Source organism: Dermacentor silvarum, unplaced genomic scaffold, assembly GCF_013339745.2.
Source record: "Dermacentor silvarum isolate Dsil-2018 unplaced genomic scaffold, BIME_Dsil_1.4 Seq215, whole genome shotgun sequence".
NCBI classification, from domain to species: domain Eukaryota; kingdom Metazoa; phylum Arthropoda; class Arachnida; order Ixodida; family Ixodidae; genus Dermacentor; species Dermacentor silvarum.
The window spans coordinates 24816-96904 of NW_023605872.1; the positions used below are offsets into that span (position 1 = coordinate 24816).

Below are 72089 nucleotides of genomic sequence, written 5' to 3' on the forward strand. Positions count from 1 at the left end.
ACAGAGCAGCATCAAACAGAGAAACGGTCACGCTCGGCACTTTCAGTAGCTTCACTTGCAAAAACACGAAAAGCACGCTGGCTCGTAACACCAAGAACGACGCGGTAAAGCGGTTGCAGCTACGCGGGCAACGCGTGCTCCAACCGGCAGGGTCTCCTCGGGAATAGGGTGCCTCGATGCCCAGCGCCGCAGTCCAGGGTGGAGACAACCCCGCTGGCGCCGCCATATTGAGTCACACGAGCTGAGACTCAGCTACGCTTGCGTTCATAAATAGTGTTACTCGCGGCGCACTTCCAAGTGCTTTGCCTTGATGAAGATTTTTTTATCGGTATCGCATCTGCAAATCTTTATAACCAATAGCCGTTAACTCGTTGAAGGTCCAAGACGTAAATGTATGGCGCCGGGAACATGCCCCAAGTTGTCCTAATTCAACTTACATTTAACATGCCGTGTGTGTTTGAAATACGCACTATTTTTTTTGCGCTTCGATGCTTGGTATATAAGGTTTGCGACCCCCTGTGTGTGGAAGTTTTTCTTTTTCGCTGTTGTATTTTGGTTTACACGTCACGCCTCCTTTACCGTAGCCAGCCACTCGCGCACGGCGGTTAGTTTCCCTTGCGTTGCGCGTGCTCTTCGCGTTCGTTGCAATTATTTGACGATATCTACGCGCAATTTTGCTTTTTTTTTGCCCACAAAACTGTGTGCTGACAGGATTAAGCTGGTATAAAAATAACTGCGATGTGAAAATAAGGTTTAGTTAGTGCTGTAGAGAAACATGTAACGTAACTTGTCTGTGTCAATCTTGCGTAGTACACACAAGAAACCAAACGATGCACAAAATACATTTACTTATAATGTCTAGTACAATCAATCATGAAAGAGATATGTACATGAAAAATTATATGTACTGTGTGGCGCCTGAAGGTTATGTTGAAAGACGAGATAAAAAAATTAATTCGCAAGGTAGGCTCGACACACAATTCGGGATAGAGAGAGTTTTTTTTTATTTATTCATTACATGGGGGGGGGGGGGGTTCAAGTGAGTACATCAACCTTATTACACACAATATAAATTGAAAACAAGAATGCAAACAAGAAAACGCAACCGCGGGTAATATTAATCAAGATATCCAGCCAGAATACATCAGCTACCATCGAATACGTCGCATCAGCCAAACACATCGATGACGAGTACAGAACATTTTATAAATAACCATTAGAACACTGATAACTACATTGAAAAAATAAACAACACTGCATACATATCGCGTACAAAAACCGTAAATGAAACTAAGACAGTCAAATACAGATTAGCAATGTTTTTCACTTCGAAAATATAGTCCATGATGATGTAGGGCTGTTGACTTTAACAGACGGCGCCCATCCTGTCGATTTCCCTCGTACTGGTCCTCTTCAAAGTGTTTCTAAGCACAAGTGAAACAACAAAAGTGATTATTGATATGAAAAGTTGCCTTGTAAATACAGAGAACCCATTACAGTGCTTAAAAATAAATTTTCGCAGAAGTAATGCTGTATTACCTCGCTTCACACGTTTCGAAGAAATGCACAGGCTACAACAGACACCATGCCAGAAAGCGCCGAAACATTTTGGTCCCATGATGCCCCTTAACTCTACTACAACTGAGCGTACCGTGCACAGGCATTTAGAGACCGTAACAGTACCCACTACGATCGGGAATGAGCACGAATGACCATCGGCTTACGAGCACCACGCTACAAATATATTCGTCTAAAAAATCAGCTATATAACGTAACAACCTGAGATCCGCAAGATTTCTGCTGAGAAATCAGAGAAAATCACAATGCTTCGCTTGCCACATACACAACAGCCGCTCTCCCCAGAAGAAGCACTGCGTTCTTTAGTCCCAAATAACCAGTAGCGAAAAAAAAAACCAAGAAAAAAAAAGAAACAAGAGACACACGATGTGTGCTTCCCGTGAAAAAGTAAAATAGGTGGTTTACATGACGATTTGTAGCTAATGTAAGGCTATTTCGCGGCGAAGCATTTTTTCGTCAGTTCTTAAAATAAGGGTACTACTCGCATAGACTGCGCTGATCAAAACGGCAAAAGCCTATGCGAAGCGCGCTCGCAAACCATAGGCTACTCAGCATTGGTGCAGTGCTTAGTTCGTGAGCGAACGTTGGTACGTGAGCGAGGATCAGAGAATACTTTCTTATTTATGAAAAACACGATGCGATAGTCTAAACTTTCTTGACACTTACCTCGCAAATGTAGGAGCTATCCGTTGCCTTCCAGTGATACCGCTTTACTTGGGCTTCCCATCTCTTCCTTAGCTCTGGGTCCCGGGGGAAGCGTAAACAACGAAGCCCTTTACGCGTCGATCCGGTGCACTTGGGAACACAACAGCCCGTCATGTCGACTCGATGCACTTGACAAGCTTGTCATTCATGCGGCTGAACACTGTCCAGCAAGTAGAAGCGTCAGCGAAGCATCCGCGCGCACTGTGTCTCGAACTAAGCACCGGCACTACAGTGCCTAGAATGTACCGGCACCAAGCACTCGCAACCGCTCGCTGTGACTCAAGATGGCGTCGCAGCGAGAAAGCGGCGGCGCGGGTGCGGTCAAAGGATGGCACCACCCTGAACGGCGGCGCTGGCATCGAGGCACCCTACTCGGATGGATGGATGGATGAGGCTGAACCCTTTAAATCGGGCGGTGGCATACGCCACCTAGCCATGACTATTAACATAATTTGTACTTTGTGGTGGGTGAAATTTCACCCCTGCCTTGATTTTATCCACCAATCAGATAACCTCTGTTTGGTTATTTCTACCCGCTTAAAGCCTATTTTGCCTTCACTGTCCCTAAACCCCAATGCTTTGAAAAAATCAGCCCCGTTGCCTTGCACTGTAGGGTTAAGCCCTTTACAGAAAAGTATGAGGTGATGATGATGATGATCCACAGCACAAATGGCACATACCCACCGTGGGGGATCGGCCAAGAATTGGGCGGTTTGGAGAAAATGGATTTAAATGTTCAGCCGTTTCCTCTTCTTCTCCACACGCACAGCACAACGTGTCTATACCTTGGTACTTGACTCGGTACATCTTAGTCCGCAACACTCCCGTCCTGGCTTTAAACAACAAAGAGCTTCCCCTAGAATTATCGTAGATATTTTCTTTGGCAATTTCTTGCTTGAAAGTTCGGTATGTTCCCAGTGCTGATTTCGTCTGCATCCCCGTTTTCCACAGACCCCTCTCTGTTTCCTTAACCTTTTTCTTAACCGCTGTTTCCTGGTTTGCACCCCTCCTGCAGTCCAAATATTTGATTGACAGTTTTCTGGTTAGCTTCCTCCATTTTGTATCAACATTCCTCATGTACAAATAACTGAAAACTCTCCTTGCCCACCGCTTTTCTGCCATTTCTCTCAATCGCTCCTCAAGTTCCATCTTGCTGCTGGCTTCCCTGCCCTCGAATGACGTCCATCCCATGTCACCCTGTACCCCCTGATTTGGTGTATTTCCGTGTGCTCCCAGAGCCAGTCTACCTACCCCTCGCTGCTTAGCTTCCAACCTTGCTAAGGTTGGAAGCTCGGGAAGAGCACACCAGCGCCCCTAGCGGAGTCTTCGCTCTTGGCTTCACGTTGCCTGTGTGCCCAGCCCTCCGCTCTTTCCACTACCCAATACTTCTAGTTCACTGTAGTCTCTGACTCGGGGGACTGCTCGGAAATAAAGGCATCGCATCGGTCGACGTCCCACAAAAAAATAATAATATATATATATATATATATATATATATATATATACATGTGTGTGTGTGTGTGTGTGTGTGTGTGTGTGTGTGTGTGTGTGTGTGTGTGTGTACACATGGCGCTGCGGTGCACACGGGCGTGCGTTCCCGACGCGCGCTCTCTTTCTCTCTCGTCCGTAGCTCTGGTTTACCCGAATGATCCCCCGGTGCTTCGCCCACTCATCATCATTCACTTCGTGGATATGCGGTGATTTTTTTTTTCTTTCTTCGTTTGCTCTTCACTCTCCTTTTCCCTGACGGCCCTCCGCGGTTTCGCATTCGCCAACCGCTCGCGCCATGTCAGCGCGGCGGCGTATACTGGCCGGCGCGTCCCATTTCACTGCTGCTAGCGGTTGTTTTCCGGGAGTTTGTTGAACTAGAGGACTAGGTTGAACCCCATAGAGTTCCGAACAATGTTTCCCGGTAACATGCATAACGATCTTTAACTGCACTCGAAAGCGAAACTTGAGGCTAAATCGTGTTCATATAGGCGCCGATATTTAAAATAGGCATTTATAGGCATTTAGGCACAAACGCCAAAATAGGCATTTATAGGAACTATAAAAACGCTATAAAGGCCCTTTTTAACCTCGAATTCATGCTCATATATCAATGTGGGGTGATAGGAGTGCAAGGAACAAAAAAGGCATTTGCCTAAAATCCGGTCTCTAGTTATCACATTATTCTAGCTATTGCGTGCATCCTTGAGACATTTATATACAGGGTGTTTCAGCAAACACTTTCAAAAATTCCTAAAGGTTGCCTGTGGCAGATACCTGATCAATAAGAAGAAAGTAAGGTATATTCGAAATTATACCGTGGGAAATATTGAAGCCGTAAAATATGGACTCAGCATTAAATCAGTAAAAAGAAAGCTTGGCATAGATAAAGCAAGATGTATGCACTGAAAGATAAGCATGGTAATATCATCAGCAATTTCGATGACATAGTAAACGCAGCGGAAGTATTCTATACTGACCTGTACAGTGCCCAAAACAGCCAAGCTACTTTCATTCGAAATAGTGATGAACCGGATACAGCTAGAGGCTCCTTCTATAACTAACGATGAAGTTAGAAGGGCCTTGAAAGACATGACCAGGGGAAAAGCTGCTGGCGAAGATGGAATAGCAGTAGATTTAATCAAAGATGGAGGAGATGTCATACTTGAAAAGCTTGCGGCCCTTTATACGCAATGCCTCACAACTTCAAGTGTACCAGAGAGCTGGAAGAACACCAACATTATACTAATCCGTAAGAAGGGAGACGTTAAAGAATTGAAGAATCATAGACCCATTAGCTTGCTTTCAGTATTGTATAAAATATTCACAAAGATAATTTCCAATAGAATCAGAGCAACACTTGACTTCATCCAACCAAGAGAACAGGCTGGCTTCAGGAAGGGATATTCTACGATGGATCATATCCATGTCATCAATCAGGTAATCGAGAAATGTGCGGAGTACAATCAACCTCTCTATATGGCTTTCATAGATTATGAAAAGGCATTTGATTAAGTAGAGATACCAGCAGTCATAGAGGCCTTGCATAATCAAGGAGTACAGGAGGCATACGTGAATATCTTAGCAAATATCTACAAGGATTCCACAGCTACCTTGGTTCTCCACAAGAAAAGTAGAAAGTTACCTATCAAGAAAGTGGTCAGGCAAGGAGACACAATCTCTCCAATGCTATATTCACTGCATGCTTAGAAGAAGTATTCAAGCTCTTAGACTGGGAAGGCTTAGGAGTGAGGATTAACGTTGAATATCTCAGCAACCTTCGGTTTGCAGATGACATTGTCCTATTCAGCAACAATAGAGACGAATTACAGCAAATTAATCAGGACCTTAATCGAGAAAGTGTAAGAATTGGGTTGGAGATGAATATTCAGAAGACAAAGATAATGTTCAATAGCCTGGCAAGGGAACAAGAATTCATGATCGCCAGTCAGCCTCTAGAGTCTGTAAAAAAAGTACGTTTATCTAGGTCAATTACTCACAGGGGACCCTTATCACGAGAAAGAAATTTATAGAAGAATAAAATTGGGTTGGAGTACATACGGCAGGCATTGCCCAATCCTGACTGGGAGCTTACCACTGTCGTTGAAAAGAAAATTGTACAATCATTGCATTCTACCGGTGCTAACATATGGGGCAGAAACTTGGAGGTTAAAAAAGAAGCTCGACACAAGTTAAGGACCGCACAAAGAGCAATGGAACGAAAAATCTTAGGACTAACGTTAATAGACAGGAAGAGAGCGGTGTGGATCAGAGAACGAACGGGGATAGCCGATATTCTAGTTGAAATTAAGCGGAAGAAATGGAGCTGGGCAGGCCATGTAATGCGTAGAATGGATAACCGATGGACCATTAGTGTTACAGAATGGATACCAAGAGAAGGGAAGCGCAGTCGAGGTCGGCCGAAAACCAGATGGGGTGATGAAGTTAGGAAATTTGCAGGTGCAAATTGGAATACGCTAGCGCAAGACAGGGGTAATTGGAGATCACAGGGAGAGGCCTTCGTCCTGCAGTGGACATAAAATATAGGCTGATGATGATGATGATGCCTGTGGCAGACAGCACAATTCTAGTTCATGAGCTGGTCTACTCGAAGAAGCGGACATTACTTGCACAAGAAATAGAAATGCATAATTGAATAATTAACAAAAATTGACTAATTAAGTTTCAACTAATTACCTGATGGCCCATATTGCAATTTACAAATTGTAGCCGTGAAGTTCGCAAGGCGAATCCACTTGGAACGAATTCTCGGGATGACACCAGTTTCGAGTTATTAATTCCCGAACTTTGCGGGGAAATGCATTGGCGTTCCAGTTAGTTTCTTAACAAAACGTCACTTTATGCATTAAAGCACAAAATTAACTGAATCTTGACCATTAAAGGCTATATCACTGTGCATCGAATCCCCCCTGTAGAACACCCGGTAGAATTACTCTCGCGTGCGACAATTAAAATGCTGATTTTTGGTAAGCAACTACATCTTTATTATTGTTCCCATTTTGAAAAATTGCCCTTAGGCATTTTTGTCGCATCCTTTGTTTTGTTTGATTCGGTTTCAAACCGTTGAGTTAAGTAAACATTCAGGTGCACGGCGATTTAAATTGTTGATCCTGTGGATTACAGAGGACCAAGGGAACAAAGTTAGCAGGTTCTACACTTTCGAACACAAAAAAATCAACGAAAAACGGTAATTAAAATTTATTTAAAGAAATTATTGCTTACACTTAAACTATAAAGATAAAAGTTCAACGAAAAACACAAATATCAAGATGTAGCTGTAGAGATCTCGTCATCGTCGGTGAGAACACACGGCGATCACAGTTCGCAGGCCGTAATGACAAGGGCGCATTGATGCGATCTCACCGAGTACACCACGGCAACCGGTGCAAGTCGCCCATCAACAAACACGATGCACCAAGGCCACCGAAGCGCTGCTGTACCACTGTACGGCCTTCGGGCAAGGCGACAGGTATGGCGAGCTCCGCAGCCAGACGCTCTACTTCATTTGTGTAAGAGCTGATATGCCTTAGAATTTGCTCTTTCATCTCCTCCTGATCCTCTCTTATGGCCTTGAACAGGTTGACAACGTGCCTTTTAGTTCCTGCAAGACGACTTTGCAACGCCTCCCTGTCAACGCCAAGGTCGCGCCACAGTTCTGCCAGCGCACGTACATGGACCCCGACGACGTCGCAGATCTCGCTGGTTGTGGCGTTGATTTCTTCGATCGCGCGATCCTCCGGTTCATCCATGATTGCTCACGTCTAAACGGAGGCTGCGCCCTGTTGTTGGTTTGACGGGTGGGCCACTTATTGTTCGGACTTTTTTTATTGAGGGAGTCGGGACCCTAGGTTGGGACCAGGCGCTGGTCGGACCGTTCGACTGGTCGGATTTCCGTCATAGCGATGGTGTCAAACTCCTGCGGAGGCTTGATGGCTGATGTGTTGACAGCTCTCACGACCGGTGACTTGGAGGTTGGATCGTGGCCGTGCTGCAAAGGTGGCGGTGTCGGCAACCTCCAAATCCACGGGGGCCCGGTACGCCGCGCCGTTGTGAAGGTGTGGGTAGCTCCAGCCAAGCTCTTACCGATGTCTTTGGTTGAGCTACACGTGGCTGCTTGGGCTTTGCGGCAACAGACTCGGGCTGGAGCAACGCCAACCAGGCTATGCATTCTGGCTGGGACGACGAAGACTTGAGCCAGGGCAACGATGTAATCATCACAGCTGGGTTGGAACCATGGCAGCATAAGGAGTCCCGGAGTAGCTGGAAAGACCAGCGTTCAGCTGCAGAGGCGCCAGCTGCTAAGGCAGGGCCTAAGGCAGCTCAATCGAGTGGCGGCGAAAGACCTTGCGCTAATTACGACGACGAAGGACACGCAAGTCGTCATTGTCCTATCCAGAGGCGGAACCCGTCACGTGATGTCTCGTGCATAAAAGAACGGAACACTGCAATGATGATGATGGTTATGACGACGACGACGACGAGGATGATGATGATGCGCCTTCAAAACATCGCTAGTACCCCGACCTTGGGTAGGAGCTACATACGTCATAGGCAACAACTGCTCCATATGGGGGATGCATAGAGTCAGTTGCTTATATTAACTCTATGGGGTCCAAGACTTGGGTGATTGTGGAGCCAATAGCACCTATTGCAGTAAATGAAGAAAAACAATGTTAGAATTAATGACAATAAATATTGAATTATATATATACATAACATAACGAAATATTGAGATAATTAAAATGAATGAGTAATAAAATGAGAAAAAGATAGTACGTACTTCAACTTGAATGTGGCACCAGTGGCACCTGGATTACGACAGTGGAAAGTGAACCAGTGAATGACGAAGATGACGTTGGCTCGCAACGCAGAGAAAGTTGATGTTTTATATATTTATTGTCCACTGAATCGTCTTAGAATTTATTCGCTTAATATATTTACCAAAATTAGACATTTGCTAAATTTATTCACTTAGCACATAAATAAAATCTGCCCGACTCTTTACCGATCTCCGTGAGTGGGTATGCGCCAAAGTTGATAAGGTCGTCATCATCATCATCATCTCATGCCACGTAATCGTAGAAGGAATACGTTCTGAGGCAACAACAACGATGAAACGACACGTATGCCGTGTGCTATTCTTTTCGGCACGAAACCTCAAGCAACGTCTTTCACCCCTGGAGAAGACTATGACGACTTGTCTGCCCTGCTTGGATGGATTTGTGACGAGCTCCAATGCCACCACTCGAGCTGTCTTCGACTCTACTGTAGCTGCTGGAGACAGTGCAGCTGCATCCGCACGCTCGTCTTTCCAACCACTGTCGGACTCTCCAAGCTGGCGTGGTTCGTCCGCAGCTGTGATCCATACTTCATAGTTGCCCTCGCTCAACTCTTCGTCGTTCCAGCCCGAATGCGCCGCATGGTTGACCCTGCTCCAGCCAAGTCTGTTGCCGCAAAGCCCAACAGCCACGCGTAGCTCAACCAAAGACATCGGTAAGCGCTGAGCTGGAGCTGCCCACACCTTCGCAACGGCGAGGCGTACCAGGCCCCCGTGGGTTTGGAGGTTGCCGACACCGCCACCTTTGCACCACGGCCACGATCCAACCCGAAGTCGTCGATCGCAAATGGCGTTAACACATCAGCCATCAAGCCTCCGCAGGATTGCGACACCTGCGTTTCGGTCGCCGTGAGCAAGGCCGTCTGCAGGAACGGTATGTGCTGTTCAGGCATTGGTGCTTCGCGCTTGTTGATGGGAGGCATGCATCGGTTGCCGTGGTCACTTCGGCGAGATGGTGCCGATTCCTTCTCGGTGACTAAGGCTTGAAATTTGGTCCTCGCCTTGTGTGTTGAGCGAGGACGCCGAACTTATTACCGTTGTCGTTTGATCTTTGTGTTTATTTATTCATTTGAACTTTGTTGTGCCACTGTGAGTATTATTGTGCAGAATTAAAGGTTACTTAACGAATTTTGTTGGTCTTGTCGTTGTGAAGATAGTTCTTGCAAACTGCGACCACACGTAGCAGCGCCATGCATTGGGGTGTGCTATTGTTTTCTTTTAACAATATCAAAACGCTCATTTAGAACCCCTCCGTATACACGTAATTTGTTACGACATTATTTTCAGGTACAGAGCTCACGGCATAGAAAATAACGTGTATCTATCTTAGGTTTACATGATCACCATTAACTGTACAAGCAGACATGCACAGCTAGCATTGCCTTAAAACCAACAGAATCATAGGAGGAGCTCTATTCAATTGAGAGAGCAGATCTGGTTTCTTATTACAGGGTCACGACGGGAATAGTATAAAGGCATCGTCACTATTGCTGCAATTTCTGCATTATCATTGAGGGAGTCGAGGAGCATGGAGCCATCTGCAACATGCTCTTCGATTTGACTTCATGCCAAGGCAGAGTTTTTTAATGTTCCATTTCATTTCCTATTCTTTTGTCACGCAGCGCACAGTGGCCTATCCCAGTGATAACGGTGCCCTGTTAAAAGTCCCCATCATATTATGGTACAACAGCTTGCAAGCATTTAATGCCAGTGAGTTCCCATGATACATAATACTATTTAAGCCGTAGTTACACACCAACATTACCAATGCCGTAACTCAAGAAAACTTTTGAAGCTGTAGTGCTTCTTAAGATTACCAATCCCAACCACAAGAAAAATCCTCTGAAGACATACTTATTTAAAAACTTTACAAATGCCATACCACAAGAAACTGCCATTGACACCGTACTCATTTACCAACATTACAAACGCGACACCACACAAAACTACCATTGAAGCCATAGTACCACCCACCATTACCAATGCCGGACCACGAATGAAAACTTTTAAAGCCGTAGTTACCTACCGACTTTGTCAATGCCGTACCATGGGTAAACAAATGTAACATGCAAGGTCAGGGCCGGAACCGCAAATGATGCATGAGGGATCTCACCTGTAAGACATTGTGACTCTAATGAACTTGTACGGTTGCCATGCTGTACAGCAGCTTTGTAGAATACTGAAAACATCATAAAATAATGCAATATACAAAGACGGAAGGAATCGCAACACCAGTGATTGCTACAGGTGCTCGTGTGCGTGCCTCCTAACTTTCAGTCTTTTGCAGCATTCGGAAGTGTTATAGCCATCTCTTAGGTAGTCTAATTGAAATGGAAGAAAAAATGCTAGCCAGAATAATGAAAACCACCTTTTTGGCTCTTGTATGGGAATCAGAACCTCTACTTTTGTTGGTGAGCTTTCTCCATTTCTAACACCAGCAACTGTATTTGAAGAACATGAACAGCCTGTCTTGGGCCATCACACGGGCTGAAAATGAAAAGCAGGAAACGTAAGTCAGTACTTGAAGTCAATCAAGGAATAATACAAAAGATAGCAGAGCTGCATTTGTTCTTGAAAATCGCAATCTCTGTGCAAATTGCCAGAGCGGGCTCCTTCGTTTCTCTTCATTTGCTCGCATGTGCCTTCTTCACATATGCCAACGAGAGGGAGAGAGAAACGAAGAGAGAAAGGTAGGGAGGTTAACCAAAGACGTGCCCGGTTGGCTAATCTACATTTGAAGAGGGGGAAAGGGGAACAATAGATGAGAGAAAAGAAAAATAATAGTCATTCGCAGAGGAATCTCTGCTGTAACAAGCGGCGATATAATCCAGTATTTTTCACGAACTGCAAAAGGGCTTTTGTGGCCTTTTGCATGCAAGAGTGCATTGGCCGTGGTCCAAGGATCTTATCTTCTGAGAGTGCTCTGTGATCTAACAGGTTGAGTTTAGCTTGGAGAGTACGTCATTGAGTGTCAAAGGATGGGCAGTGACACAGAAGGTGCTCTAGAGTCTCATCACACCCGCACAAATTGCATGCCACACTGTTGGCCATCGCTATTAGGAACGAACAGGTGTCGGTAAGTGCCACAGCCAACCACATACGACACAGTAAAGTTGTTTCATGACGAGAGTCCAGGTGGTAGGCGAAGTCACAAGTTAAGGTTGAGAGAGTGCAAGCGTGAGTTGGTGAAACTCGGTTAATTCCATCGTGGAAGTGTGATGTGGCGAGCAAACGATTGAAGTTGCATTGCAGCATCCATTCTTGACAGTGGTATAGGAACATAATGTTTTTGACGAGGCGAGCATGCAGCTTCATGCGTGCTGTCGTTGACATTTCCGCAATGGCTTGGCAACCATTGATATATAATATTGTGTCCTTTTCGATCGCGTGATGATGAACGTGCCTTATTTCGTGCACTAGCTGCTCGTGTAACCCATGGTGTAGGGCAAACTGCAGATTTTGTAGGGCTGTTTTGGAATCACAGAAAATGGCCCAACGATTTGGTAGCTGCTGGAGCACGTAATTGAATGCACCTTGAAGAGCCGCAAGTTCTGCTGCTGTAGACGTGGTATCAGGGGTGGGACTACCCAAAGTCATTTCGGCGCAATTTTTGGAGCAAGTAAAATCGCGTTTTGGAGGAGTTGGGAGCAGACAAAATTGCATTTTGGAGCAACTTACAGCAGAGTAAATTTCATTTTGGAGCAGGTCAATCTGAATTTTAGTAGAATAATGGAATATGGAAGCATACTTCGAAACCACGACGAAACCAAGAATAAACCAACACAAAGCACGTTGTAGAAGCACGGATTGTAGCTATAGCGTACTAGTATATGGAAGAGTGGGTCGAGCGGCGGCATGGCGTGTTTTCCTGTAAAGCCGAAAACATTGGTGGAACTACAATCAAAATTCCGGCGCCGACGCTCATGATGATAGCGGAAAATGTTCTCAAATTAGGCGTTCCAATCGACGCGCTAACATAATTTCTGGGTTACCATGTGTCCCCGCAGACCCAGAGAGCCGCAGTCAGCCCTGGGTTGGTATAACGTAAAATTATTCCAATCTGTCTTTATTGCGATATCAATTATATAGACACTCCTGGCGCATTTCTGCCATCGTTGTCACCATGATGTTCTGTGTAAAGCCCAGGGGCGATAGCATCGTCACCGTGTGCAGTATACTGTATGTTCGAGTGAAAGCGTGCGAGACTGAGCCGACGATGGCCAGCTTAGTCTCGCACGCCGTCTTTGGTCACGCGCAAGGCTCCGTGGGGATAGGGCGGCGTTCTCCGGTGGCTGCTCCGTATGGCGCAGCAGCGCAGGCCCCATCTTGGAAGCGATCTGCGATGGGGACAGAGTGCGAGTGCTCATAGCTTTGCGCACGCTGTGTTTTCACCGCTTAGCTTGAGTTGAAGCGAGAAGCAGCACAAATGTCAATTCGCTCGCTGTTGCTGCTGCCGCGCTTCTTCACTCCAGCGTTTAGACAGCCAGTTTCCACGGTCATCGAGTGAAACGTGTTCATGTTTGCTTGTGTTCGCGTGACACCATCCTTGGTAATTTCGTTAGTAAGCGAATGTTTACAAGTTCATACAGCCGATAAAACTTATGCTTACTTTGTATAGGTGTCTTATAATCGTTGTTTCGCCTTTCGGGCGAAACTGCGACTTTTTATTCCAAATCTGCAATTAGCCTTCCGCGATATGTCAAAATGTCTCAGGCCTCACCGATGTGGGCATAAAAACAGATTGGAATTTTTTACGGTATACTGGCCCTGGGGCCAGAGACAGCCGCCCACTGAAACCGCGGCAGCATGCGCCTCCCTGATATCTAGTTCGCTCGCAGTGCCCTAAGCCTGTTTTTCGTTATTTTGCGCCTCAGCTAGGGAGTGCCGCACCACTTGGCCCACTCAACCATACTCTAGTAAACTCCCAATACAGCCGCCCTGGCACTTCCGACAGCAGTGACAACAGCCGAGAGTGGCTGTGCACGCGCTTCCACTTGCCGGAAGCGCCAAAAAGTCCAGTGTTAAAAGCACAGAAATCACGAGAAACTGTCCGGGAAGCGCCGTCGTGAGGTGTGCAGAATGTGAACAGCTGCACTATTTTTCAGAAAACGAATTCACTCGCTATTCATGGCCACTTATGGAGCACACATGCCGAAGCCGGTTCTGGCGCAGCGTGGTGCAATTTCGGTCAATTTTCTGTGTTTGGCGCAGGAATCTGCATTTGTATCAAAATGGCGCAATTGGTGCAGGAGTCCCACCCCTGTGGTATTGTGCAAATATTTAAACTGCAGAGACGGTGTCCTATGGAAGAACTACTGCTCCGGTAGAGCTGTTGGAATTGGTTGAACCGTCCGTGTAAATGTGTATGCGGTCAAAATAAGACTCGTGGAGAAACAGAGACAACTGCTTCAGGGCTGGTGGTGACAAGTTTGCTTTTTTTTGTAATCCAGGAACTGAGAGGAACACTTGAATTTGCCGGAGACACCACAATGCCGATGTTGGACATTTCGCACGCTTGAAGCCAGATGGTCTCGAGGCATGCCAACGAGGTATCTGGAATGAATATGAGATAGGCAGGTGACAAATACAACTAAAAACACCCATGCAAAAAAAAACTGTTACAACTAATTTATAATCGCAGGTTTATTCCGCATCACCTACTAAGCCTGGCATATATAATCAGCCTCTACCACTATTATAACTTGTTAAAATACACACAGACCTCAGTGCCACACAATCATCTATCCGAATCTTGGCACTCATGCTAGGCTATTCCACACTGCAAAGGAAATACATGTAGCCATGATGTTATCCATGCAATGAACAGCTTGTGTAATGGCGAATTCCATAGGGAGAAGAGAAGCAGGGCGCTGCGCAGTGCAGAGTCGGGTGGCAGCGCAGTGAGAGCAGGGACACTCGACCCGCCACTGGAATACGGCGTGCATTCGAAGAGCAGGTGGGAGGGCGACGTGTGAGGAGAAATGTGCCATGTGACTAAAGCAATCGACGTCCCACCATTCTCTGGAGAGCGGCAAAACACGCATGACCGTCTTGTGATCTGTCGGGTGTAACGCTGTCACCATTTACGGCCACGTACGACATACTTTTGCGCAGCGCCGACGCATTCCACAACGTTTCTGCCTGCGGAGATCATCTGAAACTGCAACTTGAATCTGAATTTGAGCTCCAGCAGCTTTAGCTGCTGTCGCCGTCGAGCGCCTCAAGCACTTCAGCAAGGCGAAGACGCTTTGCTGCCGCTGTCCCCCGCGCAGCCGACGAGAATCTAGGCAGACTAGAAATGCCAGGATCTGTCGCTAAATCACCACTCGTATCACCGACGTCAAAATCAGCGGTGCCAAAACATTAACTACGCTTGGCTGCCGCCATTGCTGCTGCGCACGCTCGCTGAAGCAAAATAAAAAGAAATGAGGAGGACATGACAGTTTAAGTCACGTGACTTCCTTCGTACTCCGCTTTTCAGGCGAGAGCAGTCCGAACTGCTACCGGCTGCTCACGGTACAGCGAAACTGCTCTTGTTCTACCACTGGATGATGGCTCTTTCACTCCTGTTCGGCCACTGAAACACGTCGCCTCTGGAAAGAGCACTTCCAGCATGCTTTTGAGTGCTCCTGTACTCCCAATGAAATTCGCCATAAGTATGTGTACCTGCATTCTTAACAGGCATAATCATTGATGGACTAATTGACTACTTTGTTCTTATATACGCAAGATATTTATTTATTTATTTATTTATTTCCCATACTGTCAATCCCTCATGGGATTACAACAGGAAGGGCAAGTACAAATGGCAATATTTGCGAACAAAAAGAAATGCAAATATAAATGCATTATATAATCACAAAAGTGTTATTGCAAAAGCTTTTGCTTAACTAAACAACACAATTAAGCACACCATCACAGATTCAAGGTATGGGTACAATTTACGATAACCTAAAAAAAATCAGAGAAAATAAACAAAGCAATTCAGGAAAAAAAAACTAGTAAACACTTCTGATATAAAATACGTGATGAACATGATAAACAAGACTCAGTCATGCATATCATGCATCATAGAAAACATAAGTGCTGGTAAAAAAAGCACTTACAGATTAAAGTGCTAGCGTATGAAGATCATTAACAAAGTAGAGTAAATAAATCGAAGCTGTAAGGCGAGCAGATGTTCTTCCACTGAACTAGCAAATGTATCTAATGAGGAGCTTCTACTAATGGATTCACTCAGATTATTCCACTCTCTTATCAGTAAAGGAAAGAATGAATTCTAAAAGCAGTCGGTACGAAAAGAATACTCATTGAGTGTCTGTGTGTGTTTATGTCACATTGGCCGTGTTTCAGTTATAAAGATGTATCTAGAGGTATCTAGAGGAATCACTCGATGCCTTAGGTTTAAGGTAGTTCCAGAATTTGCTCGTTGTGTAAAAGCTGGTACATCAGCTTAAAACGGTCTAGGGGCTGCTCAGTTTTGTACTGTTAGGATTCCGGTTTTGTTAAGTAGTTCGGTGGACGAGTCTGTTATTTTGTTTATTGTATACAGGGTGTCCCACGTAACTTTAGCCAAACTTTAAAAATATGCAAATGCCACCTAGCTCAACAGAACCAAGGTAATGCTGTTTGCAGTGGCTTAGAGATACTCAGATTATTTTTTGCATTCTGCCTAATTAGATAATTAGTCATAATTAATTAATCAACTTCTCAATTATTATTTATTTATTTATTTACAATACCTCAAATACCCCTGTTGAAGGGGTTTTACATGAGGGGTGGGTGAGCATTCAAATTAGCAAGAACACAATTTGGTATGTTACACGGCAAGCAAAGACAGGCAGACATCTCGATAAATACAGTAGGACATCGACATAAACATGGTAAAGATAGTGCTACAGGTAATACAAGCAGTTGACACAATCAGGCAAGTGATTCAATGACAGACCTAAAACGCACAGGATCAGCATGAACAATGGCGCTTACTGGAAGGTTGTTCCAGTCGACGGCTGTTTCAGAAAAGAAGGAATGAAGATGAGCAGTTGTCCGAGCATGTGGTGGATAAACGGCTTTATGGTGGCTGATACGGCTTGAAAGACGGTGTGCTGGTTTGATAAGGGTGTTTTCGGGAGGGAGGGTATGGTAGAGTTTATGATAAAGGCAGAGTCTGAAGGTTTTGCGACGCCTATCTAGTTTGGGAAGATTAGCTTTTGATTTTAGCTGAGTGACACTTGTATGGTATGAGTAGTCCGAAAAGATGAATCTGGCTGCACGATTTTGTACCGACTCGAGGGTCTTGCTAAGGTTTTGTTTATGGGGGTCCCAGATTGCGCATGCATATTCTAACTTTGGTCTCACAAGAGTTTGATAGGCTAATAACTTAACGGAGGGTGGGCAAAGTGCGATATTGCGACGTAGATAGGCAAGGGTGCGGTTGGCTTTGTTTGTGATGTGCATGACGTGTGATGACCACGTGAGATCACGGGTGATGTGAAGTCCTAAATATTTGAGGGAATCTACTGAAGAAATGACCTCGCCATTAAGCATGTACGTATAAGTTTGATATTGTTGTCGTCTATGAAAAGAGATTACGGAAGTTTTCTTAACATTAAGCACCATGAGCCATGTTTGACACCAATTGTCAACGTGTGTTAGGTCGCGCTGAAGCATTAGTTTATCGGTGGGATTTGTGATGGAACGGTAAATGACACAATCATCTGCAAATAGGCGAATGTTTGAAGAGATGCACGCGGGTAGATCATTGATGTAAATTAAGAAAAGTAGCGGGCCGAGTACTGTTCCCTGTGGGACACCGGAGGCGACAGGAGAGAAGGTGGAGTTGACTTCGTTGGCGGAAACAAACTGTTGGCGGTTGGTGAGGAACTCTCTTATCCATTCAAGTACTAAGGGGCTTAAGTTGAGATGCGATAGTTTTAGCAAGAGTCGATGATGAGGTACTTTATCGAAGGCTTTTTCATAATCGAGAAATATGGCATCTACAGGGATGTTATTATCTAGACTAGAACTGATATCATTAATAAAGAAAGCTAATTGAGTTTCGCAAGAAAGGCCCTGGCGGAATCCGTGTTGGTTAGGAGTAAAGAAATCGACAGAAGTTAAAAATTTGACAACGTGGGAGTGAATAACGTGCTCCATTATTTTTGAACACACACTGGTGAGGGTAATGGGACGGTAAGTTTTTGTTGAGCCATTTTTTGGAATAGGTATAACTTTGCCAATTTTCCAATCTAAAGGAACAGAACCTGATTCGAGAGACTGTTGGAAAATTTGCGCTAGAATGACGCTGACGATATGTTTAGTATTTTTTAATACTTTGCTGTTGATACCGTCAGTGCCTGCAGATGAGGTTAGTTTTAATGAGTCGATGATTTTAGAGATACCACGGGGTTCGAAATTGATACTGGGCATGCATGGATAATCAAAGAAGGGGTATGCTGGAAGGCTATGGGAGGGCTCATGGGTGAAGACAGAACAAAATGTGGTTTTAAGAGTCTCGGCAACTTCATGTTTTGCAATGGCGATACCGACTTGATCTAACAGAGATATAGATGTCGAAGAATCACGAGGATTGATGGTCCTCCAAAATTGCTTCGGGCTGCTGCGTATTAAGGAAGGTAGTGTGAAGCCAAAAAAAGGTGCGCTTACTGCTTGCTAAAACAGAATCGAATAGCTTAGCCGTAGATCGATATTTGTCCCACGCGTACGGAGTATTTGTCAACTTAGCCGATCTGAATTGGCGCTTTTTTTTGTTCTTCAGTCGTTTTAAATCTGCATTAAACCATGGCGACATAGGTTGTTCACGGATATTTCTTACTGGAATATATTTTTTCATTAGTCGTTGCATTTAATTTTTAAACAGGGACCAATTTAAGTCTACGGAGCGTGCGTGGAAATCCGGGAAAAATGAGTCGCAAAAATTGCCTAGTTCGTTGTTCATACCGTCATAGTCTCCTTTATCATATAGTGTTATTGTTTTTGTCCTGGCGTTTAGGCGAATCGATTTGTATGTGTACATGCCGTGAATCACTGCGTGATCGCTGATGTTATCGAGGTAACTAAGCGGGGAGAAATTGTCTGGTTGTGAAGTTAGCAAAAGGTCCAGAATGTTAGAAGATTGCGCTGTGCATCTGGTTGCCGAGCTGATTAGTTGCGATAGGCCAAATGTAAGGCACGTGTTTACAAAGTCACTTTCTTCATTCTGTTTTGATAAAGTGTAAGCTAGGTCGGACCAGGTAATGGATGGAAAGTTAAAATCCCCAAAGATAGAGATAGCAGCTTTGGGATACAGAGAAGATACTTTGTGTAATGCATCATGAAACAATGATGTAAATGAGCGGTCACTGTCTGGGGGACGGTAACAAACCCCGATTATAATGGGTGGGCTCATGGCCTTGCAGATGACGAAAATGATTTCTAAAGGGGAGGGAACAGTTATACGGCCGCACTGCAGGGAGCGGTGAGCGCCTATAAGAACACCGCCACCTCGTTTGTTCTCACGGTCATGTCGAAATAAATCAAACCCAGGGAGAATAAAATGAAGCTCTTGATCATTAATAGATGAATTTAGCCAGGTTTCAGTAAGTATTACAAGGTTGGACGAAGACGAGTCGATAAGACTGCCTAGAGCATCACCTTTGTTTAAGACACTTCTGATGTTAGTGAAAAGAAACGACAGAGCAGTTCGTTGGTTAAGTTCGAGGGCAGATTGCGATTGCTACGATCCGAGTTTGACAACTTTTTGACTGGTACTGTCAAATATGTATGTATCGTTCCCAATAATTAATTTGTTATAGCGTAATTTGAATGCAACATTTTGGCTTTTCCCGAAGTCGACCAAGCGTCTTCGAGAAAAGCGAGTGCTTGGTGAGTAGTCTTTCGCAATGCTTATACCAGGTACTTTGATTCTACGTCCCGCCACTAGAACACGCTCCCTTTCTTTGAAGTGTGAAAATTTCACTATCACAGGACGTTTTCTTTCGGAACAAAAAGTGCCAAGGCGGTGAGCGCGCTCAATATCTCGTGTTTCGACGGTTAGCTGGAGATGAGATGCGCAGTGACCTATCACTTTTTTTTCTGACTGTGCCCAGGTCTCTCCGTCCGCATCGGCAAGCCCGTAAAATATCAAATTTTGCCTACGCGCCCTGTCTTCCGCCTCGTCTACACGGGAGGTTAAAGCAGCGATTTGGTTAGCCTGGCTCTCAGCAAGTGTCTCAAGGCCTTTGACCCGAGTCTTTATAGCGACAAAAGAACCACAATCCTGTTCTATTTTACTAATTCGTTGCTGGATAGTGTCTAGGATTTGGTCGTTTTTACTTAGTTTAGTCTTTAGTGCCCTCATTTCATTTAGAAGCGTTGATTGTCCGGACTTGAGTTCGCTGAGAGCCAATGCCAGGTCACAGTGCTCGTCAGATGCGGAAGCAGTAGCAAGAGTGCCGGTAGGACCGGGATTTTCCTCAACGTCTCCTGCCAAAAGTAGTAGCAAAGAAAGAACACTACCGCAGTCAATAACTATAGCATAACATTGCCGTGGGCTCGGCAGCACTACAAGACTAGCATAGCGCGTACGTCGCGAGAATAAAGAGAAGTGATTTTTTACCTGCACGAAAAGAACAGGATTCCAATGAGCATAACCCATTGCTGGCGTGCTGCCAAGCCCACTGAAAGGAGTGCTGATTCCGGGATGTATTTTATCCGTTGATTGGGGCGCTGCCAGTGACGCAAACCGTGGCCCCTCTTGGAGCGTGCGCAGAAAGGGTTGCGATGATGGCGCTGGTTCCACGGGGCACTGACGCTCTTTGAAAGGCTGGTCGTTGACGTCACACAGCACCTTTTCTGTTGATTGTCGAGCTGTTGCCAAACAAGGCTGTACCTGGAACAGCGGAGCCTGTGCTGTCACGACGAAAGGTTCTTGACAACTCAGCGGCAACGAAGATGCCAGAACGGTAAGCTGCACGAAAAGAACAGGATTCCAATGAGCATAACCCATTGCTGGCATGCTGCCAAGCCCACTGAAAGGAGTGCTGATTCCGGGATGTATTTTATCCGTTGATTGGGGCGCTGCCAGTGACGCAAACTGTGGCCCCTCTTGGAGCGTGCGCAGAAAGGGTTGCGATGATGGCGCTGGTTCCACGGGGCACTGACGCTCTTTGAAAGGCTGGTCGTTGACGTCACACAGCACCTTTTCTGTTGATTGTCGAGCTGTTGCCAAACAAGGCTGTACCTGGAACAGCGGAGCCTGTGCTGTCACGACGAAAGGTTCTTGACCTACAAGAACCTTTAGATGAAAAATTAGATGAAAAGTGTCAATGAGAAAATTGTAGAGCACTATGAAAAACTCCCGATACAGCTTTCTGTTGCTCAATGCATGCAACATAAAAGTGTTTTTCCGAGCGTGAAAGATGCCCGCGAATACACGCAAAGTGCCTCGAGCGGCCAGTCGCGCGGCAATTTTGCATGCATTCGCAGGCCTGACCCTTTTTTCGTGTCCAGGTTTAGGAGAAGGTTCAGCACTCCTGCCTCTGTGACAGTAAGAAGGTTCAGTACTCCTGCCTCTGCGACGGTAAGAGGGCTTAGTCTACTATTAACTATGATATCGATTTGAGGTAGTTTCCCATCGTCAGTTGTGAAGATAGAACGAAAATAGCGAAAAATGAATTAGCGCTATCTCTTGGTTTCGGGCGACACTAAGGAATCACTTGATGCCTTAGGTTTAAGGTAGTTCCAGAATTTGCTTGGTGCATTTTTTAAGAATCTTTGAAGTGTGTTTGAGTAAAAGTTAAGCTTCGCTGTCTTTATTTTAGATTTCAGGTCTTGGATAGCTAGGGTAAGATTACTTCGAGATGAAGGCTTAGGTGCAACCTTCGCCGATTTTCTTAGACGCTTGACTTTGCTTGGCATGAATGATGTCACCTGAGATCCAGGGGTTGTGCTTCCTCACTTTTCTTTAGGAGGTACATATTTGGAAACACAATGAAACACTAAAACTTTGAAACTATGCCCCAACATTTCAATGTTTGTGGTGGGACCTATGGAAAGTTCTTCAAAGGTGGTAAATTTGTAAGACAGGTAGTCGGTAATACTGGTGTTGTCTGTTCTACTGAAGTCCAGGTAAGTGATGTGAGGTTAGGAAGAAAATGTATTCTGAACAGGTACAACACATAAGGTAAACTTATGATCAGATATGCCATCCACGAATTCGAGTTTCGTTTGGTCTAACGGAAAATGGTGGCTCAGAAAAACTAAATCAAGCATGTTGGAAGTAGTTTCTTGAACACATGTGGGCTCTGTTACGATTTGGCTGAGGTTCAATGAAAGCATGAAATCAAAAAGCATATCAGCACTTGGTGAGCGGTGCTAAAATGTTTACCAGTTCACATCAGGCAGATTAAAATCCCCTAGAAGTATTAGTCTGGCCCCCAAAACATTATTATTTTGCGCATACAAGCACAGTCTTTCCATCACATCAACATCACATGATGGACTGTGATAAATAAAGCCAACGACAATATTGCACACAGAAAACGATAGCTTACAAGAAATGCCTTCCACTCCTGTGACACCAGGAAACACGATATAAGGAATTTCTTTTTTAATCAATAAGGCGACGCTACCACCACGTGTTGGTCAGTCCTTCCGCATGATAATGTAGTTTGGTGGGGTGATTTCAGCATCCTTGATATCAATTGTTAGCCATGTCTCTGTTAAAGCAACAAAATCTGGTTCGATACCAAGAAGTAACGCTTCAAGGAAGTCAGTTTTCCTTACTATGCTATGCGCATTAATATTGCAGAAAGTTATTTCGGACGGAGCACGTTGTGCTGAGGGTGTGTTGCCTGCTTTCCTGTTTCCTGTTTTTTTTTTTGGCTCGAAGTAGTTGAATGTGGTCGGATTAGGGCCACATCATTTGTTTCCGTCATCCCATCGGTAGAGATCATCATTGATACAGAGTTTGTCATAAACCAGTGACACCTTGTCCCCAGATTCTTTTCTAGTTTTCACGTAGTTCCAAAGTTTTTTTCTGATGTTTCTTATGCCCCATGAAAAATCTTTGCAGATTGAAAAATTGCTTCCCTTTAGCTTATAACAGTTGCTTAGGATTTTTAATTTGTCGCGGTAGTCTAAGAGCTTCAAAATAACTGGTCTGGTTTTTTTAGCTGCCGGCCTGCCCAATCTGTGAATCCTTTCCATTGTTACATCTTCAACTTTGAGGACACTTAAGAATGGTTTCGTGCACTTTGTGTTCAAGTGAGCCTTCGTTTTCTTTAGCTTCCTTGGGAAGACCGTAAATGATTAAATTTGATCTTCTGGAACGATTTTCGAGACCGTCCGTTTTTGGCATGTTGTCTTTCTGATGGAGAAGTCAGAATCAGGTACAATGAAATGAAAAGCCCAAAGACACTAGTCAAATAAATCTGCCTTGTGTTCATTTTCTTGAGCAATGTTTACAGGCAAAGCTATCTGTGCAATAAGGGTAAGGGAGATTGAACACACTGATACATGTCACTAGACAGTTTTAGTTTAGCGTTAGCGTAATAGCGGGGTTACGGGAAATAGCGTTACCGTTCCGCAAACGAACTTTGCAGAAAGAGAGTTTTAGTATAGCGTGATAGCGTAGTTTACGTGCGGGACGCTATTCCAACGCTTTGAATTTCGCATACACAGGGCACCTAATTCTATATGTGTGTGCGTCCGGAAAGTGCGATAGGTAGCGCAATGGAAGTCAGGAGCGCGTTGTATTTTTACTTCACATGTCCGTCGATCTGCAATGAAACAGACAAGCAGTACAAGCTGTCTACCATAGCCTCCGAAATCCTCCCATCTCAGAAGCCATATGCCGTCTTTGCACCTATCTCCTGACTTTAGCGACAGATGGCGCTCGCATCTCAGAAAAAAATTCTCTCGTTAGGCTTAGGCGCGTTCGAAACGAGAAGCGATCTCAAAAATTCCTCAAGATTAGCCATAACACTCTCTCGGCGAAGCGGCACGAGACTAAGCAAAAGCCGTTTACGCAGTCATTTGCTACGAACGAAGTGAATTCTACAAAAACAACGCCAAATTCAGTTCGAAGCGGGCGACCGGGACCGCCGCCATGTTTTACGTACACTACGTACACCACGCTAACACGGTAACGTTAACTCTGAGAAATAGCGTGCGCACGGTAAACGGTATGGGTCGGTTAGCGTTCTGCGCATGCGCACTTCGATCCCGCTATTCCGGTACGCCCGCTATTCCGGTAACCACGCTAAACTAAAACTGTCTACTGTAACTTATGCCCACAACTTGCAAAATATACTGCCTAGCCTCACATGCTTCCTTCAGGGCATCATTACCTGATTTTTGTGGTTAACCTGTAAAAATGGCAAGGCCTAACAGACAAGGCAATACCATTTAGTGTTACATTTAAGGAACTTTTGCAGAAAAAAATTTGAAGACTGCTAACTGTAGCACACATTCTACAGCAAGTAGGTCACCTACTCCTTCTTAGTGATATGTTATAAAAACCATGGAAATTAAACAAGTTAAAGTCTATCTATGGCAATACACAGCCGTTGTCAGATGTTGCGTTGGCAGCGCAGAAATGTTGCAGAGCACGCGTCGTCACACCATAATCTGTGTTAGCTCTGTGGAATTCCCACTATTTGCTTTGTTAAAAAAAAAGCTGGCAGATCCCACGCCCTGTGGCAATCGATGTTATGCGAAGCAGTGTGCACGGAACCTACCAATTTAACGTAATGACCATGGGAGCACCGAGGCGTAGGTGGCTGTTTCATCACCTACATGACATGCATGTCATGACCTATCGATTATGTCCGAACCAATTTCAGAGATTTTTGAGTGTTAATCTTTTTTCGCTGAGTCATTGTCATTTTTGCTCAGTCATGCTTATGACTGACTTCTACCACCATCCTTAGTGTTTCCTTCACTTAGTACCCACGTCTGAACCCATTTCAGGGTTTTATTACGATAGCAATTATATGGAGAGAGAAAGAGAATAAACTTAATGCAAAAGAGCACGCGAGCGTAGGTAGCTCCTCCGCTCTGCAGTGGGTGGTCCCCTGAGCCCAGCGGCCTTAGCTGCCCTTCTCGCTTGGTTGACCAGGTCATTAAGCTGGTCCGTCGAGTTGGAGCTGGACAGCGCTGCCTCCCATTGCCGTGTGGTGGGATGCGTTATGGGTGTGAGCTGTGGTTTGTTTGCGCAAGCCCATACCATGTGGTAAAGCATTTATAGGAATACAGTGCAGGGTGTATGGTGTGGTAAAGACTCAAATGTGGATGTGTTTGTATGGAGTTTTCGCCATATTACAGCTCCCTCTCGCGTCAGAGCATTGTGAGGTAGTGTTCTTCGTGAAAGGCAATAGTGTTTTAGGATGCACGTGTAGCTTAATGGTATGGGCTCTGCATGGAACTGCTCGGCGCGGTCATCTTGCGGATCCCGGTGTGCATGCGTTCGGGTGTAAGCATGTGCCTGCTGATTGCCGCGTAAGGACTCAAGGCCGAACCACACGCGGCTTATTGCACGCGCCTGGCTACGCGTCACACGTCTGCGATGCCGTGCGCGGTCGTCCTACGCGTCTAGAAAGGAAAGACGCGCAGCCAGTGCGCGCGTCAGGCAGGGCTTGATTTTAAGCGTCATTTTGAGCGTACGTGATGGAAGTGGCTGCCCGTGAGCCGTCGTCACGTGGCCGGCTTATAAACTTCCTGCACGGGTTTGGGTTGTGCTTTTGTAATCATGTTGAGATGGCCGAGGCGCCGGGAGTCACCGCTGGTTCAGTGTCGCACAAGGACGATGGAAGCTAGCAAAAATGAACAGCTGGTTGCCTGCGGTCAGGCTCGGCCTGCGCTTTGGCCGGCGAAGCACAAGCACCACAAGAATAAGCACATGACGAGGTGTTTGGGCCGAGGTGGCGAGAAATGTGATGCCCATGCTGTCGTAACAGGCAAGTTCTCAAAATTTTATACGGGAATCATACGCGGGGCACTTTCGAGCTCAATCAGTATCAGATTTCTTGATCGTGATTGCCTCTTTCGTCTTTCGCGCAACGTAAGAATAAACTTTCCTCAAACCAAACAACGAACGTTTCACTCGAACGTGATTCTAGGAGCACTTTGCTATGCGCATTGAAGCACTCACTTATACTCGCATTGTGTAGCTGCTCGCACTTCCCTTCTTCGCACGCGTACGCACTCAGAGACGCGTATCCCGTGCTCCGTGTGGTTGGGCCTTCATGCCCCGGAGTCCACACGATTTGCATGTATAGTGGAAGCTGCTTTGCTCCATTCAGAATGCTATCTGCAGCCCTGAAAATTTTGGTCCTTGAAAAATTTCTGCATGCCGTCTGAGAGTCCGTCAGAACTATGATGCAATCCCAGTGTGGTCTCGTCATGATGGCTAACACTATCGCTAGTTCCTCTGCCTCCACAGCGCTCACTCTGGAAACCAACGACGCATTTATTTCGGTTCCGTGATTGTCGACTACGCTGGAGATGAATGCGGTGCTTCTTGCGGCGCTGGCCGCATCTACGTACAAGACATTGGGGTGGTTGTTATTCTTTCTCGCGAGCGCCTGCGCTCGGGCTTGTCGCCGTCTGATGTGGAAGTTTGGGTCCATGTTCCTGGGAATCAGTGAGATGTGTATAGTTTCTTGTATTCGTGTAGGGATTTTTGTTAGTGCGCTAGTCTTCCATACGGAATATCCAAGACGTTCCAAGATTCAGCATCCCACTATCGTGCGTAGTAGTCGTTTCTTCTGGCTTACCAGGTGGGCCTCTATGTTTTCCCGTGCGTTGTTGTTCACCCCTGTCTCCTCGAGGTGAAAAATAGCCATTCCGGGTGGGAGACTGAGCGCTTGCTTATACGCCTTGCGTATCAGCAGATCGAGTACCTCCACTTCCGCGTTGCTGAAATTTAAATAAAGTGCCGAGTACACAATGTGACTCCCAATCAAAGCCTGCACTAGTATACACTCCAAGCGGATTTCTGCCATTGGCGTCGCCGTCGTCGACAGGTTCCGTATAAAGTTCAAGGGCGATAAAATCGTCGCTGCGCCGTATGCATGAGTGAAAGCGTGCATCCCTCGCGCGCTTTCACGGAGAGCAAACGCGACGTTAAATGCGCGACAGGCCGTGGGGGGATGGGAGGGGGGCGACGTTGTGCTGCGGCACCGACTGCGTATCTTGCGACCGGGCGTAAGGGGAACTCGCAATTCAATCTCGCACGCGAAAGGAGGAAAGCGGGAAGGCAGCGCGAGAGGTAAGGTGTGTGGCTTTTATCAACAGCAACTGCATCTACTCTGCCAAGCAATCGCGCACTTGTACTACGCGCGGCTGCGAGCCGTCGCGCACACCGTATCTTGAAAGCGATCTGCACACGGCTCCTACCTTTGTATACACTGTGCTTTTGTCGCTGTTTCCGTTGAAACGATAGACCTCATGAACCTTCGCTCGCTGCTGCCGCGCTTGCTCGCACTAGCGTTTTAACAGCAGTTGTCTGCGGTCATCGAGTGTGATCTATTCATGTTTGCTTGTGCACGCTGACACCATGCTTGTTAATTCAGTTACTAAGCGAATGTGTCCACGTTTATACAGCTGATAAAACTACTATGCTTACTCCGTATAGCTCTACTAATTTGCTATCGCAATTGAAGCGTCGCCTTTCGGGCGAAACTGGGACTTTTTATTTACTGTTAATCATTTTTCGCTGAGTCATTGTCATTTTTGCTGAGTCGTGCTAATGACTATAACTTCTACCATCATGCTTTAGTGTTTCCTTCACTTAGGGCCCACGTCCGAGCGCATTCCAGTGGTTTTTCAGTGTTAATCATGCTTGCTGAGTCTGTCATTTTTGCTGAATCATGCACATGACTACCATTATCCTTTAGTGTTTCCTTCACTTAGTACCCATGTCTGAACCCATTCTAGCTACATACAAAGTTAACAAAACGACCATGAGAGCACCAAGACGTAGGCGGCTAGATAGATACTGCAAAGTGGCAAAGTTCACCAGAAATGCTTCGCATTTAATAATTTATTAATTCCTCAAACATCCCTGCCAGGGTATTATATGAGGGATGGGCTTCTGTTCAATAAAGACAATTTATTTCTATAGTGGCCTTGAAATAGTACAGTTTGATCGGCGAGATAATTCCAGTACCTGGCTGTTTGAAGTTGATTTCTTTCTTTGTTAGAGAAATGAAGGACTTCAGGTACAAAGAAGTACGTGGGGGCGGCAGATACCTGGTCTTATGATGGATGTGCAATGGCAATATACGGGCAAAACTGAAGAGTTAGGAGAGGAAGAATTTGAAATACAAAACGAAAACTTGGAAATTTTGTGTCTTATTTCTAAGTCCTGAAAGTTAGTCGGTAAGGACATACTGCTGTAGTAAAAATACTCGTTATGAATATAGCTGTAGGCCTTTGAATAGATTCTAGGGTCCCGGACTGGACAGGAATATCTTATTTTTGGTCATACTTTTGTCAAACATGCTAGTAGTTTTAGAGAAAGTGGTGCGAGTATCAAGGAACAATGTAAGTAATCAAGAACGCAGTTGGCTTCCTTGCTTATTTTAGTTCAAAAGCACTACTAGCCTACCAACTTGGATTTCGCCTGTCTGGATGAAGCCTCTTTATACAGGCCCGCATAAAAAGAAATTGTGTGACCGACAGTGGAATCAAACCTCGGCCGCCAAGCACAGAAGCCACAGAAGCTCTAACCATTAGGCAACAATCCCATGCATACTTCTCTTGTTCCAAAGCCAGCCAGCTCTTTGAAACGCTCAGTGTGTGCACCCCCATGTCACTTCCTTGTCTTTTTTCTTTCTGACAGCTCGTGCGTGATTTCATGAAAATCAACACTGCTCCCTCTAAAGTGTGCACGCGTGCCGTGCCATTTCGTCACTCCTTCCTTATGCCTCGCCTTGTGCACAACGACGCCCGCAGATGTATGTGACAAGAAAAAAAAAGTCTAACAATGACATTGCAACTGCAAAGGATTTATTAGCAACAGGTCAAACAACGGCCTAGCAATGCCTAGCTTTGTACATGAAAATGGCTGATTCGGTCCAAGAAAATGTGCTTTCGCACGATATTCCGTGGTTGGCACAGCCAAAATGTGTCATTTTATAATGTGTTTTGAGCAAGGAAGATCACTGGCTGGATTGATTCCTTATAATATAAAGGAATAAGATAAGGATACTTTCGTTCTATTAATAACGTAGTAATAAGCATGGTAAGGCTAATGTTGGTGGAAAGAAACTGGAGAAGTTTACCGACATTCACAGTCATTAACCAAGTGTTACACCGATCTTGACTTCCACGCACAAAGTAAAGCCAATCAGACATCAACTTTAGTGACAAACATGCCGAGAAAAGAAATTTTGTTTCCAGCAGTCATCACAACACAGATTTCCTGGCTCGTTGAAGAAAATGAATGCCGAGTTCATCTCTCGTTAGGCTCCAATCTAACTGTGCCCCCTCCCCCCCTCATGTTCTCAGCCTTACTCAAAAAAATTTTGAGCTTCCACCCCAGCAGTGTGGCACATATATTTTTTGCAACTATCATCTTCTTAGGCATAATGCGCTGTTGTATTGAAGTCATGAAAAAATGCATCACAGCAAATATATATATTTTTAAACGTTCATAGCATAATAAAATCCTGGCCATTTGCATAGTGTCTTTCTCTAGCAATGGGAATAAGATGAACGAAAGCAAGAAAATTGTACTAGGCTGATAGCAGGCAGAGATCAGACAGTTGTACGTCGGTTGCCAAAGGCCTCGCCAAACACAGACCGGTCCATCCAATAGCGTTCCTTTGGTGCTATGAGTGCCTACATTACTCCTGAGAATTTCCTAATCTCATGATCCCATCTCAGTCACTCGCAGCCCTTACTGCGCTTCACTTCCCTCGGTTTCTATTCTGTTATAGCCTTAAAGGCCATGTGGTTGAAGAGCACTGGCGTCGTCTGGGCTTATGAAGTGAAGGAATGGCAGCCGTGAGGTTGTCAATGCACAATTGAGCTGGGCGACCGCTGAGGGCTCAGGCGTAGTCTAATTTTCCAGTTTTGTCAATATTGTTATAAGTGGACAGCACAGAATTAGACAAAGCAAATTAACCATCACTATCAGCTGGTTTTACACCTGATTACAAATATTTGGAGTGTTTGAAATTCAATTTTTACTAGTTGCATTGAACTCTGCTAATTTTGACTACCATACAATCCAAAGTAGGTGCACATTTTTTCCCTCAAAAGGCTCAGCTTTGATTTATATGTACTAGTTTTTACCACTCATGGAAGTGTTTTGCATTGTTGTATGATAATGTCTTGATGTGCTTTCTAGAATAAGGTTGTGTGGTTACTTGAACAGAGTTGCTTTGTTACTGGAACATTATTTTCTCCAAATGTCTAAAGAAGCAAGAGGTACTTACGTTTGAAGAAATTCAAGGGTCATCCCTACATGTGCGGCATTTTTGATGTTAAAGCAGTAGCAGGCAGCAAACACGTACTCAATAGCCAGCCTCGAGCAGACGTTTGGTGTTATAAGCTCCTTATCCACAAACAGATGGCAGGTGCAATGAAAGATGGACTAACCTGGAAAAAAGCACATTTACAGTGAGAAACATACAATTTTATGTTGATACAGGCTGAGCAGTATACTTATTTAATCTCCATAAGTTAATAAGAAACGAGTTGAAATTTCAGGAAAATCTGGCTATATTACATTACATGGAGATCAGAAAACAGGTAATCTGGAAGTGGGAGTGTGCAAAAAAAAACTCGAATACAATGTTTAGCTAAGAGGGCTCCGAACATTGAAAAACTTCTTCAAGTTCTCGCTCATCTATCCTCATCAACACTGGCGCTCATCTACCAGCCAAGAACACTAACCTTCACAGTCAATTGAGCAAAGCGCTCATGCCTACTGCACAGCGCGCCACGTGAGTCACAGATGCAACTGTGAATGTGCACCGCTCCAGTCAGTAACAGTGTTCATGATACTACTGTGCTATTTGTCACTCTTAAGCGATGTCCTGTGATGCGATTCTTGGCCAGGACTTCTTGTCTGCCCACTCCACACTTATTGAATGCGCAAACAGTGCTCTTTAACTGAAGGTCCCATATGAACCTGACATTGTTCATGATCCCCTGAAACATCTGTGCGGCATTGATTTCATTCACTCACCATCCCAAGCTGCAACCTAAGTCTCTTCAATGCCCTCTATTCGTGTCACAATAATCCATTAGGTTGAAGACGTTTCACGTTTCCTTTTATGAAGTTTTATGACAACTGAGTGCTTGAGCAATGTACCGACTACATTAGCAAGAAACTAAATGCAAAACCGCATTATATCTTATCTATAAAGGTTCTATTGTGTGAGGCAAATCCTCCCAACTTCAGAATTTTGTCTCTTTCACTCCTTGACTTAACATAAACAGTTGCATGATTACCAGGGCTTCCACTGAAAAACTAGTTTACAGGAATATTTAGAACACAATACTTTGAATTTTTGAGCAAGTTAGAGCATTAGGTAATAATATTGGGGATGTGTTTCGCTAGGCGAAACAGATGTATCTGCATCATGTCCAGCGTACCCACTTGGCTTGCTGACTGACAATGGGAAGTTATAACAAGGAGGGAATATGGGTGTTCTCGTGTTTGTCCTGAACCGCGTAATGTGATAAAGAATGTACATGTTATTCTGCTAAAGTAATTGCAAAATGTTCTCGTGTACTATAATGCACAATGCATATAAGTATACAATAAAAAACTGGCCAAGCCCTGCTGCTCTTTTCATTATTCAGGTTACTTTGTAGTAATCATGCTTAACGGCAATGACGTTAAGTTAACTGTTGTATTAAACCACCACAGCATTAAGAGATGCAGTGCTATGTTACAAACCGTTTAAATGATGGGAACGAAGTCCATCACGCAGCTTGTTTTTCTTTTTGTAATCAGAAAGGTGATCACTCTATAGTCGGATACAACTTTAGAAGACAGCGGCATTTGCCCCTCAAAGGCGGATGCACACGAGCCGGCACCAATAGGCGCGCACTTCAGGTGACGTCATGAGCCGGACGGCCGGTGTCCCCGCCGACGAAGAACATGCCTAACATGGCCGCCCTCGCTTCGAACTGGGCCGAGTCGCGTCAGCTCTGTGCGTCACCCTTCGTCAGAGTGAATTCGAATTGTTTGTGGTGGTCTGTCATGCCGGAAATATTATTGTGAGCTTACGATGCACAATTTGTGCCGCGTGCGTTTGTTCTGAGCCGTGAGCCGGAGAAAAAAGATTGCAGCGAACATCGGTGACGCTGCGCTGCGCTTCGTGTGGAAACAGGATCCCGCGGCGACATACTGCTGCAAAGAAACATCGTACGTGTTTGTTCCGTGGTGTTTCCTTTTGCTCCTAAGTGAAGTTACGACGACGAGAGTTCGCCAAAGTCTGGTGCCTACTGTGAGCGGCGGGTGTGTTTGTGTACTGTGCCCCTGCGTTTCTCGTCGGACGTGGTGAAGTGATGGAGCAAAACCATTATCAAGATAAATGAGAAAAGCGTGCGCGGATGAAACCAACCTGCAGGTTTCTCAACAGAAAAGATTTGTGAAAGCAACCTCCAACGCAGAGATTCGTTGCTGCCAGCTCAGCGTGCAAACGACCGATCGTTGGCAGCAGTGTGATAAGTTAGCCGAGCGTCTAGCAGCGTCGTTCGAGTGTTGTGTAGCACCGTCGATTGATTGCTTTCCATCAATGCTAACAATCAGTGACTAACATGCGCTGCTTGAGCGAATGTGATTGGATTGTTAACGGTCAGGCGTTTGGAAGCAGTGTTTGTTTCCTTAATGTCAGCCTGAATGCTAATATAAAATTATGACTGATACACTGGTGCCGTTGCAAGGGAGCTTGGCATGAATTCGCGTTGCTGTGTGGCTTAGAACTCTTCGCTCACTGCACGCGCCAGCTGTAGAAAGCCTGCTATGACACAATCGCACATAAGCTGTGCTGTCAGCACTCGACTTGCTTTCCCACAACACAGCTTTGCGCTTTGTCGTGATATGTCGCTACTAAAAAATTCCTGACAGTGAAGGCAACAGAGCCAATATGTACATAAAAAAAAAGTACGACAAAGTAGGCACAGCTGCTTGTGAACGGACTCCTAATAGTTATACTTGTGTCTGCTTTAAATTGTGTGCGTGTTTCCTTGTGTGTTTGTGTATATTTGTTATTTTGCCCTTTTTTGTATTTTAGATCTTAGTTTTCGTGCTCGCATTTGTGTTCATGTGTGTGAATATGCGAGTTCTTCCGTGCGTGTATGTATTTATTCCTATTTCTATCCTTTTATCTTTGCTTTTGTTCTTGTAAGCATGCTGCAGCCACGACTTTCTTTACAATTCCATTTACTCGTCTCATTCAAAGCACCAAGTCCTGTGAATAGCAGGGCTGGCCTCTTCGATGTCATTAAGGCCATTCTCTCTTGTCTACCTTGCCTCCTCAATCTGTCACCTTGCTTTGTTTTCTCCTACTATTCTGACCTTGCTTCTTGTGCTGTTGCCGCAACGTGATTAGCCAACTTGCACCAAAGAAAGTTCTATCAGCTGTGACAACAGAAACATTGACAGTTACAAAATGTTAAAAGCATCACGTGGCTTGCACGTTACTTCGTCTCTTACCCCTGTTAATGTGTTTATGCATCAGTGCATACGGTAGCTTGCCAGAAGTGCACATGAAAAGGTGCCATATTGTGAAAAAGCACCTTGCGATGTTGCATTCAGTCTTAATAAACAGATGGTTTTGCTGCCCGTCACATGTGGTGGTACACATATATAACATTGTGCAGTGGGGTACCATTTCCTGTCTTGACTCTTTCATCATTACAAATGCAGTTTTCTAGTGGATGGAGTCCAGCAAAGCAGTGCTGTGAGAGCTTTTGCAACTTTCACCATTTATTACTTCCCCAATACCACTGTCTGAATCTGTCCGTCACTTTGCCTACGGCTTGTAATGAACAAAGTGACTCACTAAAACACGTTCAACTTTACTGAGCATTTTTCCGGTACGTAAATATGACAAAAAAATGCTAGCAAAGCTAATCACGGTAATAATTGTGCTTGCATTCGCATTACTTGCTCGAGTCAGATTAATAAATTGAAAATTGGCTATGACAACACTTCAATTTTCAGTGCAGACTGCTAAGGGAGCCATAAATCGTGCTCTGACTTCTGCTATTTCACTATGGGGCGCATCAAACTCGACGGTGGCTGCCTGAATGAGCATTTTGGGCCTCACTTAGCTAATGATGTCTTACATATGTTCTCTTATTCGCATTACTTGTGTGAGCCAGATAACAAAATAAACATTGCAACCACATGAATGTGCTTTGGCATTCAAGCTGCTGACAGTGGCTGTCAGTTTCGTGTTGTCTGCTGCTATTTCACCACCACTCGCTATGACATGACTGTGATTACCAGTGCAGACTGCTAACAGAACCATAAAGCGTGCTCTGACTGATGCTATTTCACTATGGGGCGCGTCAAACTCGAGGGTGGCTGCCTGAATCAGCATTTTGGGCCTCACTTAGCTAATGATGTCTTATATTTGTTCTCTTATTCACATTACTTGTGTGAGCCAGATAACAAAATAAACAATGCAACCACATGAATGTGCTTTGGCATTCAAGCTGCTGACAGTGGCTGTCAGTTTCGTGTTGTCTGCTGCTATTTCACTACCACTCGCTATGACATGACTGTGATTTGCAGTGCAGACTGCTAACAGAACCATAAATCGTGCTCTGACTTCTGCTATTTCACTATGGGGCGCGTCAAACTCGATGGTGGCTGCCCGAATGAGCATTTTGAGCTCACCAACGATAATCAGGGTTAACAATAGTGTTTCAATTCAGATATGCCAGCATTTAAAAGTGTTTCTATGCCACTTCTTAAATCGAGCACAATGTGTGCAGGACGTTGCTAATCAGAATTGAGCTTCTATAATAAGGAATATGCCATAAATGGAACTGCTTATTTATTTGAGAGGTCACGGAATGGATGGTTGGCTGTTGCGAACCCACCGGCAAAATTTTGATAGCCCTAATAAGGGCTGTTCTTTTGTTAATAAGAAGCCTTTATGATTAGTCGAGTGGCTCAATGCCAGACAGCTCGCAGTCGCTTTCTTCAGTGTCATCTTCACCCAGCTGGATGATGATGGGTTGAATGTGCTCACTCCAAGACGTGTAAAGTCTGAACTTTGTCTCCAAGTCCATCACATGCTGAATGCTCTTCCTCCAGCCTTCCGCCATTACCTGCTTGATTTTCTCCCTCAAGATGACGTCAACCGTGGACAGCTTGAAGTCTCTGTTGTCCGCAGCGATGCCATTTTTGACCTTGGCCCACACAAGCTCAATGGGATTAAATTTGCAGTGGTACGGCGGGAGCCTGAGTACAATGCAAGCGGCCCTTATAGCTGTGTTGTCTACGATGTAGCTCAGAAAGCGTGACTTTACAGATGCCACCAGCTCAAGCAGCTGCTTCTTTATCATCCTTTCACCGTAGGTGATGTTCTTGCTTGTGAGCCACTCCTGTATCTTTTCCTTCTTCCAGGCCGTCGTCGGCAATTTCTCTTCTTGCCGGCTATGGTAATAAGGTGCATTGTCTAAAACAATGACGCTACCAGCTGGCAACTTCTGCAGAACGTCATTGAACCAGCCCTCAAAGCGATTGCCATCCATTTCTTCGTGGTAGTCACCTGTCTTTTGGCCTCTGAATACATCCAAGCAGCCGTCGACGAAACCATCCTCGCTGCCGATGTGCGTCACGATCAGGCGCTGACCTTTCCCAGAAGGTTTTTAGACCCGTCGTCAGGCCATTTGCTCGAGCGAACAGGCATCCGCGCTTCTGCACCACAGTGTCTGTCCACACGATCGACCGAGTGTGTCCTGTCGTCACCCATGTCTTGTCCAGGTAGAAGATCTTTTGGCCTTCCGCCCGGTAGCGCTCCACGTCACGGAGGTAGCGATTCCGCCAATTGGTGATGTCATCCCGGTCGATAAGCAGCAAGTTGTGGCTTCTCTTTTCGTGCTTGAAGCCGATCTCGGCAAGCAGGCGACGCACAGTACACCGCCTTAGTGATGGGGAAACTCGGTAGTTATCTTCTCGACCGTCGGTATCTCGTTGCGGCGAAAGAAATTGTGCACACATGACCTCAGCGCGCACAACGTGAAGCTGTCAAACTTCGCGCTGCATCTTCTCTTCTCCGCATTGCGTGGGCGCTTTCGCGAGGGCGTCGTCAGTTTGCCACCCGAAAAATGCGAAGCTTTAACTTCCTCCCTCACCCTGAACACAGTCCTTTCGTTGACACCGAGCATGTCGGCGAGAAACTTGCTCGTGTCCTCCACGCTGCGTTCAGACTGCCTGTTACGCCAAAACGTGTAGCAGTGGAAGATCACGTTTCGTGAATCGCTGTTCAGGATGTGGCCGCTCTTGTTCTTGCCGGTGGTGGTGTGGTCATCGAGGCGACACAAGGCTCGTTCGGCAACAAAGGATCGCGTTCCGATGTCACCTCGCTGGGCTCCATGGCTGAAAACTGGCACGGAATGCCACGCGCGATCGTGCGCGAACTCACGAGATCGCAATTTTGCAACCGCGAAAAAAAAGAAAAAAATATTAATTAAATATAAGCCCACCACATTAAAAAAATAAGGTTGTGCAAACACACAAAAAGTATATATGAATCTTATAGTATTAAGCCAGCGACTACTACGCCCGGTGCCGTCGATCTTGCTCCGTAGCAGACGACGCACAGCGTTGTAGAAGGCACGGAGTTGTTTTTCTCTCGCGATCCGGCATGTGTGGTAGCATTTCCATCATGATAGTTTTACCAAACCACTCGTCAAGATACACAAATCTTATTTATACCAACAAATACGCGTTTTAGAAGCAGTCACAATTTTTTGAGCAGGACTATTTCTTGAGTCGCAGAGGAATTGGCTTCTGCGCTTCGGTCAACTGGGCGGGGCCTCCTCCTGTCTTCTAATGTTGTACCCGACTATAGTCTCAGCTTTGCCAAGAGTACTTAAGTGTGAGACCCCTGTGCGCCCTCCACCTTGCTACAGCATTGACGAATTAGCCGAAAGGCTCTTGGTAAGTCACTGGTGGCAAACAGTGCAGGCAACTCCGGATGATGGAGATCCTCATCCTAACAAGGGTCTGCATACTCAGTGCCAGCAACTGCTGCAGCAGTGTCTGCATCACATCGATCTACTACTGGCTGCACATTGTCATAATTAGTCACAAACATGTATTCTCTCAACTCGGATGGAATGGCAGCTGGGAAAAGTGACAGCTTATTATTTGTGGTGCTTCAACATTATTTTTTACCAACTTCATGAAGCCTGCTTTGTGGAAACTTTTCGTTTAGGAACATTGCATAGACCAAACAGCATGACAGGCAAGCCACCAACATGCCTAGTCATTTGTGCTGATTGATCTTATATTGCAATTCGCATCTAGTTTTCTGTTGAAGAAATTCATTAATCACAAGTTTTACTTTTTTCCATCTGCCATTTTTATATGGTTTGTTGCAATTATGTCTATTTCTAGTTTAGTATCGACGGTCGGGCTGGTAAGCTACTTCCAAAAAAGTCAACACTTGTAGTTGGGCATCAAGCAAGCCACAGCTGCAGCAAACTTTAGATATATTACGGTGATTTTGTCAATAAGATTTGGTGACAAGCACCATGTAGATTTTGAGAAAATTCCTCAAGGCCTTTGCAGTTAATTGCTTTTCTTGATGAACAATCCATTTCGGGCTTTTGGGTGCAGGACATATTTTAAAAAAACATTGGTAGATTAAGAAAAGGCTGAGAAAGCTCACCAATTGCAACTATGACTGGGCTAACAGGCAGGGTGTCAAGAAAATCGCTTGTCATTGTTGTTGATGTCTGAAACAAGAGTTCAACCAGAGCTTTAAGTAATCACATATAAAATGTTAGTGAATGAAACACTTCAGTATATGTGAAATGTAGGCTAGTTCCTACTGAAACACATTTGCTGTAGGTTTGTTAGTGTTTGGACAAGGAAACCTGGTCAGTGAGGGAAAAATTGCACTTATTATTATAATCAGATCTATAAATGCATGTCTTATTTTTATGGCCCAGAAGTGCATACAAGAGCTGCAGCTTGCTTATTAGGTGTCTATTTTGTCTCTGGGCCTGCCTGTGTGTGCTGGAAATACGAAATAGTTTAGGAACAAAGCAAACATAGCATTTCTCCTGATCGGTTCAAAACAGAACAGCATGCTTATTATGCCTGCACTGCTTTAGGAAAGTGATCAACTTTTGTGCTAAAATCCTTACAATCCTAAGCTGGACTTATTTAGTTGCATGAAGAGGCCCTTTGTGATACTACTAGGGAATCAACAGTAAAATGTATCCAATCATCTGAGGTCAGTAAGATAATGGTTCAACATAGCAGACCTACACCTAACTGAACGAATGACATCACAAGTAACTAATAACCACCTTTTATACTTGCATAAGCATCTACTGACTGTGTTTCCAGTTTCAGTGTTGAAAATAAACCTTGTGGATCCAATATAGTATGATGTTTAGCCTGAAAGTTCCACTGCTTTGATATTTGCATGAATCACTGTGCTTCTAGTGTGAGGCATTAGTTGTAGCATAATGTTAAATGTTAAAAGGATGAAAAATCTAATGTGGAATTGTGGCACAGAGATGCTTAGATTATTGCAGCTAATTTACATAAGAAAACTACTGTAAAACATAACTACAGGCTGCACATTTTCCTGTAAATTCAAGGTGCAGCCAAAGAGAACTGTAAAGAAAGCAAAGATAATCATTCACTTATGTAGTAGAAATAAAGAAGAACCACTAACCAATCACTCACTGCCAAAATTACACCCCAAGAACTCACTAAACTTTCCGCACATGTGATTTGCATACATATTACAATGCATGCATGTTAATACTGGCTCTCAACTCATGCACTTGTATGAGCTGGCTGAGATCATCTTTGATGTAGGACACCACTAGAGGTATAAGACGTATATAAGACTGACCGATGCAGCATCCGTGTCGTTGAGACTGATCTCTGCTTGCATTATTTTCAAACTCCATTCCATGTAAGCAGCAGCACTACATCTCTGGGTATGTTGCTCACCCATCCATCCAATCGCACCCCTGTGTCGAAAAAAAAAAGAAAGAAAGCAAGGCAGAGCGTAAAATGCAATTATTATTGCGATAGCAATTATATGGACACTTCAACCGGATTTCTGCCGTCGGCGTCGCCGTGAGGTTCCGTATAGGCTCCGTACAGTCAACAGGCGGCGCTGCTGCGCAACAGCGGTGGCGCGATGCTCAGCGTCGCATGTGGCGGGCGGCGCGAAACTGGGAAGGGGGGAAGACAGCGAGATTTCGGAACTACGTATACACGCCTCGGAAAGCCGCACGTATATCCGCGATCCTCCTTTTTTTTTGTGCGTGTGTGTACGTGAAAGTACAAGCGTGGCCCTCTGTGATGGCACAAATAGTTTTTGCGGGGTTCAGGCCTATTAAAGGAATAGACGATTACTTTCACGGTGCAGCGTTAACCAGCGGAGACAAGCTCTACGCTGCTTCGCATGTTGTTTGTGTGAAAGAAGTGGACGGCGTGGACGTTCACGCGAAGTGCCGTTCGCAACAGGGAAAGCAAGTATACGACGTCATCCTTCACATGAGTAAAGCTTACTGTTATACTAAAATTGAAGTCACTAAACTGGCACCCTGAAAACGTTGTAGTTGACCGATTTTAATCGACGCCTCACTGTTGGCAATGCATGCCTCATTTCGCTCCGGCGCGTTGTACGCCGCGGCCTATCATTTGATGCCCCTGTCACACTGTTACTTTAGATTGTCATACAGCTCGATCTGGACCGCGTGCAGCTACACGCTCACTCGTAGGCTGTCGTCAGCACAGTCATGTCGAGTGAGCTAAACGATTCGGATTGTTGGATCGTGTGGCAGTGACCATGCTATCCTCGTTGACTCGTTTGGGACCCAGTCGGAGCCACCTGCTGCGCTGATAAACGAGATTTATTAACTAGGCGATCTTAATTTACATGACGCGAATGTTTGTTTTTCATCATGTACAATGATCGAGGCTCATTAGGCCCCTTTCACAAGATACGATTTCGCTTGCGAATTCCTTTCTTTGCATACGCGCTTTGCTTTTACAATGATACACCGCAAATGTATATCACAAGAAAAATCGCACCATGTGAAACCGCGCCTCTCAAGCGTCAGCGGCCGAAACGAGGATCGTCGAATTCGTGCTCGCCAGCACAAAATAGGCTTCCTTGGCATAAAATATTGCTCATCGCACATGCCAGTGCTATGCTGATCATACCGAATGCTAAGACAACGGCAAGCAGTCGTCAAATCAGCAAAGTCGTGACAAATTTCTTTTAAATGTTCAGCAGCTGGCCATGGCCGCTCGCTTCGCACAACGAGCTGTGAAACGCGCATGTGTAGCACGCTTTACAGAACAAAACCTTCTCACAAATATAAAAAAAAGCTGACTTACTTTACTCTCATCTAAGCTGCGATCCATTTCTTTCGCCGTTCGATCTCATAAGACTTGCCAGGAAACCTGTACAACTTTATCCCGGGCTGGCCTTCGTGGTTGTGACAGCCCTTTACGCAGCAGTATCGCCGGTTTCACTTGCCTTTTTTTTTTTCCCCTCCGACGCTTGCCGATGAAGCGCATGTCATTGCACTGTCGCAAGACGTATAAAAAAAAAAAATAAGGAGGCTGGTGAACAAAGCAAACGGCTTCAACCGTGGCCGAGACGAAATGTAGCACGCGGGAAAGAATACTCATCGAGCCGGCCGAGCTGCGGCGCCCACTTCCCAACACTGTTGCGTCGCTGCGCCAGATGGCGCCAGAGCAGCCGCAAACTCGACTGTACGGAGCCTATAGATAAAATCTTCGCCGCGCGCCGTATGCCCCAGCGGAAGCGTGCGGGGACGCGCGCTATCACGGAGAGTGACCGCACTCAATCTCCCACGTGCAAGCAAGGAAGCAGAAAGCCAGCGCCGGAGGGAGCATGGGGGGGGGGGGGGGGCACTTCTCTGCCAACAACCGCGCTCGTCGCTCGTCCGCACAGTCTCTTATCTCTCCCGCGCGCAAGCAAGGAAGCGGTAAGCCAGCGCCGGAGGGAGCGGGGGGGGGGGGGGGGGGGGGGGGGGGGGGCGCACTTCTACGCTGCCAACAACCGCGATCGTCGCTCGCTCGCACCGCTCTTATCTCCACACGGCTCTGACCTTTATGCGCTCAGTTTCCGTTGAAGCGATAGACCGCACGTACGTTCGCCGCTGCGGCGTATCCGCTTGCTGCCAGAGTTTTGACGGTCGTTGTCTGCAGTCATTCAGTGTGAGCTATTCATGTTTGTTTGTGCGCGCTCACACCACACTTGTTCATTCAGTTAGTAATAGTCGGGCCACATTTTCCAACGCACGCTACACATGCAATGCTGCCCGGATCGGCAGTGCAGCGCTACAGATGTGTCCCTTCGCACGCGCTGCCCACGGGAAGCGCTTCTCATCAACACCACCGTTTCACACGCGCCTTCTCGTGGTCATCGAGTCTCTCGTCATGTCGGTCTACTTACGCCGCAGCACACCTCCTTACTTAATCAGCTCATGTTTACTACAATTCATATTGCTACCAACGCCGCTCACCTTACTTCGTATGCCTTTGCTGTGTTGCTATCGCATTCATTGCTTCGCCCTTAGGGCGAAACTGTGACATTTTTTATTTAACCAGATATTTCTTACAAATGGAAGAAACAATAGCTGGGCACATTGGTACATCATAGGAATACTTGTAGAAACATAAGCCTGTTATATTTCTTAATCTTTTAGCACATGTATGTTATCTGCATGAACACATGGTTTTACTGCATTGTATTAATACATGGTTGAAAGTTAAGTTGCAAGTCAGCACCTGTGCATGTTCCCAACTATCTTTTCTCTCTTCTATGATACTACACGCATTCTGTTTACTACAAAAACCCACACAGTCTAGTCCGGCTATCACTGACCAATTCTCAAGCTAGAGGGCAGGTTTGCAAACAGATTGTGGATATACTAAACCTATATTCTTGCATCATCCATACCTAAGTGGCTTTCTGTATACCCCACACCTTCCAAACTTTGTATGCTTCAGCACACTTTAACTGTGCTGCATAAACGTATTGATACATACATGGTTTTGGATACACTAATGGAAGATGCAATTTTCGCCGTATAACTTTAACTGCCGCATTTTACATGCTTCTTTCTTTTTAAGTATGCATGTGTGCAAAATATTTTAAGTTGATATACGTTCTGGAAAACCTGAAATTCTTTAGCTTATATGTCCCGACAGCCTCTCTGTCTGGATACTGCTGATGTGCACTTAAATTGACTCCTTTACTCCTTTGCCTGCTTTGAATATTATCACCATGCCCAAAAAGGTAGCAAATTCCTCTTTGCTGCTATTTGTCTATAAGGTACTCTGAGCTGCTTCCAACTATATTAAAGGAAACAGCTTGCCCCAACTTCAGAAAATTTTCAGTTACAAGTTGCAATTCAGAATGCACTCCACAAGATATGGACAGTAAAAGTACTATTGTAGTCTTGACGTTGCTGCAGTCTACTGCAGAACTATTTTATGGCAGTATATATGGGACCCTCAAGTGATTGCAGCGGTCCTGCTGCATGAATGACGAGATCCGCTGGCATGAGCTAGGCAGTTTCATTTATTTTAGTAGTTCTGAAATGCTGGACAATGCAGGTATGTTGCATGTTAATTTTTCAATTGAGCACAACGTCTCTCTAAATATTCCTGAGCGTGCATAAGTCTTCTAAATTAATAAGGTTGTCTTTCTATCACAAGGGCCGGTATTTTGTAGTGATGCGTTATGTTTTATTCTATACTAGTCTTATCATCCACCGCTCACGGCCGGCTGATCCCGTTGATAACGTGAGCGGACCGTCGCTCTGACCACTAACCAAGCGCGCGAAGCGCAAAATGGCATTACCATCGGAAAGGCATCGCTACAAAGTACCGGCCAAGAATCGTGTATTGAGGGCAAACCAAAAGTGCGACACGGGCCTGCTTTCTGCATCGAATATCTGTAGTGAGAGTTATTGTCAATTGTGGCCAATTATTGACGATTTCTCTGGCGGACATCCATAAAAAAAAAAAAAAAAAAAAAGCATAGCTAGCACTGGAGGCGCAAGGCTAAAGAGACAGCGGAGATGGTGGGCACCTAGCTAGTCCTGGCTTTTGGCTAAGCACTACCATTTTCTGCAATTTATTGATTATTGATCGATTTATTGATCGATTAGGTATTGATTGGCTATCGCAAGGTATTGACCATGTATTTGGGCTAGGCTGCACTACCACGTCATCCTCAGCATTTTCCGGAATTTATTGATCGATTAGCTATTGATTGGCTATCGATGACTGACTAAGGTCAAGTATGTGCCATTGCGCTTGGACCCTTTCTGCAATACCGCCAGGATCGGCCAACATTTTCTGTTAACGCTTGACACATTACGCCCGGCTTAAACAGCTCCGCTGTTAAGAGTGTTTCACGACCCGACTGAGGCAGTTCCTCGAGCCTCTCTAGAATGCAGCAGTACAGCCTCAGATCCGTTAACATGCGAGCGAGTGGCCAGAGATGTCATACGCGTTTTCTACTGGTGCGCTGGCGTTGTAACCGAAAACACACCTCGGGCTCAGGGCGTGTTCGACCCACGCACGAAAGGAATTCACCGGGTCGTCTTCGCAGTGGCGATTCCAGCAAGATATCTGATCCGTGCCGACTGGCACGCGGATACGAGTGGAGTTTTTGTTGTAGTAGCGCAGCCTCACAAGCGCCTCGCTTGCCGCCAGCGCTGTGCGATGCCCCGACAAAAGATAATCGTGCTCTGATAACCGCAGCTGACATTTATTTCCAGCGTTAGTCGACCACGCCCTGAGCAGCGGCGCGTAATCTAACAGCGGCGCGCGCGGGAGGTATCTCTGGCCGCGCTTTCGCGCGTTATTATTAGCAGTTGTGAGGTATACGCAGTAGATATGAGCACGTCGTCAATGCCGATACAAACTTGCGCAACGACACTATGCCAATCACCACCGCACAGGCACATCAACTACACATATCGGCTTTGTTAGCCGCTAGACGAAGTGACAAGCACCGGTCGACGATTCGGCGACAAATTTTAAATTCCCAGGGGCGAGAGCGCCAGCTATGCCGTTCAGTTGCGTGCAGTTGCAAAGAATGGCGACGGCTGAACGTCACAAAAGCATTCGCAAAAGCACCAAGGAAGCGTGCCATATAGAAAGGCAGGCCCATGGGCGGGCGGTGGATCATGTAGTGATTACGTAAAAGAACAGCTTTCTGACACAACAAAGAATTCATGTTCATTCGAACTTACCGTGTAATCCTTCGACAACAGCCGGTGAACGCACAACGCTGCAGGGTTGGCCTTCCAGCAGCTAAAAACGCGGGAAATGAAACACGGGACGACGCCGACGCCGCTCGTCAATCCGAAAGTAACACAGATACCGGGCCGCGTATTTCCATTTGCTAGTAGGTACAGCGTTTGACCGCTAGCGCCACGCTGCGCCGCTCGCGCGTACCATGTTTCGAGCCGCCGCCGTTGGAACGGAGGAGGCGTTGACGGAGAAAACGCTGGGCTGGTGGTGACTTAGCCTGCTGTTGGGATCGGTGGTATTATAAACGCATCACTGTTTTGATGATCCAAATATAATCTCACTATCAGGGAGGGAGCAGTTCACCTGACTGGAGCAGTATTTTTTTATTTGGGGTGTTGCTACGCTGCGCTCCGCAACACCCAACCACCGCCGCTTCGCGTCGGCGCCCGGCACCACGGGCGCCGGGGTTCAAGCGACCGCGCTGGCAAACAGTGAGAGAGAAAAAGAAAGGGAAAAGCGTGATATTTAAAAAAAAAAATTTAGCCGAACCCGCGTACGCAAGATCCCGAAGCGAGCGCCGTAACCACTCGGCCATACAGCCACACTTCCAAAGGGTGCATCATAGAGTTTCTCACTATTTTATGGTGTGAAACTCTATGGGGTGCATTCGTGCAAACCATGGATGGATGGATGGATGGATGGATGGATGGATGGATGAGGCTGAACCCTTTAAATCGGGCGGTGGCATACGCCACCTAGCCATGACTATTGTGTATACGCCACCTAACCATATCATTGTGTTCGAGCGCCCTCGGTGAACGGAACCACCTAGAAACGCGGTACGTGCGAGCGGCGCAGCGTGGCGCCAGCGGTCAAACGCTGTACCTACTAGCAAATGTAGTGTTGCTACCGGCGGTAGGCTTGCGGGGTGCGACTACAGTGTACTAGAATACACTCTAGACTATTTTCCCAACCATGGAGGAACTTCCTCCACGTTCACAACAAACCCGTCCAGGGGCGGGGCCTCGCATCGATGACGTATCACCATTTTCTTTTTTTTTCCCCTCTCTGTTTGGCGGTGCGGTCGGTGTGCGGCGCCTCAATTGAATCAGTTCGGATCAGCTCATTCCACGTGAGCGAGTGAGTGAGTGAAATAACTTTTATTACAGGTCCGGCGAGGACGCGAACTCGTCGCGCACCCGGCTAGTCCCACGTCGGGACCGGCAGGTCTAGCCCACCGGCCCGGTCGCGGGCATGCACGCCGGACAGCCAGGATTTGCTTGTCTAGAGCGGGGCTACGCAGAAGCTAGTCCCACTCATCCTTGCTGAACTTGGGGTATCTCGACCCGCACTCCCAGAGCATGTGTGCTAGAGTGGAGGTCTGCCTGCAGGATGGGCAGGCGTCGTCGCGATATACGTCAGGGTAAACTTCGTGCAGAACGGCCAGACACGGATATGTGCCGCTCTTGTGAGCTTCAGCTCTAAACATAGCTTTATTCAGAGACGAGGTCAAGCAACCTTGAGAGTCGTTGGACGTTTTGCTACAGTGTACTAGAAGGGGGCAGTGGGCTTACTCTGCCGCTGCTCTGACGCAGTCAGCGTCGCATCCAAGAGGTGGCGCCACTGGCAACTTCAATGGAAGCTTTGCTTGCAGAAGCTTTGATTTTCCTTGCGTTTATGACGGTTTCAGTTCGAAGCAGTTCACACTCTTATTTGTTTTTAATTTTGGCATACTTGACAGTCCTTACATATCTTAGCAAGCACTATATTTGTTTAGGCCACATGATATTTGCCATAATAGTACCTTGTGGAAAAGGAAGACGGCTACTCTTGGGCTTATGTGGAAGGGGCCTTCAAATTTTCCGAATTATCGGGCAATCGTAAAAAAAATTGAAAGAAAATTTTGAATGAAAGGGACGGTGACCAAATATACGGTTTCATGCCGTGTCGACCTAATGTAAAATTTTGTCAGACAGAAAACTGCGCACATACTACCCAGCTGGGCTAAGAAAAAAAAAAAAAAAAACATCAGGCATGCTAACCAGGTTTGTGCCTTTGCTTAGCCAAAATGAATTTGTATATATGGCTTAAATATTTCATTGTTGCACTTTAGTTGTTCCTTGCTTCACAGTAGCCTTCTGCGTTTATTATTAACCATCATTACGCTGGCACACATTTATTACGTCAAATCAGGTTGATGTTTTCCATAAAGAAATGGAAGGAGGCCTGAACAAAAAGTGAAAACTAGTTCACTTGACAATTAGGCTCAGGCCTGTGCTTATGTACAGCTATATAAGGGTAAGCAAAATGAAAATAACAGGGCTGTTGCTGACACAAAGCTTTTATTTGCAAGTACAGCAAGCCATTGTTTCATGCACTTCAACTCAGAAGCAATGGTTCAACTTCAGCAGCTTGGTCCTCTGCCGCTTTCCTGCCTTGTCACAGTTAATTTCTTTCACATAAAAATGCAGACGTGTGACAATGTAAAAACTAATTATTTTAGCTGTGAGGCTAAGAGTGTGCACATTGCAGCCAACTTCGAGGGGAAGCTTACTCTTAACAACTGCCAGCATGTCCATAACGCTGTCAGAGTGTGGCTCACTCTGACAGAAGCATTCTGTGAAAAGATCCTCTACCTTTTTCACGAAGCCGTACAGCTGACTGGAGGGATAAAGGAGGCCTCCTCGGTCACAGAGGTTTGTTAGCCGGGCATGAAAACTTTCGCCTGGTGGCGTCATAGTAAGCAGCTTTATGCATTCTTGGCATTTTGTGCTGGAATTGACAATATACTCCCGCGCAACATAGCCCGCAATGTGTTAAGTGAGTCTCGAGTCGCTTCTGGCCACGTGCTGGTTATGGTCGTTTGAAACCCGCAGAGCCCGTGCAATGCTGGGGCACCACGTTTTGTGTGGCCTCTGTGGCAGTAGCGCTAGCAGCAGTGTGACTGCACTCATTTCGGTCACATGATGCTTCGAGATAGTCAACTTCCAGTAAGGAGCCCAGTGTACCTTCCTCGCAGTTTCCTTCGCTAACTGACCTAACTAGACCATAAAAAGAAAGACAATTCAGTGATCAGGAACTGCGGTGGACATGAGCTCAAAACGTGGCTCGAAATGGAGCTCCGCATACTGCGCTCGTGTCGTCCAGGGGCTTGTCAGCTCTGTGGAGGTTTTTTTCCCACTCTTCCCGCCTATTTTTATCCTTCGGGACGCCAAACAAGGACAACTTCGGCCCATCCTTCACATAAGCATAGCCTGTTTGGCACCCAGGCGCGTAACAGTGATTTTGTCGATGCCGCGGCATGGCTCAGTTACTGCAAGGCATACTAATCTCTTGAAGGCTATGTGCGAAAAAAAAGACGTCCACAAAAAAAAAAACAAATAAACAAAAAAAAAACAAAAACAACGCAGCTCTGCAACTCCAACGAATATGATCGGGCACTGGGCGGGCACTGGGCAGCTGCGCCGTCGCACCCACGCTCCATTGAAACTGACGCCAGCGCCGCCGCTCGGGCTATCGGAGAAGCTCATATCTGTGACATTCGTGGAGCCGCCGCATCGCATAGCCTCCGCCGGAGAGTAAGCCCACTGCCCCCTTCTAGTACACTGTAGTTTTGCGAGAGGAGAGCAAGGAGCCGGAGTTTTTTCATCCTCAGACAATGAACGCAGTTTGTAATTTCGCCAATTAAATGTTTTTCAACCTTTCTGCCCGCTTCCTCCGCTCACACATGGCGCAGTCGACATCCGCAACCTGCCACAGCCACTTCGCCACCAAGTAAGCCGCCGTGCCCTCGACTGAGCGCTGTTGAACGCCAAACCATTCCTAAGCCTACCCAGCCCGGCGTGTCAACAACGATGTCGTTCATCAACTGGCGTGTTGCCACCGCAGAAGACCTCGCCACGTTGAATGCACAATTGATTAAAACTGAGCTGCAACGCTGAAACCTCTCCACAACCGGCAAACAAGGAGGAACTAATCGACCGACTTTTGGTTGATACCGCGAAAGACCCACCGCCAAACCACGAACCCGTGCCATGCATGCCCGAGATTTCAACGTCGTTCCCGACCATGCCAGTGCCTACGACGTCAGACCCAGCAGAGAACATGCAGCGCATGGCAGCTTTTCTTCACCAAAACATGGCCATTATGATGACCACGATAGCAAGTCACGCGAGCCCAGTGCACGTGACAACGCTACCAGACCTCTCAGCATCGCTGCCTACCTTCAACGGAAGTGGCACCCCTACTTTCAAGCACTGGATCGAAGAGCTCGAGCGCATTCAACGACTTGCACGATGGGAAGACCTAACTCTCCTCGCCATTGCGCAAGGAAAGCTACGTGGAGTCGCAGCAGACTGGCATGCCTCAACAGGGCGACAGCTTACCACATAACCATCTGGAAGGCCGGACTCCAAGAACAATTCGGCGAGCAACTTTCCATGATACAGTGGCAACAGGAGGTCACAGCCCTCACACAAAAAGCCGGAGAGAGCCTACAGCAGTACACCTTTGCAAAGCTCAAGACCATGTCACGTTGTCATGCTCCCATTACTGACAAGGAACGCATCGAATACCTCGTTCAAGGCATTCGCGACGACCAGGTAGCCACATCAATCGCTCTTCAGCTACCCCGTACCGTGGACGACTTCCTCAGCATTGTATCCGAAGTGGATAGAGCAGTGGACCACGCCCGCCTGATCCGATCTCCACAGCCAGCAGAGCAATTCGCAAGACAGCCAGGACGCCCCCAGCTCCAGAGTGCTAGTGCCAGAACTGACAGTATTGTGAACTCCTCACAGACTGCTCGACCATGAACGTTCCAGCACACCACACGCATGACACCGCCTCCTCGTATTAACACCTCGACTCGACTCTCTGCGGACCAAGAGTCGAGGTACGAAGTCATTTCAGCTAAGTATGGTGCCCCAGCATACAGAAAAGGACAAGACTTGAAAGATGCGGTGTGCTACAACTCGCAAGAGAACGGTCACCTAGCAAGTAAATGTACTGCACCAAAGCAACCTTCGGGTGACAACAAGCCGACAGTCCCCAAAGCACCAACAGCCTGTGTTGGCCGTGTCGATGACACCCTGTATGGATCCAAGTTCAGATGTGCCGTCGCTACTGCTCACGTCAAAGGACTGGGAGAGATCAGTGCTTTCCCAGACAGCGGTTCAAACGTCATCATTCTTGCAGCAAGCTTAGCATCAAACCTCAACATCGAACCGTGGACCAAGCCACCTTTGCTTGTCGTCGGCGGAAGCTCCGTCATGCCGGAAGGATCTGTCTTTTTGAGGATCACTATTGGGCCTCTATCCGCAGTTGTCGAAGCAGCCATCCTTGAACGGAACGCCCTTCCCCTCATTCTGGGAGAGGATTGGTTTTACGCAGCTCAAGCTGAACTCCACTTCAAACCTCCGAAGCTGCCTGTGATCTCCCAGCCATCTACCAACGTTGTCGTGCAGTGCAAAGAGAAACTATTGCCAAGAATGTCAAATGCAGTGATTTTGACAACATCTGCATTGTCACGTTTTGATTCCTCGCAGCCCACGGCAAAGCCACTTCAATTCGAGTACGAGCCAGACGAGAATGAACCCTTGTGGAGCCAGCTCAACAAGGCGGCCCTAGTTCAACTGGAAACAACATGCCCCACAAGCCCACTCCAGACAAGCTCTTCCAACCCATTGCCTTCAGACCCACTTGCTAACGTCCCTGACGATCCCCTGAATGACATCTGCCTTGGAGCTCAGCTCAATCACGAAGAACAAGCAGCCGTAAAGCGCATTGTACAACGTCATGCTGGTCTTTTCAGCACAAGCCCTGAAGACATCGGTCTCTATGAAGGCATCGAACACGAGATTAAACTGGTGCCTGACGCCAAGCCCTATGGTCGACAGCCGTACCGTTAAACAGCCAGTGATAGACAATTTCTCGAGCGTCAGACAGCGACTCTGCTTGAGAGTGACATCATCCGACCATCCTATGGCGCATGGGGCTTTCCAGCGGTGGTAGTGACGCAAAACACCAAAAAGAGGTTGTGTGTGAATTACATACCTCTGAACCATATGACAGCGAATGTTCTGCAGCCACTTCCCCGGGCTGACGACATTTTTGATGACCTTGCTGGCAGCTCCCTGTTCGCGGTCTTGGATTTGTGCTGTGCATACTGGCAAATCAGAGTGAAAGAGGAAGACCAGGAGAAAACCACATTCATCACGCACCAGGGTACTTTCAAATGGACGCGAATGCCTTTCGGGTTGAAGAATGCACCATCCACCTTTCAAAAGGCGATGCACAAAATATTTTCTCAGCTAAAGCCTCGACAGTCCACATCAGGTGTACGCACATACCCGGACGACATCATCATCTTCGCCAACACATTGTCGGGGTTCATAGATCTTCTGGAGGAGACTTTAACTCTCCTGCAGCGGGCCGGCTTCAAGGTTTCCCTGAAGAAGTGCAGGTTTGCTGTTTCTTCGGTGAAGTTTCTCGGATTTCTGATCTCGGAACAAGGCAAGCAACCAGACCCCTCAAAGATTGAAGCACTCCTGCGAATACCGGTGCCAAAAACATCAAAACAGGCACTCTCTTGGCTCCAAACAGCCAATTTCTACAGACGCTTCATACGTGACTTTTCGAAGATTGCTGCGCCACTCCAAGCCGCCATTAGGTCTGTTGTGTTTGAGTGGACACCTGAATGCCAACGAGCCTTCGACACTATTCGCTCTGCACTAACATCACCCCAATATTGGACCATTTTGACGCTAATGCACCTACGGCAGTCGCCACAGACGCATCTGCTACAGCCCTTGGGGCAGTGCTCACTCAAAAGAAAGACGGCAAAGAGACTGTGATCGAGTATGCCAGTCGATTGCTCACAGAACCTGAGCGTAAACTACACAGCAACGTTTGGGAAGCTTTGGCCGTACATTGGGCCATTATAGTGAAGTTTCGACATTACCTACTCGGACGACGGTTCCATCTTCTGACAGACAACTGGTCAGTCGCCTGGTTGACGACAAACTTTAAACCGTCACGACGCTTCACGGGAATGCTACTCGACCTAGCAGAGTTTGACTTCTCTGTTGAACATCGACCAGGACGCCAAAATCATGTGGTTGACATGCTTTCACGTTACTCACGCGCCACAGTATCTCAAGTCCACACCCTCATCACATTGCAAGCAGAAGATGAAACATGCAAGGCCATCCGTGCAAAGCTTCTGTCAGGACAGGAGAACCAGAACTTTGTTGTGGTCAGTGATATCCTCTGCAGGGTTGTGAGTCTAGACCTGCACACAATTGTTGTCCCAGCCAAGATGCAACAGCAAGTCCTTGAACTTGCTCATGATGCCAATAGACACATGGATGTGTCACGCACCCTCACAAAGATCAAAGACCGCTATTGGTGGCCGAAGATGGCTGCTACTACGAAAGAGTATGTCGAAGCCTGTCAAGTTTGCCAGGTGTACAACCGGCCTACCACACGTTCAGTTGGCACAATGTGTTACATGCCTACTACTGAGATTCCCTTCAGTGCCATAGCTCTTGACCACATCACAATGCCAGGAACAGAAGAGAAGTACATCCTCAACGTCATTGACTTCACAACCAGATACATCGTCCCAGCAGCGGTGCCCACCACCTCAACCAAAGATGTGCTGAAGCACTTGCATTCGTTGTTCTACAGATTTGGAGCCCCTGACGACTGTCTCTCCGATCATGCGAAGTCATTTGAGTCTCACCACTTCAAGAATTTCATGCGCATGCATGGTGTGAACATGCATTTTTCAGTAACATACCGTGCAGCCAGCAACGGACTCGTTGAGCGCGCCAATGGAACACTTGTGACGGTACTTCGGAAACAATGCGATGGTGATCAGTCACTTTGGGTCACGAAACTGGAAGAAGCCGCTTTCGCTGTCAATACAACCCAACATCGAAGCACTGGCTTTTCGCCCTTCGAACTTTTGTTTGGGTTCATACCAAAGCTGCCACATCAAAAAGTCCGCCCACATCAAGCCTCTAACCTCAGCGAAAGGCTCCTGACACTGCCCGACCGGCGAAGCGAAGCAGTCAGTAACTCGGAACAAGCGCAAGAAACTCGGAAAACAATATATGACAGGACCCACTGCGATGCGTCATTTGACATTCGCGACTTTGTATGGGTACGACGACAAGAGCCTATCCTACAGGGATCTGAAAAGCTTAATTGCTCCCAAGTTCAAAGGCTTATACCAAGTCACACGCAAGCGAACTCCAGTCACATACGACGTTCGGCAGGTAACCAACTCCACAATGTCTACACAAGACACTCGAGTTGTTCATGTAAGCCAGATGAAGAGATACCGTCCACCATACTTTGACCCAATCCTGGCCCAGCCGACTGAGGGAGATGAATCCCCTACTTCAGACTCCGCCGAGTCGCCGCCCGAAGACCACGTCTCTGTTCACGCCTCCGCTGAACTTGTAGACGCACATACCTCACCTTCACCCGTAGAGGAAGCCTCGGCCCACCCTCCAAGTCGACGACCCCTGCGTCATCGCACACAACCCCGACATCTACAAGACTATGACCTGTCAATGCAAGCTAACTTTTCTTTTCCAAGTGGACTTGGACTTCTAAGTGGGGTGGGATGTGAGCTTCAGCTCTAAACATAGCTTTATTCAGAGACGAGGTCAAGCAACCTTGAGAGTGGTTGGACGTTTTGCGAGAGGAGAGCGGGGAGCCGAAGTTTTTTCAGCCTCAGACAATGAACGCAGTTTGTAATTTTGCCAATTAAACGTTTTTCAACCTTTCTGCCCGCTTCCTCCGCTCACAGTACAGTACAGTTCATCGGGAAATGAAAGTTTCTGAATTTTCTTTTATGTTCAATAGCGCCTCAATACTCACAATTAAGAGTTCCAAGATTTGTTCTTTTGTGACTTTTCTTCTGTTCATTGATGCGAGGCGCTGGATCGAATGGACCGCCTCGGCAACGCGACCAACTGACAGAAGCCAGCACGAAGACTCGGGAATCCAGCTGCGATAGAAAATCCGCATCAAATCAAGTGCAGTACTTATGTTTCAGGCCAGGCTGAGTGCAATGCCTGAGGTGTCGCTGAGACAATAGAACACCTCCCGTGCCACTGCCCATCTCTTTAAAATGAAAGACTTGGCCTTTGCACAGCTCTAAATCAGTAGCGTATAAAACCCTTCCCCTTGAACAAGATCTTGGGGCCATGCCCTCGGATATCGGAGCTACAAAAGGCCACAAAAACGCTTCTGCGATTTTTGAAAACTACCGGTTTGAGTGACCATCTGTGATTCGGATTGAGTGACTGTCAGCGATATACAGCAGAAAACTGTTACCAGATCGGCGATATCCACAGTGTACTTTCCCTTCTCCTAATCTTTCCTTCCCCTTTTTGCCCTCCCCCAGTGTAGGGTAGCCAACCGGGCCCAGTCCTGGCTAACCTCCCTGCCTTTCATTTGTCATTTTCTCTCTCTATCACTATACTTCCACTATACTTCATCATAACGAAGTGTGGTAAAAATAATGCGCAGAATGGTAATTTGACGGGCTTGTCACAACGCTCAAGTTTGGCATTAAGACAGCACGTGATTTCCATTTGTGTTTTTAAACGTGAAATTTATGTGTATTGACGCTGCGCCATAAAATAGAGCGCAGTTTGAACCCGCGTTTAAGTGATCACCGACTGATAACACGACAGGCACCTCACTAGACATGCCTAGGCCTGCAAATTCCGAAACGTGGCGCCATACGCAGTGCATAAACACCGTTAAAGGCGACGATAACCATACGTTCAGCACCGTTTCCTGTAAAGTCGCTGTTCGCGCGTGTTTGTAGAGATCATTGTCCATCTGAGATTTGAAAAAGCAAAGAAATGTAGCATCTTAAGTTTGGTACTGACAACGGTCCTACATCTGAGGGACAGAGTTGTGTTGCAAATATTGTCAGGAGAGTAATCTATCAACAACACATGTGCCTAGATGTTGGTAACTCTACGTACGCGTAACAACAAAGAAATTACAACTGAGTAATAAATTCGCACAAGAGCGTCAAGCATAACGATTAGTTCCTAAGTCAAGAATATTGAAAAATATATACCTATCGTTATCTTGCAAGGCCAAAAGTTCAGTGTATCAGAATGCTGAATAGGAAAGCTAAGCGGTGCGCTGGATGTGTCTGCCAAGTGGTCACTCTTGATACGCTACGACTAGACTAATGAGACCGGTGTCTGAACTTATCCCGATGGGCATTGAAACCGAATGCGGCTAAATTTCCGCCCAGTCATTAGCCTTCGTATAATATAGAAAACTCAGTCAACCGTATAACGGCACTAGGATCGCAAACTTCCTTTCCATGCAAATTTTCGGAGTCCATGTACGCACTGATGCGTCCGTTAATCCCATCTGGCTTGTGCAACAACAGCAAACTTTCTGTGGGGTTTTACGCTGCTTCTAGACTATTGAGAACTTGTTCGTTAGCCCCCCACAGATCTAAGACTTGTAAAGAAAAGAACGTACCATAGACAAAGCAGCAGCAGTACGTCGGAAATTGCTGCAGCATAGAGCAAGGCCCGCCAGCTCTGTGTCAGGTAGCCGTACCAGGGTACCGCGCAGCCCACCACTGCCCACGTGGTGGCCCACACAAAGGCCACCAGTGTCCTTCTGTGAGACACCGTGTACTCCGTCACTGCATCAAACGCCACACAAATGAATCATTGCTCAACACGGCAAGGCTGCAATTACGAAACAGGAAATGGAACATATCGTACTGGGCCCGCATTCACAAAGATCTCTTAATATATAATCTTCAGTAACACTCCAGCCAATCCTGACGCTAGATGTATTATCAACGAATGCGGCCGGCCAATGTCAAAGAACACTTACGAACGAAAACTCTTGTGAATTTGACCCCTGGTTACCAAGAACATGGAAGATATATGAAAGGTCAAATATGTCACCGAGGCTGTCTCTCAGTTGGCTAGAATTCAGAGGGATAGAGTATAGGGGAACAAGTTATGAAGGGAATAATGCAAGCAATTAATTCACGGAGGAGCAGGCACATCGTGTCTATATAGAGTCAGTCTGCTAAGCTCGTGTGCACCGAGTATTTCAACACTGCTCTGCCACGTTTTAGGACAAATTAAAGTTGAGGCCATGCTTCCGCGATCCGGATAGTAACAAAATGGCTGTTTGCCATGGGACCACTGTGCCGATGCTTATAAAAGTGATCAGAAACAAATGCAAACAGTATGTTGCAAAACATGGGACCTAATGGTCGACTGACACTTTTGGAGTTGTGGACTTGTGGAAAAAGGAGTGTGTCCCCGACTCTTGGAAAATAGCACGTGTGATACCTATATTGAAGCCTGGTAAAACTCCTCTATCTCTTGAGTCTTTTCGTCCTGTGAGTCTGACGAGCTGTTTACGCAAGGTCATGGAGAAAATGATTGACACTAGGCTGCAATGGTGGTGTGAGCAAATGAAGCACTTCCAGATCACATGACAGGATTTCGAAGGCGGCGGTGCACCATGGATGCAATTTTGGATATCGTCACCTATGTTGAACATGAACGAGCTAAGGGAAATGTCACGATAGCGGTTTTTTAGACATTAAGCGAGCCTTCGACACAGTCAGTCATGGTGATGTATTGTGTGGTCTACTAGAACTGGGAGTCTCTGGAAGGGCGCTGCGGTAGATATCCAACTTCTTGAATGGCAGATCAACATTCATTCAAACAAGCGAAGGAAAACTTTCCTCTCATAATTTTATTCAAAGAGTCCCACAAGGCAGTGTCTTAAGCCCGTTTCTCTTTAATTGTGTGATGGCGGATTTACCGCGGAGACTTCCACCTGCACTACACTACTCCATATATGCGGATGATGTTTGCATTTGGGCCTCTGGTTCATGTGCCAGCCTTGTTCAATCAATTTCGCAGGAAGGCCTAAACATTGTGGACAAATTCTTAAAGGAAAGAGGAATGGAGCTGTCTTACAGTAAGACGGCTGTGCCTTGAGGGACAACGTTTAGACATAGTAAAACAACACAAATTTCTGGGGGTTATACTAGACAGACAACTTTCTTGGAATTCTCACATTAAAGCCTTCGAAGAACAAATAAACTCAACAATATATGTTCTTCGCCGCGTAGCAGGCACGACATGAGGAGGGTCGGTTTCATCACTACTGAAAGTACATAATGCACTTATACTACTACTTATTATTATTATATTATTATACTACTACTTGTGCTACTAATTCATCACTACTGAAAGTACATAATCCACGTATAAAGAAGATAGCTTATTCTTCACCTGCTCTGCATGGAATCTCCCGTTCATCTGAAGAGCGACTGCAACGATTAATAGCTAGGAGCCTTAGAGTATGCTCAGGTGTTCCTCGAGCAACCTCAAGTTCCTTAGTAATTGCAGAGGCACGTCATCCTCCATTCCCTGTTATGAGGACGGTTGAAACCTGTCGACACTACTTTCGCGTTTCAGTGCAGCACAAAAGGCACCCACTAGCAATTTACTTACTGAGAAAGACAGGGCGAACATCAATACTGCGATTCAGGTGCAAGAAAATCTACTACCACATCACGAATTTTGGATCTCAGATATTTCCTACCGTCCATGGCGACTTGTCGCCCCAAAAACTGAACTTTCGGCTGACGGAATTATTTGCAAACGAGACATGTTTATGCTAGCAGACAACAACTAGCGTTATATCAGATATACTTTCGGTACCCTGGATGTATTCAAGCGTATGCAGACGTTTCTTGTCAAACAAATTCTCTACAGCTGTCTTTGTCATTCCAGAATGGAACCGAATACAGACGTTTAAACTGTCTCACACGACATCACCAACTACAACAGAGCTTTTTGCAATATTGTCTTTGTTACGATACATAAATTCAACGCAAAAAGGGAAACTATCGGTCATCCTTTATGACTCACAGGCAGCGTTAATGGCCCTCCAAAGATTTCTAGAAGCGAGCAATATTCTCGGAAGCCATTGAAAAGAATGTTTATCTGCGATAAGCTCACTCTATGGGATTTTTATTTTATCTGAACTTGGTTAATTCAACAACTGGGTTCACGCACCTTCATTTGAGTCTAATACGTGCTATCTTATGCACCGTGATTTTAGTACAGTTACGTGGCCGGACTTTGTGTTTACATTAGTGCATCTATGTGACTGAACTTTGTGTGCTGTTTTTCTGGGTTGACTTTCAGTTTTAGTGTGGCATTAGTGTATTTATGTGACTGGATTTTGTGTTTACTTTAATTTGCCTTTGTGACTGAACTTTGTGTTGCTGTGTTTCTGAGTTGTCTTTAGTATTAGTGTGGCATTAGTGTACTTGTGGGACTGGACTTTGTGTTATTGTGATTTGGAGTCGAGTTTTAGTTCTTTCTTTAGTTCTTTTCATTCTTTTTTTTCTTTTATATCTCTATGTGAAAAGGAGTAGCCGACGCCAATTAAAGGCGACAACAACTCCTAAATACCATATAAAAATGGTATTTAGGAGGGCACTTCTACTCTGCCAACAACCGCGCTCGTCGCTCGTCCGCACCGTCTCTTATCGCCACACGGCTCTGACCTTTATGCGCCGTGCATTCGCCGCTCAGTTTCCGTTGAAGCGATACACCGCACGTACCTTCGCCCGCTGCGGCGTATGCTTGCTGCCAGCGTTTTGATAGTCGTTGTCTGCAGTCATTCAGTGTGATCTCTTCGTGTTTGTTTGTGCGCGCTCACACCACGCTTGTTCATTCAGTTAGTAATAGTCGGGTCACATTTTCCAACGCACGCTACACATGCAATGCTGCCCGGATCGGCAGTACAGCGCTACAGGTGTGTCCCTTCGCACGCGCTGCCCACGGGAAGCGCTTCTCATCAACACCACCGTTTCACACGCGCCTTCTCGTGGTCATCGAGTCTCTCTTCATGTCGGTCTACTTACGCCGCAGCACACCTGCTTACTTAATCAGCTCATGTTTACTACAATTCATATTGCTACCAAAGCCGCTCACCTTACTTCGTATGACATTGCTGTGTTGATATCGCATTCATTGCTTCGCCCTTAGGGCGAAACTGTGACATTTTTTTCTCTCTATCGCGCTCTTATGTTATCTTCCCCTCTCCCGAGCATTGCGCGCGCGGCGCGCTTGCTCTCCTTCCATCTCCTTAACGTCCCACGTCAAGGCAACATGTGCACGGCACGGAGAAGAGGCGAGGCACACGCCGCTCCGCGCGATGGTTGCTAGGCAACGTAGTGACGTCATAGATCGGCGAGGTTTTGCGGCCGTAGGCGGCACTTTTTACGGTTATCTAGAACAGCTTCGCTGTTAAAAACCTTGCACTTGGCCGCGCAACGCTTGAAACAGCGAAGCTGGGCGATCGTAGCCCAGCATTCTCCGAAAGTGCGTGCGAACTTTTCATCCTATCACTTATGATGATGATGATAATTTCTTTTCGCGCATCTCGGACTTACGGCCGTCATTGCGCGTTACACAGCGCAAGTTGCAACACAGACACCCCGTTCCATGAGACCCGTTCCGTGAATGCGTCTCTCTCTCGCTCTCATAGCGCGCAAAACCTCTTCACCTCGCAGAGCACGAGCGTACGAACGCGCTAGCTGTAGACGAAGACGACGACGCTCGAACGCAATCATATGGTTCGCATAAATGCATGCTCTGCAAGCGCGGCTGTATAGCCTAGTGGCAAGTGGCTACGACGCTAGCTTTGGGACCGGGAGTACGCGGGTTCGAATCCCGCCTCGGCCAGAAAGTTTCTTTTCTTTCTTGGTAGGTTCTTGCTACGCACCACAAATTACGGCTAGCTTTAAACAGCTTCGATGTTAAAAAGGTCGTAGTAGTTACTACCTATAGTGTCACACAATTTGCTACCTTATAGAATAATTGCAGTTGGTAACGACATATTTATTAACATAACTCACTAAACAAGGTAGTCACTGGTACGAATGGGTCTGCAGCTACCTATTTCGAACGCAGTTAGCCCCACCTGTCTAGTACACTGTACCACCTGATTCAAGGTTGCTATTCTGTAACACATATATCGGACCCACTGTGGAGTACGCCACAGCTAGTCCGATATATGCAGCAGAGGTGAGAATATTTGTATTAGGTGGTGCTAACTTCGTTTGGAATTGGTAGCTGAGAACCATTATAGTAACAGTGACTACTACCTAGTTTAGTCAGTTATGTTACTAACTATATCGCTACCAACTGCCGTTACACTAAGGTAGAAAATGGTGTGACACTAGGTAGTAAATGTCACGAAGCTGTGTGACTTCGAGTACATGTTATTTAAATAAATGAAATCACGATGATGAAAGTCATCGGAAATGACGAAGCCGCTTGTAAATGCGCACAACAAACAAGCTATAGCTAAACACAGGGCAAGTAAAAGGAAAACATACACAAGGAAAAGAGCTGAAGTTCACGCAAGCGGTCAAGGTACATGAAGAGCGTTCACCAGTGAAGTGGACACGATGTACAGTCAGGGCAAGGAGCGCGCGAAGAGCAGATTGGAGCACGTCCTGAGGATGAAGCTCGGCACAGCGTCGATCCTTCAGTATACCGGAAGCGGCCGGCCGCCCTGTCGACGTTCATCGGCCGGAGCTTAGCTGAGGTATTGGAGACGCCGGACAGACCTGGGCTGGACGCCCTTACGGCGTTCGCCTACCGCAGTCTTCAGGAGGGACTAGATGAGGCGCCTGCGTCCAGGTGGGAGTAGGGAGCCAGCTGTTGCGACCACAGGCTGGAGTAGCTGCTACCCCCGCGCCCCGGACGCCATCTTCCATCTTCCGCCGCGTCTTCCGCGATCGCCGGCCTCTCTCCGAATCCTGCGGCTGGCGAACGCCGTAACGGCGTCCAGCCCAGGTGATTGGTGGTGGTTAAAACATTTATTAATTCTTGAGCCTCATGTTTACAGCCTACGGGAGCTTATGGCTCCCAGCGACGCTTAGAACCCAGCCCACCAGCTGCTTTTGTGCAGCCGGGTCCGAACTGGACACCGCGACCTCCCATCGCTCTATGTCGGTGAGTTGCCATTCGGAGGGTCGCTGTAGTTCAGAGCAAATGTGGAGGATATGGTGAAAGTCTGCTCTGGGTATACCACAGAGGGTGCATTCAGGGGAGAAAAGGCCGGGGTGGATAAGGGCAAGGTGAGCTGGGGATAGAAAGGTACGGGATTGGAGCTGGCGCCAGGCCACCTGCTCGAGTTTAGAGAGGGATTTGTGGTTGGAGTTGAGAGCTTTGGTGGAGCAAAAATGGGATATGGAGTGCCAGAACCGTGCTGCTGTAATGAAAGCCAAGCGCGCTCGTCAGAGAGAGCAGTTTCTAGCTGAGCAAGCTCGTTGGGCAGAAGTGGGTCGCATCTTGGAAGTGCAGATAGCAGCCCTCGAAGCAAAGTACGCCGATAAATCTCTTGATGTGATGGATCATTTAGGTGTCGGCTTAGAACAGCATATTTCAAAGATTCGTGCTATACCTAAAACAGATCCCGTAACTGAGAATGAGCAGTGCATGACAGACGCATCTGGGGGCTAGTCGACGAAACCTCAAGCTTGTTCTAATCTTTCCCACCAGTGATGGAAACGCACTCTCTCACCCCGGTATACCTTTACCTAGAGAGTACGTGCCGGTCAACAGGAATGACGCATTATCTCCCATGACGGGGAAAGTAAATATGCTGGTCAACCAAGGGCTGACAGTTATTTCAGATCCTCTTGATATCGATGTGGAGAACAGGCAAGTGTATGCTGGCTGCCAGAACAATAAGATTTTGTCTGTTAAGATGACCGAAGAGTCATCCGTGCTTTGTGATAAAGTACCTTGTTTTCGATCAATGACCACTCGAGTCTTTTTCAAACTTATCGTCTTTTCAAAAGAAGGTGGTACTGTAACTTGTGCAACTTTTGACAATGTTACAAACATGTATTCTGTGCTCGGAGTCACTGATAGTCACAAAATCCCACGCAGCTTCGTGACATACTACTACGACCCTTTATTTTTTTTTTAAAGTGATATCACCACTGTGGTCTTTCATGCGTGTGTGACGGGAGCTTTCAGTCTGCTACGTTTGTGCTCAGGATCATTATGATGTGGCAAATTAGTAGTACGCGGTATCCGAAAGTTTCTACATGCAGCTATTTTCTCTCCTATGTACAATGACTTGACAATACACATACAATACGCTGGGCTTTGGGGAGTTTGCCCCACAAAGCCCAACGCATAAATTTTGATACGCTGTTTGGTACTTCAGAATGGTGATTTAAGTTAAAATTAACACAAAAGACACAGTAGCGTTTTCGGCAAGCTTGTGCGGAGTTTCAGCTGTGGAACGGTCAGAAAACCAATTAAGCAATGTCTAATCACTATAGTGAAATAACATTTCACTGTTGTTGTTTTTTATACGCACCATGCCCAAAAATAAATGTGACGAAGTTGTTCAACTTTTCCTTCATGTCGATTGGTGTTTGCTTTGTGGCGCTAATTAATTACTTAACACCGCTTATTCATTATATAGTATTTGTTATTTCACCGCTTCAAAAAATAAATAAGTTGTTACAGAAAATCAACACTTTAAATGGAGCTGTGTTAGAACGGTGTATCCTCCAATACATCGTTCTAACACAGCTCTCAAACATATATTTTTATATATTATTTATATTTATTTTATTTTTTGCGGGGGAGGCAGGGAGGTTTTGGCATTAGGCCGGCCGAGGCAATTTAACTTAATACTCCCTCCTTGTTTTAATATGAAGTGACCCTGCGTGTTCAGTACATTTCTCTCGTCGGAGTCCGTGGCAGCTATACCAACGTGTCTACTACGTAGTTAAAGTAATGTCACATTCAACCTAGGGCAACGGCTGCCAGAAAATAGCAACAAGAAGGACCTACACGACTTACCTAGAACAAATATCGCACTATTAACGGTCAGTGAGCCCATGCCAGTAAAAAACCGAAGCACCGAGAATCCCACATGATCGGTGAAAAAGGTCCCAGCGACGTTGGCACCAGTTCCGATGAGTGTCAGTATCGCGGCAGTCTTCTTCCGTCCAATTCTGCACTAAGAAAATATACGTTCGGGAAAGCACATTTCACTGAAAACATTAAAAAGTCACTTATCACTAAGTTTGTTACGAACGCCAACGCATTAAAAACGCTTCAAGACCAAAAACGGAATCCGCCTTATAGTCATTCGTAGCTTTCCCGCTTCCTTTTCAGTTTTTACGCCCACTTCTAATTTCTTCCGCTGTTCTTTACTGACATTGTTTGAACTATAGAGACTTCCCTTTAATACAGGGACGCGCATTTCTCGTTGAAAATTACATAAAAATGATTTTGCGCTTACCGCTGGTCTGTGCGTTGAATGTTACACTCGGTACGATTACTTGCCTGGTTTTAAGAAAAATAGGCGAAGTTGGGCCTTTGTCTATGGGGAAGCTAGCTGCTGAGCGCTAGCATGAACTTGTGGCGCAGCCTGTGGGCAGCTGCGGAAAGGAACCGTCCCAGGACGGTTGCCGCGTGTTGCCCGTTCGCTTGGAACACGCAGCAACCCTCCCTGGACGGCTGCTTTCCTGAGCTTCTGACCGGCGGCGAGACAGGTTCATGCTAGCGCCTGCTAGCGCTGCCTTTGCAGCAGCTAGATTTCTCACAGATGAAGTCAATCTCGAATTTTTTTAAATCAGGCAAGTAACTGTACCAAGTGCTACATTAAACGATTCTGGCCTCAAAACTGCGATCTTACTGTAATATTTCACTAAGAACTGAAGATCAGTAAGCGCAGGATCACTTTTGTAAAATTTTCAGCGAAAAACGCATGTCCCTTGCATGTGTGACAAGGCTTAACTGTGATTACTTTTTTTTTTCGCTTACCCTCCAAGTAAAGATTCCAAAACACCCTTCCCGTTCCCGTAATTCACAATAAATGCATATTGCTGACACTCATAGGACAAAGAGCCGAAGGAAACCATTAAAAGGTACGTTTGTCGCTGTCATAGCGCTTGACTTGAATAAAATACAAATTTTACTCGTTCCTTGTTCCCAGAAGAGCCTTTGACGGCACCATATAAATCCCCCCCAAAAAAACAAAAACAAAATTTGTTTCCACCTGAATGTGCAATACACATCGAGAATAAGCGTAACCAACGACAATACAAAATATTCCGCAGAAACTTTTTCCAGTAGAAAACTGGAATAATTGGACTTCACCACAAGCCACCTGTGGCTTCGTTGGGAATTTGTACAGACATTTCACGTCATATGTTAACCATAGATTGTATTACATTAGCTCTACGTCACGTGTGTGACACCACTGCAGCCGGATCTCTTTCATTGGCCTCTCTCCTCTGAGCGTGCTTTCGAAAGAGAGTGAGTCGCGTGTGAAGCTTCACCCTCGGCCTGTGTTCCCAACTCTAAACCAACGAATGACGCTTGCTGCCTGTAATTCAATGTTGACCGAAGAACATTTAGCCAGAAACTTCGTGTTCAATACCAAAACTCAGCCAGAAAAAAAATGCTGGTATGTTGCCTGTGGGCAACACTCGTCAAAAAGGGTTAAAGGTCCGTTGATACAACCGGCACTGCTTCGCCAGATATAATGTCTCAGTACAGTTAGCACTGTACGACAGTGCGACTTGCTAATATGTTGCTCGCCAGTTCTGCCCGGTACATTACGCATTTGTAAATATACTTTATTTCTCCGTGACACCTTGGTGGAGGCCCGCGGTTTCTGGACAACACGAAGCTGACCAGTGAAGATCTCGCGGGCCCTAAAACCGTGCTTACCGACGACTAGAACAGTTCCTCAGCCACTATTGCATCGGTCAAGTAGTCGAAAAATAATTATGGGGTTTTACATGCCAAACATACTGCCGCAGCCAAACGACTATGGGACATTCAGTGGTTTAATTTAAGGGGCGGAGAATATGTTTACATATATGCTACCTACAGGGTAGAAGCAGCAGTCACCAGACGAAGCAGGTGTGCACCCCTTCGTGTTCATCACATTCGTGAAAATGTCCGCCCACGTTTCAAGTAGGCTGTAGGCATGCAGCTTTATGCATCGCGAAACTTCATATACTGACGAGAGGTCATAACAAAGCACTTATTCGGTCAATGAACCCCTTAGTGATTAATTAATTGCACTGCGCTCGTAAATGAAGGCCTTCTGTCTGAATAACCGCCTTCAATATGCCAGTTGACGAAAAGCTGGTCTCTGGCACGCGTACTTATTCGACGAATGAATGAACGCAGCTACATTCTGTACCACCAGTCACTATTGATACTTAAAGTGCATACCTATCTGATAACGTTCCGCAGATCAAGTAGCCGACCATGGAACCAACCCAAAATGCCGTGTGGACCGTGTACAACTTCCAGCTCTCTCCACAAAACCACTGATTCTGCCAAGAACCGAAAGAGAAAGCACATCCAGCTCACACTTCCGAAAGAGGGAGGGTTTCACATGCACACGCACCTAGCTGCTCAAAGGCAATATGAGCATTCTTCCTCTCTGACTTTTCGAAGGTGTATGTTGCTTATCATTCGATACTGTATACATTAGAAGTGGGATAAGTTGTTTGGTCGTCTCTGAAGAATGTCATCAGTAGAAGTGCAAATTCTTCTGAAGTTTGGTGAAGTAGCCACACCATAGCTTTATTTGTAACGAGTCGCTAACCTCGATAAGGTATTCTCCTCATCAGAGGAACAGAACTCATTCGCATTATATAGTGAGTGAGGCAAAGGTTCACTAACTGGTAAATAGAAGAACCGATACTTCCGATGTTCCTTAGGTTTAACGTTTCTGCAAGGTTGCAAGAGTCGGCACCTCTTGTTTTGCCATCTGTAAACAGCCCACTTACGCGGATCACAGCAAGTATTCTCGTCGAAGCTATGGACGTATCCAAGACAAGCTAAATGCGGAGGACCCGTCATATTTTCATTCTCTTTCTTTTTTTTTCTGATTGGTTGGGCAACGGCTCTCCAAGCGATAAGTAACAACATCAAATCCACCATAAATGCCCCGCGGGCTACAGCTGACATTCTTTACGGCGGTAAGAAAGTTCTCGAGCCCCAATTTTCTTAGGTGTGGCAGCACACATTATACGTGTGCGCAGAAAAATGTAATTTATTAGTCATTTCTATCGCTTACCTCCATAGTTATGGTCTGGAAAAACTCGTTCCGGTCGTACTGCCATCCTGTAGGACAAGACTTGAGATTTTCCTGAAAGGTTGTTTCGTTGCGGTAAGCGTATTCCAAGTAGGAAGTGCACGGAGGTCCTGACACTTGCCCTGGGCAGTCGGCTTATCTCATCCACCGAAGGTATGCTGTCCTTCGGGAAGCACCACTGGCTGAACGGCGCCACCGTGATTAGGAAATGGCCAAACACGTACAGGGATGTGTGGAAGCCGCTCAGCAGCAGGAGCAGCAACATGGCGGTCTTGTTGAACAAGCCGAACCCACCGGCCTTGACTAGGACTTGCTCGAAATCCATGCCTCAGATTTGAGAGTGCATTTAGTTTCCAATAACGTTCATTTTCCCTTGAACTCTCCTCCGGTTAGCTGAAAACGAAGCAGATAAGTATGGCTTACATTGTTCTACTATTACATGCACCACCAGCAATGCAAATCTGATAGATTGTCCTGGTATGCAATACCGTTATTCGTTGGTCGGTTCGTGCAATCACATAGATGTGGTGAATCTAGGGAAACGCGCATGAGATAACTTCTGTTTGTGAAAAGGTGGTCAGGCAGGGCTACCGCCAATGTGAATTGAAAACATTATCACTGCAAGAAACGCCTGTGGTATTGAGCCAACTTTAGGCGCGTCTATGGCTGCGTAGATTTCATGTTTGACTCTAGTACTGATGACTGTCAGAAACTCAGTAGTAACAAAATTTCTCCGCGCCTCCTCCCCCTCCCCCTCGCCCCCCCCCCCCCTCCCACCCGCCTTTCCTTTACGAAGCCTTGTCAGTTGCTGGGGCTCATCTGAATGGTTGCATCAATGCTACACCTTACTTTATTCTGCAGTTTTTGTCTTCTTTACCGAGCCGATAACATATTCCGTTGCTGAAATGGAGCAGTGGTCTCTAAATAACAACGTAAATCATGTATTGTGTTTCCTTTTTTCAGAACACCAATCTGACTCTTCTGGCTTGACGTTCACAACTGCTAGAAACAACTGAAGTATCTGCTACCGATTGTGATGCACAAAATTCAGAATTATACATGCCGTGAATGAAGTTGACTCCGTGAATTCAATATGCATGAACCGAAGGAATGAACGAATGAATGAATGGATCAATCAATCCATGACAGTTAAAGGTGCAAGTGAAGTGAGCTTGCCCTCAAAAATGATTTGTTCTGATTGACTTTTATCCTGCTGTCTTCCTCTCGCGCGCTTTTTCCAAAGTCCTTTGCCATGTACCAAAAGCCGTTGCAGTGCTATACTGCTCACAGCTGGGCAGTTTCGTGTAAAATATGCAAACAGAAATATGCAGCGCACGTGCACGGTGGAAATTTCTCTCCAGTAAAAGAACGAAGCTGTTCATGATTCATTCGGCCCTCTCGCACACCAATGCTGAAAGCTTTCGCTAAACGGCACTCATTCGTGACTCAGCGGTAGTGCACACGTAAAAAGCTCGGCGATTAATCATTCCAGGTGACAGCGATCGGTCGCTGATTCAAAACCGTGAGCGCGCGAGGTGATGACGAGATGTGCGGCATCGACACGGTCCATCCTCTCAGCAAGTAGGCACGCAGCCCCGACGGGAGAGTCACGCGAAAGAGAGAGAGACAGACGATATACACACCGATATGCTGCCATTCAAGGGCGTTCAATGTCAACTTCACTTTCATTCAATACCCGCCGTAGCGGTCACACGACTTACGGAATGACGCAACGATGTGTCGCAGTCTGCTCAAAATTTCCCGAGTTCTTTTAGATCTCCAAGATCGCAGTCCGATGAGCACATTCGTTCGCCACCGTATCCGACGCGTGCATGCGTCAGTTTTTGTCTTGGCCGCCAGTAATTCGAAACTCACGTCGCTTGCATCGGCGGGATATCCGAGCCCTTCTCCGCTTGCGTCCTGGCTGCATCTTATACCACGTACTTGTGCTTACAGATAGCTGCCTACCGATTAGCTGCGCAATTTTCCGTGTAAAGCACAGTGTGCTTCGTCGGAGTGCGGGCTTGCAATGGTGTACTTGGCGAAAATGCCAAAACGCAGCCACTCTTTGGCGAATGAGGTAACCGTGTCGAGGCACGACACGCAGTTGTTGGCGGTGGCGTCGGGCGGTGGGCCCGACCGCAGCTCAGAAATAGGCTCTTGGCCCCACAGCAGTTGCTGCGAGTGCAAAGTAAGGAAAATAAAGAAACCCTGCGTGCAGTGGTGTCTCACGGAAGGTTAAATAAAAGCGGCTGACAGAAATATTCGTGAAAGCTGTAGAAGGTTATAACAGGCGTCAGGGTAATCCGTCAAAGCCCTGCCAATGAATAGTATGCAAATATCAGCCGCTGGCGTTCATATTCAACATGCCTAGTAAGATACGAATGTTGGGACCTGTTCTGGCTAATTCGTCAATGACTTGTATTAAGTACACCGTATGCGCAGTATACGCAGTTCATTTACACTCTTGGAGACATGTAAGTTGCTTTGTAACCTTTCCTGCAAAGGTTACAAAGCGACTTACCGTATTATCTCAGGACACCCCTCTCTCTCTCTACAACAACCCGCAGAGCGCTGAAGGTACACGTTGGACTGGTGGGGCTGGATGCGTGAAGGTTGGAGGGGGGCTAACTCGGCCTCCGAGGAGGGGGTGTAACTATAATTTAGGTGTACTTATAAATCCTTATATGACAATATAAGGTGCTTACTTGGAACCATATATGGCAGTAGAAGGCCTATTTGTACTCTTATATGGCTATAAAGCCTTACTTGCAGTCATATATGGTAGTATAAGGCTTTATCTGGACCCTCATATGGCAGTATAAGGCCATATCTGGACCGTTATATGGCAGTATAAGGCCTTATTTGGACCCTTATATGGCAGTATAAGGCCTTATCTGGACCCTTATATGGCAGTATAAGTCCTTACTTAGATCCTTATATGGCAGTATAAGGCCTTATTTGGGCAGTTATATGTCCAAATATGGCCATATATAAAACATATAAGGGCCATATCTGACATCTTCGTAAGGGCTTCCTCCGCTTCCTGAAACGCATAAAGGCGGAAGCAGACCCGCTGAAGATGGTGTAAATCACGATTCTTGTATTGTACGTGTCATAAAGGGCACTAATCAAAATGGCTAGCGCTCCTATTTTCTCTGTAGGCCACACGAACACTCCTATCATTCAAGACGAATATAAATACTTGGAAATCATAAATTTGAACAGGCGATGAGCAATAGGAAAAGTACACCAAGAGAATTCTTAGATAGCCTAATTTACTGCCGATGTCATTCTGCACCCTTAAAAAAAAAGGATGTCAGTTTTTAACTAATAGGTCGTAACAGCTTGCATCAAAGTTTACTCAGATGCTAGCAAACATAGGTAGTAATGGCACAGGTAGGTAGCACAGGCAAATTTACTATCGAATCAAGCTGGTTGATTGACTAGCATAAGTAATAATGAACCATACTTAATAATGACAGTGGGATAGTGAGTGGCATTAGCTACCCACTTACGTTAGTAGGGTTTATTTTGTTTACAAGCGGCACTTCCATTGCAAAGAAATAATTAGGCTGATTCTTTTGTGAAAGTGTATCCCAAACAAGGTTGCGAGAAAAAAAAACGATGACCCCATTGCGACACAGTTTGCGTTTATATGACACCAGCCAAGTTACGGTACCTAGGGGTCGTACGCGGCAGGATCATTAGGTTGCATGTATTACACTACACTGTACAGAAGGGAACAAAAAGCAAAGGGGTAGAATGCATCTCACAATAAAATGATCGGGATACTTCGCGCGACTCATTTCTAAAGACGACCTTATGAGTATATTTAACCATATATTCTTGAGTAGCACAGGTTGCACTGGTGGACACTTATGTACTTTGATACATCAACAACTTTATGAACCTATATTTGTACAACGTACAATCTGCACGGATGTGCGTCACAATGCAGCACATAACTATTAATACAACATAATAATAAAGACTATAGTTTATCTAAAGATCGCATTAAGACCGCCCCTACACAGCATAATAGACTATTGGTGACACGGATAGTACCTTTTACTAAAACCAGCACCTACTAAGTTTGAATTATTGAAGGCAGTAAATAGCTAGCAAATAGCTAGTAGCCGGTGTAACAGTAACTGCACCGGTTACTACCTCTATGGTAACATTTTTTTTTTTCTTGCCCGCTCTTCGAAACGTGGCGGGGAGTTGCTATTTCGAGAAAATGGAGCTACACGTGTGACATATTGCCTAATCATTGTCGCATGCATTCCAATAAACAGCAGACATCTGGCTAAAAGGCAATTGACCACTTTTAGAAGCAGCATTGCGTTAGTAACCTGGGACCCTTTTTATAATGCAACATTTTTTTTGTGCTCACGAGGTTTACGACATGGATTTAGGGCTCAGACTCCTTTACGCAAGGTATCACCCCTGAAGGAAGCCGAACGCCAGGCCGGGGTACGATTGTGCCCATTTGAACCAGTGGGTGCCCGGCGGCGGTGGGAATCGAACCCACTACCATAAACTGCTACACAGGTTTATGAATCAAAAGAGAAGAGCGCGACTAACCTAGCACGATTGCGTTACTTCAGGGCACTGTTACTTACGGCACTACCGCCTTCCAATAATATCCAACACTTTCTGGCGATGTTTCACAACACACTCTTTTTTTAATGGTGTTTTACGTGCCAAAACCACAATCTGATTATGAGGCACGCCGTAGTGGGGGACATTGAAAAATTTGGACCACCTGGGGGTTCTTTAACGTGCACCTAAATCTAAGTACACGGGTGTTTTCGCATTTCACCCCCATCGAAATGCGGCCGCCGTGGCCGGGATTCGATCACGCGACCACGTGCTTAGCAGCTCAACACCATAGCCACTAAGCTATCACGGTGGGTTCCACAACACACTGAACTGACTACAGGTTTCCTTCTGAAGTTGGCGCATGCAACTATTTTAAGGAAAATCTACAGTCAAGACTGTGGATAACTTGTTATATGTTTGTTTTCCTTCTAACAATGAGCGAGAAATGAAACCACCAAACGCCATGTTTTCTACAGAGAAAAAGGAATCACAAGAAACTTGTCTGCGGTGAGACCAGTACTGCCACACGTTGCAACGGACTCACCTGATTTCACATTGCATGGTCGCTTGTTTACGCTTGAACATGCCGACACACGTACGCTGCCTGTGCACACGGCACCTGTACGTGGAGAACGATTTGTTTTAAAGCAGCTTCCAGCCCGCTCAGATGGCAAAAAAAAATGCGTATAAAAACGAACATGTCACGAACCGACGAGAATCGGTCATGGCTGCACACGTGGCTACACAAACACAGGGGTTTTGTGAAGTATTCGCACAGCAGGGACTGAAGCTCGGTGCCGCTTCCAGTTGTATAATGTCAGTTAAGGTTTTTCGTCTCTAACTCCTACCATAGACCCATAACGGCGCCCGTAGCCGACAGCAGCCGACCGCATGCCTGGCCAACTTCACGCTTGCCTTTCATTTGCTATCGAGACGCGCGAATACTTCTCAACTGCGTCATGTTATAATCACTGGCGACACGGTGTAGAGGCGGCCAGCTCTTCACGTGTAGCGTTGTTTCGCGTGAATGACGCCAGAAACATCTGGCTCAAAGGCGAGCTGTGACGCGTTGCTTCATCGTGGTTAGCATTGTTATAAAGGGAGAGGTATAAGGCAAAGGGGTTAACTAGAACAACTTTCCGGTGGGGTATTCTACAGGGCGGGAAGAAATTGTAGGGAAAAAATGGAGGACGCTTAAGCTTCGCCTTTAAGAGAAGAACGCGATAGTGTTATCGGGACCCGTTCGCATCGCATCGTTCGCATACGGCCAGTAGGCTTCGTTCACTGCAACACTGAACGTGCGAAAGCCAGCTTACAAAGACCAAGCTTACACCGATCCCCTTAAAGTCGGTTTCACTTTTAAACTAAAATGCATTGCTGGAAAGACGTTTACCAGGGACAATATAAGTGGTCTTATATTTAAATGTGAAGACCCTGGCACCATTTTTTATTATTGCCATAGCAATTATATGGACACTTTAACCGGATTTCTGCCGTTGGCGTCGGCGTCGCCGTGTGGTTCCGATAAAGTCCAAGGGCGATAAAATCGTCGCCGCGCGCCGTATGCGCGAGCGAAAGCGCGCGGGGGACGCGCGCTATCACGGAGAGTGAACGCACGGCGGAAAGCAAACGCGACCGTCGCGCGAGAGGCCGTGGGGATATGGCAGGGAGGGAGGCGGGGCGACGCTGTGCTCCGGCACCAAAGGCGTATCATGCAACCGGGCGAAAGGGGAACTTGCCACTCAATCTCCCACGCGAAAGCAAGAAAGCGGGAAGGCAGCGCGGGAGGGAGGGGTTCTCAAACTTGTCGAGCGTGGTGTAGAGAGTTTTTCTCGGGGCTCTGAAATAAGCACAATCACATAGGTGTGCAATCGCCTTTCTTTTTTTCGCCACAAATTTTACATTCGCGACTTCCTACTGTTCCGATGAGGAAGGAGTTTTGCAGTTAAGGTGACTTGCGACCATGAAGGGACCGTCAACCACTTGAGTAGTTCAGATAGTGAAGCAGTTCTGACGGTCACGCCGTCAAAATTTTCCGCTCTTTACTAGTAGATATTTGGCATGACTTACAACGTCTGAACGTTAGCGATGCCTTTACGCCATTAAGGTTAGTAAACTTGAACACTTTGCTTACGGAAACCGTTACCTTGAAACACGTCT

General features: G+C 46.2%; 1 protein-coding gene and 1 pseudogene across 1 annotated transcript; both read right to left on the reverse strand.

Annotated features, from left to right (window-relative positions):
• Positions 1 to 13724: 13724 nt before the first annotated feature.
• On the reverse strand, positions 13725 to 44247 carry LOC119434747 (uncharacterized; annotated as a pseudogene).
• An 8359-nt stretch (positions 44248 to 52606) lies between these two features.
• On the reverse strand, positions 52607 to 65976 carry LOC119434746 (solute carrier family 22 member 4). The gene is made up of 6 exons (XM_037701824.2): positions 65307 to 65976; positions 64454 to 64557; positions 62060 to 62214; positions 54648 to 54816; positions 53010 to 53139; positions 52607 to 52651 (listed from the first exon to the last, which is right to left on the reverse strand). Exons 1-6 carry the CDS (start codon positions 65310 to 65312, stop codon positions 52607 to 52609), a joined length of 609 nt encoding a protein of 202 aa, XP_037557752.1. The 5' UTR covers positions 65313 to 65976.
• Positions 65977 to 72089: the final 6113 nt, after the last annotated feature.

Coding starts and splice junctions, on each gene's coding strand:
- LOC119434746 (XM_037701824.2), bottom strand. Junction 54,817..62,059: donor TAGTGCGATATTTGTTCTAG/GTAAGTCGTGTA, acceptor CGTTTGATGCAG/TGACGGAGTACACGGTGTCT. Junction 52,652..53,009: donor AAATCTTGGAACTCTTAATT/GTGAGTATTGAG, acceptor GCGATGACGCAG/GGGTCGTCGACTTGGAGGGT.